Source organism: Siniperca chuatsi, linkage group LG21 (assembly GCF_020085105.1).
Source record: "Siniperca chuatsi isolate FFG_IHB_CAS linkage group LG21, ASM2008510v1, whole genome shotgun sequence".
Lineage (NCBI taxonomy): Eukaryota > Metazoa > Chordata > Actinopteri > Centrarchiformes > Sinipercidae > Siniperca > Siniperca chuatsi.
In genome coordinates, this window is record NC_058062.1 from 3,411,747 (window position 1) to 3,464,322 (window position 52,576).

General features: G+C 40.1%; 2 protein-coding genes across 2 annotated transcripts; both read right to left on the reverse strand.

Annotated features, from left to right (window-relative positions):
* Nucleotides 1-4,811: 4,811 nt before the first annotated feature.
* foxk2b (forkhead box K2b) lies at nt 4,812-20,298 on the reverse strand. Its single transcript, XM_044181358.1, has 9 exons — nt 19,814-20,298; nt 12,710-12,904; nt 11,815-11,968; nt 10,538-10,684; nt 10,136-10,329; nt 9,551-9,753; nt 8,614-8,850; nt 7,238-7,438; nt 4,812-6,376 (listed from the first exon to the last, which is right to left on the reverse strand). The coding sequence occupies exons 1-9, from the start codon at nt 20,104-20,106 to the stop codon at nt 6,165-6,167; spliced, it is 1,836 nt and encodes a 611-aa protein (XP_044037293.1). The 5' UTR covers nt 20,107-20,298; the 3' UTR covers nt 4,812-6,164.
* Nucleotides 20,299-23,130: 2,832 nt separating this feature from the next.
* On the reverse strand, nt 23,131-32,063 carry LOC122869150 (phosphoinositide-interacting protein-like). Its single transcript, XM_044181840.1, has 2 exons — nt 31,841-32,063; nt 23,131-31,409 (listed from the first exon to the last, which is right to left on the reverse strand). The coding sequence occupies exon 2, from the start codon at nt 31,391-31,393 to the stop codon at nt 30,989-30,991; it is 405 nt and encodes a 134-aa protein (XP_044037775.1). The 5' UTR covers nt 31,394-31,409; nt 31,841-32,063; the 3' UTR covers nt 23,131-30,988.
* Nucleotides 32,064-52,576: the final 20,513 nt, after the last annotated feature.

Consider the following 52,576-nt stretch of genomic DNA (forward strand, 5'->3'; position numbering starts at 1 on the left):
CTGCACTGTCATCATGTGGTCAGTAGGAGTACTGCAGTCCCACAGCAGATGGTTAAAGTAATAATCTCTGCATTTTTCATTTCACTTTTTATGTAGGAAAAAAACACCAATCAAAGTGTCTGATTGGTGCTGTTTACATTTACATACGTATGGAAATGGTGCTGTTTGCCTGTATGAATTTGACTTGACTTGATGAAGGTCTGAGGGCCAAAATGTTGTTAGTAAAGTGAGTACAAGTGAGTGGCAGTGTGCAGGATTTTGTGGTTCTTTGTGGACAGTTGCTGAAAGCTTTTCTATTAGCTGTTCAGGGATGGGAAGGTCTTTATTCTGAATCACCCAGAACGCATGAATCACAGGAATCACTGATTCTCAAGGGGTGACGTTTAAAAAAACAGAAAGAATAAATGAAAAACATTATTGTTAGTCAGCTGGTCTTCAGTGGCTTTACTGATTCAGGCTTAACTGCCAATATACATATAATATACAATATAATCTCAAATTCACAGTTTTATATTAAAACTTCAATATTTCAAAATAGGTAATAACCATGCATTCACTACATATTTCCCTTTAAAATTAATAGGCTAATAGAATCACAGTAAACATAATATTTTCTGTTATAAAAATAGGCTATTAAAATGATTGATTCTATATGAGGGTATTTACTGTGTTCATTCTATATCAATCATTACCAGACACCAAAGTCAGAATAAATAAGAACTGAGTTATCCCCCTAAATGGTCAATTTAAATGTCGACAAAACAACCAAATGCAAAAAGGAATTCCACGCAAAAGGTGGCCCAGGCTCGTCTTTTACACTGCCTAAGAATTATTTCATGCAACACAAAAATGGCTGCTTTTCACCAAAGGCAGAAAAAAAAGAACCGTGTAGTTTATCAAAACAACCAAATGCAAAAGAAAAGTTTATGCAGTTAGGTGGTTCCTGTGAAAGAGTGGCTCATGTAATACGTTTGTTGGCTCATAGGAGAGAACACTGTCAGCTAGGCAGAAAATTGCCTTTAGCTCACGAAGACATAAATTAGGTACAAAAACATATAGAAGAACAAAAGAGCAGCATCAAAAAACATTGCACTATAAAATATCAAAAACAGGAAAAAATAGAGATGAACAGTGTGATGAACGTTGTGGGAAATCTACAGGAGAAAAAAAGGCCTAATGCAAAATGGCGGTTCTGGCAAAAAGGAGACAGAATACATGAAGCAACAAATTTAAACAGAAAAGCTTGTAGTGAGCCAGTAAATACAGCTGTTCTGCCCAACAGGGGGCCATTTTCACCAAATTTGGAACATACAACCTATGATTTGGAACGAGAGATCATTTCCTCTCGTGTTAATTATGACACGTTAACAAATAATTTTTCACACAAATCGCTTTTGTGAAACAGCCCTTGAGTGGCAAACTGCCATTTGGCCTCTAAGGTCAAAACTAAGCACAATACAAAATAACACCCAAGAGAGAAAATAATAGCTAAAAGGGCATCAGAAGAAAATACAGGCCAACATGGAGAACTGAAAACAGTAAAGTTGCAGCTCACAGGCAGAGTTTATGTTCCAGTTGCAGCAGCCCTCATTGGATGTAACCTCAGTTCTGTGAGGCTGAAAGACTGAAAGTGGTTTTTGCTGTTCAAAGCAGGGATTGCAATAATTTACCAAATAACTGGATTTAGTCTCATAAAATAGCAGGATCACAAGAGGAAGTCCACGTGGAAAGGGAGATTTTGTGTAAGCAGGACTGTGCTTCAGCGCTCTACACAGCGCAGAGCCTTTTGTTAAATGTCTTTTTTTCTTGTTGGCATGTCAGAACCGTGTCCACCTTCATGGCTCCTCGCGTCCCCCCTCATCCCCACTGTTGTTCACGATGATTCTCAGAAGGTTCTTGTGAAAACAGCAGCTTTAAGGAGCTGCAGTTCAACATGCAGAGTCTAGATATTATCAGAGGATTAGTCCTGGAATACAAACAGCAAGACACCTCATGAGCTGAGAGACAAGCTAATAAAAGACCTCAGGCTCTGGTCTCGGCTGTCGGTTAATGGTTAGGGCTTCTCTCTTGAAAAGAAGGGATAATTCTGAGAACCATTTGAATGAGAACAAATCCCGCAGAAGAGATTTTTGGTAGTTTTTTAGGCAGACAGCACACTCTTCATCATCTCGCTGAACAAGCTGCCAGAGTATCAACACTCAATCATCAGTCACAACAAGCTCCTGGTTTCTATGGAGACTCCACCTACACAGCCAGCAGTGGAGGCAGCAGAATGTGTTCAGCCCCCGTTTCTTCCCACTGTTAGTCACCTTCCCCTGGTGTCACCATGCTGCGCGGCCCGTCAGTGTGTGCTGGATATTTACACAGAGACTCCATGCTGCACAGTGTGTGTTTACATTCAGAGGTGCTCTCCTGTCTGGAGCCGTCCAAAACTCGCCAGTGTTCACAGTCATTACATAACGTGTCTCATTCTGAAAAGTTTGAGAGGTAACAGGTTCCTTCTGCCGGAGAAGAAACCTTCCGGAGTTAAGAACCAACACGTTTTTTGTTTTTTTACAGGCCAAATTTAAATATCTTTGAATATTTCCTCTTCTGTCAGTTGCTATTGAAAAGCAAAATAAGAAATTAAAGATGCACTCTGAGCTGCAACTAACAGCTGTTTTCATTACTAATTAATCTACAGATTATTTTACAAATTGATTAATTACTTTATATTTACAAAAATAATGACTGAGGAGAGAGGATCGAGGATACACCATTTTGTTTCTTTCTGATCTCATAAAGCAAATAACTGATGCACAGCACACACCTGCCCACAGTTCTTCCGTCTGTACCTGAGGATGTAAACAGCTCATGGTGCACACTTGCTAATGAGCTTCCATCCTGTTAATATGTAGCAAAAGATGCTTTATGTTTATTTATGTATTGTTATTCCTAGTGGACTCTTGTTATTACTGTATATGTGCTATAAAACTGCAGGTAAGACTTTCTCTCCTCTGCTGTAACAGTTCAGTTTCCCCAGTGGGATCATTAAGTATCATCTAACAAACCTGCAGGTAATGAGCATCCTGTTCAGAGATGAGTTGTGTTATGGAATTTGTCTGTATTCATTTGCTAATGTTTGTGCAGATCTGTATCGTTTCTATACTGATTGTAAAATAATTCTTAACTTTGTATCATGAGATTCGCGTGTTATTTCAGGGACGGACATTTGGGGTAAAACAGGGTTGTGGTTTCATACACAGATGTTAATTATTAAATTAAATTAAACTTTCATTTGATCATGGATGTAGTATGTGGCTCCAAAACCTGCTGCTCATGATTAATCTAAAGGTTTGTTGCTGTGTTCGTACGTCAGCACATCTGCTCACAGCTGAATCTTCAAGCCGTCTCTGTGGCAGCTGAAGTGGGGAAACACCTCCAACACAAAGGAGGAACTCAGCCGGATAAGTGTTTCTCTGTCGGTGGGCGTCAACGCTGAGAAACCATCAGTGAGCAGAGCTTTTGCATGCTGTACTGCCTCATGCTGTCACATGGCCGCTGGATAACTAAAGGAAGAAAAGGCTACGAGTCCTGTGATGTTCTGTGCTGAGGAAGAGTTACTTGTTGGATTAATAACTCCCTGTTATTGCTGTTCAGAAATGTATGTGAGATGGATCTTTGTTTTCTTCACCGATACTGGAGTTTTAACAATCTGCTAAAAAACTCTCCGCCGAGAACAAACAGCCAGCGCTTTCTCAGGGATGAACTGGAATGGAGACATTACATTTCTATACTGCAATTTCTCGACATATAAACCGATATGAGCACTAATCCTCATCTGTTTTTGAAGATAAGTGCACAATGAGGTGTCTTTAGGAGTGACAATGTTCCTCCCTTTGTACTGTATCCTTTTGTTTCAAAATATGATTTTTAGATCTTGTTCATCTTTTCATTTTGTTGGCTAAAGGGGGTCATGTTTTTGCTGTTTTAGGTCCTCAAAGTCTCAAATAAATCAGATCACTGCACATCTTTAAAAACCGTTTTAAAACTTAGAACTTTGGCTTTTTCTTGAGATGTTGTGGTTTGTACGTTATCCTCCTAGTTTCTACATGTTCTCTTTTCCTCCTCCTTTAAAGCAATTTCTAACTTTTGTTTTGAATGTGCAACAGTGTTTGCTCGCTAGCTAAAATCATTTACTGTACTTCTGCAAGTAGAAGAGCAGACCTTTATTTTACTTCTAACTTAAATTTGAAAGATAAATTAAAATATAAACATTATGACTAAATGTTCATTGCAACTTTGTCTCTTTAAATATTACGCTTTGCTATTTTGTGCCGCTTTCAGTTCAACCTTGCTCTTTTTACATCACTTAATCATCTTTTATGGTTGTTCTTTTCCCTCCTAAGCAGTTTTTCTTTCAGTAATCTTCTTGCTCCGTAAATTGTGATCGTGCATTAAAAATAGCTCCACTTCTTCTAAAATTCATCAAAAGGAAAAATATAAAATGGATGAAATGGTTGAACCCTGAAATCAATGTGTAATGATTTATCTCCTGAGATAAATTATTTTGTAATCAATTGCTTTTGGATTGATGACATGGTTAATAATAATTGAGAGTATTAAAAAACTTGCTTGTGTACCTGACCACTTGTGTTATCAGGATGCAGCCATCTTGTATTAATGGACAGTTAATCTGCTTTCTAACCATCCCACAGCCTGAAAAACGTTCCTATACGTTCGGACTAATGACAGTTGTTTCATTGCTTTATTCAGCATCAACAACGAAACCATGATTCTGATACTGAAGCAAAACATACAGATAGAGAAAAGGGCTTTAAATTAATTTATTAAAAAAAAAAGAAGCATTTCTCCACTTAAGCAGAACAAACATCAATTTTTTTTCATTTTACTATTGTTTGGAACGTGTACAATCAGAAAACAGACTCGCCAGGTCGCCAGAACAGAGTAAAATAATCAAGCAAAGGGGGTCTGCCAACACCACAATGTCAACACAGCCGGGAGGGACAAGGAGGAGGAGGAGGAGGAGGAGGGTGGGAGGAAAGTATAAAAGAAGAAGAAGAAGAAGAAGAAGAAGAAGAAGGGAAATGAAAACACAAACATGTAATCAAGTGCAGGTCTGGTTTGGACAAAGGTCTTTTTTCCTCTTCAATTTACAGTTAACTTCTCTGTTGTCGGACACATGCAAGGTCAACATCTGGAACTACACATGGAGATTTCATATGCTTATATTGGTTATCTGTGCAAGTATTAAAATATGTAGGTATAACTCAGCAAATTTCATATGGATATGTCAGAACAAGGGGAAAAGAAACAAATATTACAAAAACTATTACACTGTTTCACCGAACAGAAAAGGAAGTCCACATAAAAAAAGTGAGATTTCTAACTTAGTTACCGAAATGTCAGACCTCATCATTTTGTACCCTTCCTTTAATTAAATTATTACTTATCTAGATAAGTGAAAATACATAAAAAAAATCCTATGCTCCACATTTGAACAACAAAATACTGCATATCTACGTACAGCTGCGATAAAGGAAGGTCAGTATTGTGAGAGGCTAGCTGCCAGAGTTTCAGGAATATTGGCTCCGAGTTGATCCCTTTCTGAATGCGTTGACTGTTTTTTATTTTTTAACCATTGAATGCTCGTCATACTCGTCGCTCGGTTGGTCACTTCATCCAGAGCCGTCCCGACGGGTCCAGGGAGGATGTTGGCTGCTGGAGTCTCCTATCTGCTCTGAGGTAAGATACGGCAGAAAGGTGGCGTCCAGCCCGAGCTGAGTCAGGGCCTCTCCCCGCTGGACCACTTGAGGTCAAAGGTCAGCTCTTAAGGGTTAATTGTTGTTAAGGCTTCCTGTGGTCTTGGTTTAGTCACTCTCCTGTTTCAGTGGCTCACAGGGGACACCTTTGAGTTCATCTTTGTCCCATTTCTTTATTTTGTTCTCAACCCACATTCCAGTCTATAAAGGGGTGGACATTATTTTTTCCTTTTGATGCTCTAGAACAGATAACCCAAACTGAAAATGAAAAGAATCCTCTCTGTTTGGCACCTCGGGAGTCAGTGGTAGAAGGAGGAGAAACAAAACGAACGACAGGGACGAGAGAGAAAACGTGGAGGAAGGAGAAGGTGGTGGGGGTCATGTGGCGTGTGGTTGTACGGACTAGTTGAGGTGGCCGCCTGGGTTTTTAGCTGCCGACGAGTCTGAGTCTGCCGCGGGGGCCGGGGTCGGGGCCGCCTCGTCCTCTGATTTGATGCGCTTGGCGTCTGGCTGTTCGCTGGCCTGCTGGTCCCCGTTCTGTCGTTTGGTGGGGAGGGAGGCCGAGGCCGAGGCGTGGACCGCCAGCAAGTGGAGGGGGCTCGCCACAACTGGAGCTGAACAGGAGGAAATAGAAAGGAAGGGGAGAGTTAGCAGAGGAAACACTTCACTGTCAGAGCTGTTCAAACTGTGGTTAACCAACATCTGTAAGCAGGAGGCCTGTGGGAAGTGTGGCCACAACTGCTGCCAGTGTGGGATAATAAAGACTTTTGATTCAGCGGAGGCAGAGAAAGTCTTTATTGTTCAACATAAACACAACTGTCAGAGATCTGGTGCTTAGCTTGAATCCTTTGGGTTATCATGCAATAATTTACTACTGAAAACATCAAACTAGAGTTCAAACGAATAGTTGGTTAATCTATTAGTTGATCAACTAAAATTAATCTGCAACAACAATTTTGATAATTTAATATTTTATATTTTTTTATTATATTCTCTGGTTGCAGCTTCTCAAATGTGAAGATTTGCTGCAAGTTTTTTTTTTAATGCAATACATAAATGCTGATGGCAGTGAACATCATTAATATTTTAAATGTGATTTTTCAAACAATAGCCGCATTGTTCCCCTCGCACTGTATTCCTTCCACTTTGGGTCCATTATTGTTTGATTTAAAATATTCAATGTAGACATGTTGGAAGTTCCAGTGAGCAGATCACACATGGACTAAGTTTTGATTGCCTTTCCTCACTTAACATTTACTGACATCCATCCAAAAAGTATTGAAACACAAAGGTTAACTTCAGTTTCTCTCTAATAATAACAACAACAACAACTTTTGAAAGACAATTTGAGCCATAAATAATTTATAAAACATAATGTATCACAACAATAACTACATGGGAATCTCTAATAAAACCCTTGAAAAGAAACAAAGTTGATGTTTCTCTGCGTTTCATACTGTTCCTGTGTTGCTCACCTGAGCTGGCGGGTCCCTGGATGGCAGTGGTGATGCTGTGGGTGCCGTTCTGTGTGATGGCCTTGATGGGCAGCTGGTGCTGACCTATGGGGGCCTGCTGCACTATGGTAACAGTCTGCAGGGGAGTGGCTGACTGGGTGCTCTGGATGATGCGACTGGAGCCGCCTATAGAGGTGATGGTGGGAATCGCCTCCACTTTGACTGAGAGGACACACACATTTCAACAATGGCTTCACGTGTTAGACAATCAGTGAACAAAGACGGTTCAGTGCGACAGCTGATGAAAAACGAAAACCGATCTGTTGTTGCTCAGCTCACATAAATCATATGATAACTGAAACTGCAGGGTAATGGTTAAACTAACTGCTGGCAGTGAGCCGTTTCTCCCCACACTAGTAAAACTGATTCAGTGTAGAAGGCTCTGGCCCTGTGATGTGGCTCCATTACAAAACTGAAAATGTTTCTAAAAGCTTTTCCCCACTTCTCTTTTCTTCATCTCATTACTCGTCTTATTTTCATTACAACCGTTATTTTTGTCTAGAGACTGTACTGTTACGCCAACAACTGTAACAATGTGATGAAAAGAGGGTTATGAGAGACTATTAAACGCTAAACTAAACGTTTCTGAAAGCTGCATCTTTAGGCCTTCTTTGTGGACAAATAAATTGGCTTTATGTTTTCTTTGCTACTTTGCTAATTCAGAAACAAAGTCTAATAGCACTGTTGACTACATTTCAACAGTACAGTTACTTCAGGCTGGCTGGCTGGCTGGCACCTGAACCAAGATGATACTTTTGTTTTGGTACCAATACCCAACAACACTCCTTTTTCATTCTTTTCTCATACATTATATTTCCATACTTCACAAAAATTTTACATGATCTATAAAATTTTTTTTCCATTTAACAAGCTAAAGCTTACTTTATTAGTCAAGTTGCTAGCATTAGTTTTGGCATGCGCCAACAGTTAATATGTTCAAAAATAATGAATTAGTTCTTCGTTGGTGAGAAAACTGTCAAAAACACCTCAGGTTTTATTAGAATAACAAATAAAAGCGTGAATTACAGGTTCTGAAAAACCTTTTTCTGGGGAAATCATACATGATTTATTGGAAAATGTTTGAGCCGTGGAAGCAATAGCTACTGATTCCAGTGGGGCTGGGTATCGAATAACATCTTTTGATATTGGAGCCAATATAATATCCGAGCCCTGATACCAAAATAATTTGTTTTCAGTAAATGAGTAAACAAGACCGAGATCTGATAAAGCATTCGATGCCAGTTTCTAATACTCAGTTATGTGGTGCCCATTTCGGACGGCTCTTAAACACGTTTGATAGCAGTGGATACAAACTTCCCACCGTGCTCCTGTCTCACCTTTGACCTCTGTGTGCTCTCCATTCTCCTGCAGCTCGCTCTTGTTGATGATGGTGGCTGGCTGGGCGATGACGGCGGATCCTGCTGGGATCTGCTGCAGGACGTGGACAGTCTGGACAGCAGGCTGGGAGGTGCTGGTGCTCACTGGGGAGGCCATGGTGTAGGTCACTGGCTTCATGGTTTGAGGTAACTGACGCTGGACTGCTATGAGTACCGGCTGGTTGTTAACAGGCGAGCCTGGAACAGATACAGACGGACATTATTATTATTGTAAAAAAAAGAAAAGAAAGAAAACTTACAAATGAAAAAGTGAAATATATAGCCACTATCTCAAAAGAAAGAGCGTTTGTAACACAGTGTTGAAAAGATAAAGATAGAGGGCAAATTAAAATGACAGCAGCAGAAATTTAAATCAATTCAATTTAAGCTGCTCATGTGTAACATTGCTGTTCAAAAACTGGCCAAGAAGCAGGCGGGTTTAACAAGACCTGTAACTGTTTTAACTGGAGACGGTAAAGTGTTCCAACAAATAATGGGAGTGGCAATAAAATTTAACAACCTTTTCACAGTTTTACAGTGAAATCTACTGATGAGATTTGTTTTATACAGATGAATTAGACTTTTTAATTAATAACATTACTACTTAGTTTTGTTTAAAAAAGTTTAAAACTTAGAACCTGCAGTCAGGTGAGCAGAGACAATGTGAGTGATTGTGCATCTTAAAGAAAATCTGACTAAAATCAACCTGACAATGAGATTCGAAAACATATGAACATGTTGTGGCAGACCAAAGCCAGAATCAACATCCACAGATGCTAAAGTAGCTCCACTGAAAACTACAAACACTGCTTTAAACCATTGTGTGAAAAAGACAAACAGCCTCACATTAATCCATGTGAAGATGACAAGGCGCAGAGAGAGAGAGGGGGTCTCATACCTGGTGTGTTTTGTGCAAAGCGTGCTTCCTGGATGACTGCCAGTTTGGGCTGGACCACCGTGGTGGACACCGGGGCAGGAGCTGAGGAGGTCTCCAGCTCCAGGGGAACCGGGGAGCCCTCCCGTGAAAGGCTGTCAGGGGTCTGGATGCCGCTGGAGTGAGCGGAGAGAACCCCCGAGTGATTGGGAGACGCCGGGGCACTCCTGAGAGTCACACAGACAAGTCGGGTTAACTCTCAAATATCAATCAATAGTGATATTCAGGTCGATTAAATGTTGAATAGAAAAGGTGGCTGTTTGTTCAGTATGGAGCTCCGTCAGCGTGTCCATGACTGAGTGAAGTTTTGTTAGTAGGATCAATTCATGGTTGGTTTTTGTCATTTGATGGGACGTGTTGGTAAATGGGAGTCTTCTTTAATTATGAACAGGCTGTTGAACTTTAGAGAGTGTATGAGCTAATTATGCTTCCTTTAATACTGGGCGATAAACACAAGGCACTCTGGGAGACTGCAGTGAACTGTGCTAATTTGAATGATTCTGCGCATGGATCAAAGCAGCAGTGTGAGACAGTCGGGTGAAACCAGACCTGGAGGAGAGGGGTCCGTGTGGGGTCCTGAAGCAGGGGACGCCCCGGGGCCTTCGTTTCCTAAAGGCCTGCTCGATGAGCTTGCCCTCCGAGGACGGGTCTATCCTCCAGAACGAACCTTTGCCTGGCTCCTCCTGCGACCGCGCCACTTTGATGAAATAACGGTTCAACGACAGGTTGTGACGGATCGAGTTCTGCAACAGCGGAAAAACACGAGTGGTGAAGATGGTGCAGCTGAAAAGTGTATTATTGATGTTTTAAAGGTTATTTTTGTGACTGTTTCTAGGGAAACTATGCACTGAGGATTTGGTGCAGAGGCTCTTCTGCAGGTCTGTTATATTTGTACCATCATGCTGACAGTCAAAGTGTCCTCTGACAGACGGACAAGAGGCCAGAACTCACCTGCCAGCCCTTGTCTGCAGTCCTGTAGTAGGGGTAGTTCTTTGTGATGTGATTGTAGATTCCATTTAGTGTGAGCTGCTTGTCCGTAGCCAGTGTTATGGCCTGGACTATCAGCTGTGCATAGGAGTACGGAGGTTTGGAGTCATCCTGTGGAGCAGAGGACAAATGCAGATTTATGAATCACACTACATACACCATTTACTACACTCAGGAAACAAACTGTCATCATGCCATCCTCAAATATGTAACTCATCACTCGCCCGAGCAAAGATATTTATAGACACTATGGCCTAAATCACCTAGGTCTGCAACGAACGATTATTCTCATTATCGAAAAAATTATTATTTTTATTATATACCAATTGTTGAATTGATCCTGAAAAGTAACAAAGTAGTAAAAAATGCTCACGGTGATGTCTTCAAATGTCTCATTTCGTCCAAAACGCAAAGATATTCAGATTACAATTATATAAAACAGAGAAAAGCAGTAAATGCTCTCATTGGAGAAGATGCAACCAGCAAACTTTTGACATTTTTGCTTGAGAAATGAATGAAACGATGAATCATTTATCAAGATAGCTGCCTTTAAATCTGCAGCTCTAAAATCACCACACTGTACCTGTAACAAGAGATGAGCATTTCCTCCTGATCAGTTCATCTTTTGCCAGTCTGACCCATTTGGTGGTGACATCACCACTAAAATGATCAATTATTCAACAGAAAATCAATTGGCAAATATTCTGATCAGTTTTAAAGCAAACATGCCAAAGATTTGACGATTCTGGACTGTTGGGTCAGACAAAAAGAGCAATTTGAGAGCTACCGTGGGCTTTCTAACATTTTATAGACCAAATGATTAATTGAGAAAATATTCAGCAAAATCATCAATAATCCTTTGTTGGAGCCCTACTTATTTTTACACTAAACGTCTTCTGGTGATAGTGAAATATGGGATAATTTCTTCCAACTCTCTTTCAATATACTTTGTATGCATGAGCAGCCAGAAAATAACAAAGGGTGCGAAAGAACGAGTTATTGTGTCTGAAATGTTGTGTGTCAACACTAATATTTAAAAACTTATTTAAAACCAGTTGAGTGGGACTTACATAGGGCCCTGTGGGCGTGTATTAGAGGCCAGTGACACTGGGGAACCGAGTCAACATCACACTCTAAAGTGAAATAAGTGATGAAATGTTGAACAGAATCACAAACTAAAAAGGTCAGGTTTGAAGAAATCTTCCCCTGACAGAGGGAGTGGCCTTTTGTCATGCTCTCACCTTGGGACTGTCCCCTCCAGAGGCGTCTTTGTCGTTCTCAGGCTGGGAGTTGTCATTCATAAGCTGCAGCTCTGCAGAGCTGACCATGCGACCGCCCATCCTGTAGCCTGAAGAGCCTGCACCCCGCGGGCTGGAGGGGCACGAGTTAGCAGCACTGCAGGAAACCACAACAAGACCAACAACCTTACTGTGAAGATCATTTACACTAAACCAAGAAATAAACAACCAACAATAGGTTTGGATTAAGTGCTTCAACCTAAAATATAACTAGCCTGGCATGACTCAGAAGGGGCACAGTTAGGTTCCCTGGCTCAGCTCATCCGCAGTCTGTGCTGCAGTGGCACGCTTTTGGCTGATATCTATGCAAATCGCCCTACCGCCCCGATTGTCTGGAAATACTGCAGTCACTTTAGGAGCCACAATCAGGCCTAAAGCAACAACGCATTCAAATCTTCAAGTCTAATTATCCAGTTAATAGACTGAATAACCAGAGGATGAATAGACTTCATGTAAAGGACAATTTCCAAATTTAATGTCCATTTCAGCACTCAGGGAACTGTTGGTATACCAAACAAAGAGGATTCCTCCAAGTGCTCCACCTGCTGCCTCTTTCAGTACGTTGACTGTTTATTTGCCAACAGTAAACACATTTTATCCTATAACCTTCAAATGACTTGTATGGCAGAAGAAACCTGGTTGGTTTTTACAAATACACACATTTGCACAAATACAACTTTGCTAAATGATCGACCATCGTTTGTGAGGAGACTTCCTAGATTCCAATTTGTTGAGAGAAATAATCACAGTAGCAGGTGAGTTTTTTGTCACACAAAGAAAAGTCACTTCCTGCCCGCTTAAAGCCAGTGAATACATAATATTTTGCAGTAGTGAGTACCTAATGGTGCCAGTAGGCGATGGCAGGGGGCTCATTAGGTGAGCGATGTTGTCTGGAATGTTGATGGTCAGGGGGGAGATCTTGGGCTGTACTGGTTTCACTGGGGACTCTGGAGCCTCGCGCTTCACTTTCTTCCCACTGGACAGGGCTGTGAATGTGATCTTGATGTTTGTACTGGGGAACCTGAAAGTGCACCTGCAAAAAGAAAACAGTTTTAACACGATTTAAAAAGGTCTTTTTTTTTTTTTTTTTTTTTAAACAAGCACGGAGGAACGCATTAATGAAAACAGCATTTCAAAAGGCAAATCAAATAAGTGAGCACTTGATAACACCACATAAAACTGGTGTGGTAGAACCGTTTGAGAGACAACGTGTAAGTTAATTAAATTTGAATGCTGATGCAATGGCTTGATGAAGCTCAATCCTTCCTCCCAACACTGACTTTGTAAAACCAGAGCATTCATCACAGACAGCTCTACATTACTACACTGCAGAGGGCTGAAGCACAGACTGGAGCTGCTCTGGTGTGACTGTTTTGGGGGAGTGGTGGCCTCAATGGAGGACAGGCCTAAATTAGGCAGTGGTAAATATAAAGACATGCTTTAAGCGCAGTAGCCTCAGCACCATGTCAACAACCTCAGATGGCAATGCGCACTTCTATTCTGTGGTTATTAGCACTTTAAAAATGCGCTGATTGATCTATCTGTCCATAAAAGTCGACAAAAAAATTAATTGGCGATAAATAACTAATATTTATCAAAATTATTAAATATAAAATGGAAAATATTCACTACTTCCAGCTTCTCAAATGTGAGGATTTTATGCTTATCTGTGTTTTATATCATTGTAAAGTGAATCTCTTTACAAGACCTAGCTATACATCTTGTAGCTACGTCAATAAGTCAGGGTCAGGCCGATAAAAGCTCACAGATACACAGTACAGATGTCTATGTAATAACAGGCTGATGAATAACAAGACTATAAAAATGTCCAGCTCAGTACTTGGTCATAATTGTATTAAATAAACAAATTTATGGAACCCTTTTTAAAATCTTTGTTTATGTTACATGTTCGTGTTAAAAAAATCTAAACTAACTCCAATCAAAACTGATATTGGTATGGGCATCACAAATCCTGTATGACTTCACTCAGTGAGGCAGCGTGGGCCACAAACGAACCAAACCACATCAATTCTACAGCGTAATGTAGGATAAGGCTTTGTGTATGCAAGTTTTTATTGGACTTTATTATCTGTAATATTTCACTATGCACAAATATGGAGTTTTTTAAATTATGTTGTGTAAAGTCATATCCACAACAACACGGAGTGATTTGCAAATACGCATAACTTACTCTGTAAAAACCTATTTTAAATTTCTCATAAAAATGTTACAGATTTTACACATGTAAATAGTTTCAACCCAAAAAATCCATGTAAAGTGATATTTACATATTTGTGGATCCATTTGTACACACAAAATTTAGTTTTGCACATTTGTGGATTTTTGTCCAATTTGTACCGCAGCAATCTGTAGGAAAAAATCCACAAATGTGTACCATAATACACAAATCTCACAATCCATGTATTTTTTTTATTTGTGATATGTAAAATCATATCCATAAAAATACAGAGCGATTTGCAAATATGCATAACTTAAAATATATTTTAATTCCACATAAAATGAAAGAGGTTTTACAAATGTAAATAGTTTCACCCAAAAAACAAAAATACATGTTTACATGTACAACACTTTTATTATCTCTGAATGTAGAAACAGTAGAAAGAAGGCATGCATGTGACTCAGCAACAGTCTGTCATCACTTAAAATGGATGAAATGAGAGAATATTTAGCTTAAAAATAAGCTTAATAATGAAAATGTGACAAAAGAATGTTTAAAAGCTTTATTACAGTAACTGAACTGAAGTTTTTTATTTATCTGATACTGAACCTTTAGTGTTATCAGTTAACGTGTCCACCCTCACTTCTGGGTATACAAAATAGCAGCATTCGTTTGTGATGTTGACGGGTTAGTCGAACTTTTCCCCTCACAGTCAAACAACTTAACTTGCTTCCCAATTTTCCCCCAGCACTGACGGCTATGCCGCTGTTTGACTATCGTCTGTGTCAGTACAAAAGTACTCATTCGAGACTTTCTTGGTTTCCACAATTACTCTGCAGAATTGGAGTTCCCATAATTTAGACAGAGTGAAACCTCTCTTCAGAGTTGCAGCCTTGTAATGTGCGCTAGAAAGTCCAGCGTTACCTCCTGTACTCCAGTCCAGACGAGGCGGCAGGCTCCGGGGAATGGACGGCTCGGACGATAAACGGATGGTTCGTGGGTAAATGGCGTGGTGGGTGAAGAGAAGACGGATCCGGACTGTAAGGACAGGCGGCCTAAGAAACAACGGACTTTTTTGATGGGCTGCCAGGCGTTGGCAGGCCAGCGACGGACACTCTTGGACAGTCTGACCAGCTCCCTGTGTGTGTCCCTGGATGTCTCAAAAAGTCCAGCTGCAGTTACCCTTTGTCTCTTTGTGTTGTTTTTTTCTCGACGCGCCAGATGCGAAGGTGGGCGTGGCTGGAGAGAAAAAATAATACTGGCGAAAATCGACGACCCTGCTTTTGATTTCTAATCTCGAAATTGAAAAGTGGTTGCCATGGATGGCAACCAAAGGCCAAGAATTTGTAGCCAATTTCTCAAAAATCCAGCACTGCACTTCTTCCTCTCCCCATGACACCATGTTGCAAGTTTCCAGCAACACAGTGTTTGACATCACTGTTTTGCAATGAGCAACTGTCAGAAAAACACGCTGGCATCAATAAAAAGGAATTGATAAGCTCAGAGGCATACGATACTGATGGATAGGACAATTTGGAACCAGTTCTGAACTGAAACCGGTTCTCGATCCCATCCCTACCCAGAGCTGGCATCTGCTGAGAGAACGTTTCCCTACACCTACATCTCAAATTAGCTTTGCCACTCACCGGAGGAGACTGTAACACTTCCTGGAGCCAGACTAGTGAGGGGAGACACTTTCATTAAGCATGTGCCCTCCGAGCACCCTTTCAGAAAGGCTGGAGACTTCTCTGTGGATCTGATAAAGTTGTGGACGTTCCTTAAATAACATCAGAGCCTTTCTCAATATCTAGCAGCTGTGTATAACTGACAGAGTGGGGACAATGATATCTAAATATATCAGCAAGTAATAAAATATCAAAAACAATCCTGTTCTTTTATGCTCTTTCCTGTATTTCACCATGCTGTCAATGAGCACCGCTGTATGTTCAAATATAAATATTAGTCACAACACAAACAAGCTCGGCTGTCAACCATTAGAGCAACTTCGATAAGGGAATATTGAATAATGAGGACTGTATACAGTGTATTACATAGGCAGCATAAGTTGGTTTAGACTGTGCATGTGGGACTAGATTTTACCCCCCCCCCCTCAAACCAGGTCTTCAGTGGTGATAAAAGCTAACTTTTCCAAAACCAATATATTTCAGGGTTTCCCTGAGGAAACTGTTTAGCAGAGGTTGTAGGCCACCCAGATCATCTTAAATATACGGCCTTTGTTGTATGAAATGGTGTCTGCTCTTTTTCTCTAAAGGTTGATGTTTTATTTCATACAAGTTTTTTATATTAGTGGAGGTAGTGATACTTGGCAGTTTTTGATACTCCATGCACTGTTTTTTGAATGTGTGGCCAAGACTAAATGTTTGTATATTGTTGGTTTATGGGGCGTTTGAGAAGAGGATCAGAGCTACCATTAAAACAGGTTTTAGTGGTGATAAATGTTAAACTTATCCATATCAATGCAACTGGAGCTGCAACTGACCATTATTTTTATTATCAATTAATCTACTGGTTGTTGTTTCAATTAATCATTACTTGTTTAGTCTATAAATGTTCGACCAACAGCTCAAAACCCAAAGAGATTCAATTCACAATGATATAAAACCCGACATTTGAGAAGCTTGGACCAGCAAATGTTCAGCATTTTTGCATTTGAACGACTGAAACAATGACAAAACTGTTCGATCAAGGGGCTGAGTATTGGCCAGATATCTACATATCTAGGGAAGAGTCAGATAACGTCTAGTCAGAAAAGCTTCATGATTTAGATAAGGAAATATCTGATTAAAGAGTAAGTATCGATTTAAGATAAGTATTCGAGCCTTAGGATCTGACAACGGATTCAATGCTAACTTTTGATACAAGACACAGATACTCAAATCAACGACCACATAATGGCCGGTATTCACAAAGTTCTGAGTTTCCATACCAATAACTAACTGCTTAATTAACTAAACGTTTCGGCACTACATGCAACACATCACTTTTAATAAGACACTTCTAATTGTCCGAGTGAGGCTCAATATGGAAAGCTGTGTCCATGTTGCTGAGTACCCCCCCTTTAGTTTTTCTCCTGTATGAACAAAGAGGCCTGAACTGCAAAAACACACAGTTGCTATGCTGCTAAGCTGTGAGGACAGCAACAAACAAAGCTTGTTCAACTGAAAACTTTCACTTGATTTTCACCCCCACCCGCTCTGCAAAAAAAAAAAGAAGAAGAAAAAAGAATGTAAACAAAAGAAGACAGGAAGAGCACCAACTTGGGAGAGAATTTGCGGGGGAGGGAGAAAGGGGAAGGGAAGGCTGCTCCTTTCTGTTCGGTCTGTTTACATCACCAAAGAGGAATCCCTGGAATAAAACGGCGCTGTCCCCGGGGCCACAGCTCTACGAGTTCTCTCATGCTGTCAATCTTTATCTGCACCCATCTTATCATGGACAGTGGGGGTTGTTTAAGTGCCCTGTCTATCTTGAGGATTACAGTAAAGCGTGCACGCCTATGCTGGGCAGTGTCTTACTTATGGAAGTCTGTGTAGTAAAGACCGCTGCTGATTAAAAGCTCTTTATTAGCAGTCGGTCTGATCAATAAGATAACCTGAAACCACCGCTGCTACTTGTGGTGCCTACATAATGAAATGCAGTGGCATATGTATGATGTGGCTAAGAGCAGTGCAGAAATCGATTCAACTAGCAACCTCAAGAACACAAACATGTTCAGCTGCAGAAAATAGTTTTGTGCAGAAAAACTGTTTAGTGGTGCAGAAATTACATCAAGTCAAAACAAGCTTTTTCTTTGTGCAGAACAAAAAAAAAAAAGTGGTTTCACATTGAGGGATTGCACAATAGCTGAGAGAAGTGTGGGAAGTCTGGGCCGTGTTGGCAGAGGCTGGTAGGTTTGTCTACATTACAAGTCACTTTAGTGACTAAACTGCATGCTAAACCCCAAACACATCTGTTTGGTGAAAATGTCAACAAGCTGCTTTGCTTTAGCTTTCACCAGAGAAGATCTTCCCATCATGGTTTGAAGGGCTGCCCAATACGGTAAAAAACAAAAAATAAAAATAATCATATTGCGATTAATTTGACAGAAATTACCTCTGCAATATGATTCATGATTAGTGGGAATGATCATTTTTTGCACCACAATTTTCATTTTTTACTGAAAAAACTATTAAAATCATGATCATGTGACATTTTTGGGGTCTGTACCAAAAACTTGTTTTCTTAGGTCTGGAGAACAAGATTTATAGGCCCGGGGCGTCTCTGCAGAACTTCATTATAGCGCTGTTTTGTCACACATTTGACCTTTGTCAAAAGAATTGCAGCTTCTGTGATTTAGATATTACACTTGGCCATATTGGGATTTCAATTAATTGTACAGCCCTAACGGTTTCTAATTTCAATTCTGTATGTGGGACTAACGATTATTTACATTGTCAATTAATCTGTCAATTACTTTTTTCCAACTAACTGACTAATCATTTAAAATTCCAGAAAATAGTGAAAACTGGAAGTTAAATTTTCCCACTGGCCACACTGACGTCTTCAAATTGCTTGTTTTGTCCAACTAACAGACCAAAACCCAAATACATTCAATATACAATGATAAGCAAGAGAAAAGTAGAAAATCTTCACATTTGAGAAGTTGGGACCAGCGATGTTTGGCATTTTAGCTTGATAAATGACTTGAAATTATTAATCTATTATCAATATTGTTTGTGATTACTTTTCTTGTTGATGAATTTATTGTTTCAGCACTACCACATACCTGGCAGAACCCGATTTATTATTACTTGTTTTATCTGCATCAGCCACACAAACATGGCTTACATTCAAACCAAGCAGCACATGTTTACTGGACTCCAAATGCCAAGCTTTACAACCCATTAGTAAAATTAAGTACAGATCAAGGCAATAGATTCCTATGTTTGATAAATGTCTGTTTAGAAAGCATCACATTTCACAGCAGCACATTATCAACAAGCCTAAAAGTTAAACAATGGCACGGTGCAGGCTACAACCTGCACAACAAGGCTCAGAAACTCTCTTTTAAGAGCTAAACCAAACTACCTGACAAAAACTTCATATTTAAGCTCACAACGAACTATCAGGCTGAAATTCATTTAATGGTTAATGTTAGCAGATTAACGGTGAAATACACTGGCTAGCATGACTTCGGCGGATCTGAATAGAGGCCAAAGGTCCCGCAGGCTCTGCTGTTGTGAGCCGGCAGGGCGGGGACGGTCTGGTTTGTTTACGTTTAGGGGTCGAGAGGAGCTCCATTCACAACAGAGAAGATGCAGCTAACTGCTAGCTAACATGTTTGCACGACAACAAGTACGAATGTTTACAGTATCACGACATATACATTTTTGAGTCAAGAGCGTCCACGTGATTGAAAAACTACCACTAGTCAATATCAACAATAGCATCCCAGTAGCCATGAGCTAGCTTAGGTATTTTGGCTAAGTAGATCCAATACAGGCACCGTGGTATGCGGCTAACGCTAAGTTAACCACGGGAGGGAGTGTGAAATGAAGGCAGGCGGCTAATTCACACTGTTGCTAACAAAAATGTCAACAAAGAAAATGGCATTGGGAACAGGATGCGGAGTTCTTGCTAACATGCTAAAACACGTGGTCCTATCGACCCTGCTGGCCATTATAAACCCAATGTTGTTAACTGTTAACTTTAGCCGGCTGGCTACTAGCGCTAGCATCCACATGTTCACTGTGGGGGGAAACTTACATTCGTGGTAGCTGCAGAGGAGGGGCGCCCCGTCTGAGGAACACTCCGTCTACAAACACCCCGTTTTTGCCGAGACACCTCAGGTAGAAATCCCCGCTGCCGGTGCCGTCGTCGCTGGCGGTGAATATCTCCAGATGCCTCCGCGAGATGAAGCTGGAGTGGCCCATACTCACGTCCACGGAGCCCTGAGACGAGTTCCGGCCGATGGTCACCGAGCGCTTTTTCATCATGTATTCGAATTCACGGCCCTCGAGCCGGGCAACCGGCCCAGACGATCCGCTCACCACGGCCATGTTCGGGTTAAAGTCTCTAAACGCCAAATACTGGGGCAAATAAAACACCGGTGTACGGACGCCCGACTGTGGCCTTTCAGAGGCGTGTAAATGGAGCAAATCTACAAGAGGGGCATCAAATTCAAAACAGAAATTTAGAGGGGAACATGCGAGGCCAGGGACAGCGGCTCCGACCCACCGCCGAGAGAAAGGGTAGCAGAGAGATCCAACCAAACATTGCAGGAGGCGGATATGGCTTTACTGACAGCGCGCTCCACCAATGAGAATCCAGAAAGCTGATGCAGCTCCGCGACCGCGACCAATCACACGTGAGAATTAATCCGATGACACATTCAAGGTAGGTTGGTGGGTAGCAATACGCGCATATGCTGCTTGGTGAGAAGTAAGAAGCGGAGTGTACATTTATACCCACGTAGGGAAGGAGTGGACCAACCAGTTTACACGTGCATTCACAATAATCACTACAGCGGCAGAGTATCGATAATCTATGATCATGCATCGACATCACCGACTAATCATGTATTCAAACCAAGAAACAACGACGTGTATGTGATCATTTTGCAGGATCCAGCTCCCATCAGTCTCCACGTCGCAGCAGTGCAAAGCCACAGTGCACGGTGGTCTTCCTCCTCCACTATAGACTCCATGCCTGGTTCTGCACGTTGCCCCCTTTGCAGTATCTTGTTACTTTGTAATGATGAGGTTAGGTATCTTTAAAATGATCATCGTTACAGTCTGTAATCAGTGCAAACAAATCTTGTTGCCTTACCAGACGGACAGACAAACCAACTTCATATTGCCCTGCTGGGCTGCAGGTTTGTAATCCTGGGCTGTCCTGTCTGCAGGCCTTGCTATCACCAGGGTGAGTGACCCTGCCATCTGTAGGCCACTTGTTTGTAAACACCGAGGGACCGTCTGTGCGGATGTACGCATGCGCACGACCAGTCAAGGCCCCTATCTGATAACGCCTCTGACAAGGTGTAAAGTAATGATCAGGAGTAAACAGTTTTTCATTGAACGCAGCATGGAAATCAGGGTTAGTTAACATAAGAAACATTACCTTAGTACATTTATGTTTGTGAAGACACAACAATGCCCACAGAGGCAAGGCCAGACAAAAACAGCATGCTGGAATCTGGTTTGAATCATCCTCAAGGTAAAATAATCAAAAAGAAGAAAACCGCTTTTTGCATGTCATTGGTCTGTTCTTCTTTGTGGAAATAATACAAATTTGATACAAAAGATTTTGTGTGTTCTTTGCCACTTCTGCAAAAACATTAGTTCTTGTGGTTCTAAGGTTATGAAATCTTTATAGAGCTGAAATGAGGACCAATTAATTGATTAGTCAGTGACTTTAAAATTAAGCAATTAATCATTTAAGTCATTTATCATTTATGATGATTTATGATTATCAAAAATGTCAAACACTCTTTACTTCTAGCTTCTCATATTCTCAAATTTGAGCTTTTGTCTGTTTTAAGGACTAGTAAATGAAAAATCTTTGGCTTTTGGACAGTTGGTCGGACAAGACAAGACATCGAAGACATCACCTTGGGCTCTAGGAACTTGTAATGGGCATCTTTCACAATTTTCTCACATTTTCAGAATCAGAAATACTTTATTGATCCCCGAGGGGAAACTCTTTCGTTACAGCTGCTCACTGTCACGTCAGTGCACACAGGAAGAGAAGCACTAAGCAAATCAAAATATAATAAGCTATGATACAGGCATTATAAATTAAGTACAAAGTGGATTTAAGTATAAATTAATATAAGTGTAAAGTACAAAGTGGATTTACCGGTTGATGATAAGTATGTATGGTATTATAATACAATGTAATAATACAAGTAGTAAGTAATAGTGCAATAATGAGTACTGTCAAGTTAAGTGTAGCCTATTAAGATTATTATGAGACGGTGGATATTGCACAGCAGTAATACAAGTATGAATAAATATCAATAGGGAATTTTAAACTGAAAAGAGTACATTGCAGAGCAGTTTATAGACTAAACGATTCATTGATAAATCGTGAATGTAATTGGCAGATTAATCAACATTTAAAATGATTCTTAGTTGCAGCCCTAAAGCTGTATAATATATACATTTGTTTACAACTGCAAAGGTATAGATGAAAACATGCTGCTTCATTGATCCTCACTGATCATTTCCAGACAGTGTCAAACCATGAAATTCTGGTAACGTCTCTTGTCAAGCGAGCGCCAGTTTATTGTCCTTATAGTAAAACAGGAAGACTCGCAGATTTAAAAAAAATCTCAAACTGTAAACTGGAAATGTGTTTTAATTCAATTCAATTCACTTTTATTTATATAGCGCCAATTCATAACAGAAGTTATCTCATTGCACTTTTCCTATAGAGCAGGCCTAGACCGTACTCTTTATAATATTAATTACAGAGACCCAACAGATCCCACCAAGAGCAAGCACTTTTAATAGTCTTTAAAAACAACAAGCGGCTCACCTGTTAGATAACAGTACCTTTGTCCTAGTAACTGGAAAAACTGCTGATATCGTTAAGAGGGTGAGTTTAAAAACCCCACATTTGACGACTGAACTTCCACTAGTGGATTGTAACTAAGTACATTTACTCAAGAACTGTACTTAAGTACAAATTTGAGGTACCTGTAATTTTCTTTTCATGCCCCTTTCTACTTCTACTGCACCACATCTCAGAGGGAAATATTCTTTTTACTTCACTACATGTATCTGACAGCTTTAGTTACTTTTGGACACAAAACATATGAAGAGTTTATAAGATATGTTTTGTTATACATTTAACGACCCAGCAGTACAGCTGAAACAAAAAGTCGATTAATCAATTAGTCGATTGACAGAAAATTTATTGCCAACTATTTTGATGACTGTTAAAGTCATTTTTCATGTAAAAACATTTCATGGTTCCAGCTTCTCAAATGTGAAGATTTGCTTAATGTGGGCAGATTGAGTTCTTGAAGAGACAGACCTGTTTGTATTTCAAATGTTGTCCAAAGTCATTCTGACATAAAGCAGGATAATATGGTTTTATTTATTTTTTAAAGTAGGGAACAGTTGAAGGGCCCAGAACAATCAGTCACATTAACGTCTAAATGACTTCAACTCTACCAACCACTGGAGGGAGACATGCACCATCACAATCCTCCAAAGATGACATCATGAGCTCACCAGCCATTTTAAGCTTTTAGGCTGAAGTACAGTTTACAAACAGAGCAAAATGATGAACTTGGTATCATCACTTCATCACCTTCCAAAAGATTTATCTTCCTACCGCCAAAGTATACCAGCATTTATCTGGTCATTCGTGACAGCGTTTGTAGAGTGCAGATTACATCAGCATGAGCTACCTAATGGACCCGATCTTTATCTAAGAATACATTCAGATACATTAGATTGATTGCTTTAAGTAACCAATTTAGCACTTTTGATACCACAAATCTCAGTTAATATTTCATATCAAGATTATTTAATGAGGACATTTAGAAACCCACATCTGAAATATTAAAAACCTTTAAATTGACAACATTTGAAAGATCTATCTGTGTTTCTTATTGTATTTTCTGTGTACTTGTGGTAAGCACTAATTGTCCACTGGTGACGGTCAGTCCCACTTTCACTACAGTCCAGGAAAAGTAGTGATCGCCGTGGCAAAGCTAATGGCAATCAACTATTAGTCAAAGCTCTCTCAAACCACATGATTGGGATTCACAACATAATATCTGCTCAGCATTACCCACAAAGGAGTATATGCTGCATCATGCTGCGTTATTTGAGTTGAGCTACAGCCAACCAGGATGTATATTTGAACTCAATTGCTCTCAAGGTAGATCCTCTCATAATCTGCGTCTCTCACAGGAGATGCTATTGAGTATAGTGATTAAGATTATAATAACATATACCATCAAGACAACTTGAGGATTTCAGCACGACAGAGAAGGCGGCGTCCCGTGGGGGAGGAGGGGCTGAGCAGCATGGTTTCCATCTCTTTGCAGAGAGAGCGAGCCCCATTACGCCTCTCCTCCATTTCCTCTCTCAGGGGCAGGAACCAAATGGACACATTAATAACACTCTCCATGTCTGAGGGAGCTAATGGTGCCTTGAGTGCTGATTAAGGCTGGGAAGAATTTGGCTTGGAGGCGGAGTATTAGTTTCATTCTCCTCGCTGGCTGTTGAACTGACTGAAGTACAGATCGCACAGTGTTTGGAGAGTTTTTTGAGGGAAAACTGCTAATTGGTAAAACCCTTTGGTACATGTAATTAGGTGCTGGAGCTTCTTTGCTTCGTGAAGAAACATGTCTCCTGTCTCTCTACATACCTGAGTAGTTTTGCCTGCGTGACAGTGATGTTTATTCTTTCTGTTGGGCTCTGCACTGGGTGGATCATATTAAAATAACTCCAAAAAAACCCCTACGGTCCCTGTTTGGCTAGTTTTTAGTGTAGGCGTAGCCTCACATAGAACACAACAACAGTCGTTTAAAAGCATGTTTAGTTACTAATTTCAAAAGCTTTTCCATCTTACATGGGACATTTTGAAATATAAATATCAACTCACAATGCACACAGGTGATAGTAATGGGATGAATATGTCATACAGCATCATCCTGTTACAGTGCTTAAAAACTTCCTCCCAATGAAAGTGCTGAGAAATACATTTTCCACTCCAACAAAGTCCAGGAATCACTGCTGTCCATATCAACATGACAGGTTGTTTTCACCCTGGAGTCAAAGGGTGGAATAGAGTTTCTTTATCTCCTGGGATTAGTCAAATGTGTTCCTGGTCTTGCGCAGGTTCGGATTTATCACACATCCTTCACTCAGGCACAATCTCAAGAAGTTCAGAGAGCCACAGGTTTCACAAATTCATGATTTTTGATGAAGCTTCTGCTTCAATCTGACCGGCCCGTTCCCTCATCATCGTCATGTTGCTGATTTGAAGGAGTCCAGTAGCTTGGCTAGCTTTTACTCAGTCCAGCTTCACTCATACTGCTGTCACAGTATATCCTGTTTCATCAGGTTGAGCTCCTCCTCAGACACAGTGAGGTTCCCAGCGTACCAGAATATCCAGAAGACCAGGCTGAGGAAGATCAGCAAAGGTCCGGACAGCACAAAAAAGTCCCAGAAACTCAAAGGTGCGAAGATCCCGACGAAGAAGAGGACGAGGCCGATGATGTCCAAAATCACAGCCACAGACAGGAAGAGGACAGTGCACCTCCCATGCTCCATGGTCGCGCTGGGTGAGACGGACAGGTGGAAGTCGTCTGAAGGTTTGACAGGAGTGAGAGCAACTCTCCCCAGAAGAGTGCTTTCCTTTCTTCTGGATCATTCTTTTTCACTCTCAGCACGCCTTCCATTTCTTTCATAGCAGCAAGACTGGTATCCAACCACCACAACGGGTTGTGCTGCTCATGAACAGCAGCTGATAGCCCCACAGTCCGTCTTCATTCCTCTGCAGGGCTGACTTGTTTTGCACCTTTCATGTTATTAATGTGACACATCAACCCATTGTCTGTAACCTGTGTGACAGATTTATGCGCATGTATTTCGTAATCAGCTGCCATTGAGTTTTTGTTTACACAGCGATAAGCCTGCTCTAATTAATTGAGGCCCTGATCTTTTTGTTTGGCTAATGAAACCAAAGTGATTCGGGGCTGCATCGGTGTGTTGCATCTTTTATCAGGTTATTCAAAGCTTCCTCTTGACTTCACTCCCACTGAGTTCAGTGATTTACCCCAGGAAATATATTTACCCTTTATATTTAGCTTCGGAGCAGCTCTGCAGGGTGGATACACTGTATTCAAGCGATCCCTAAATATTTAACAATCCACAATTCATGCATCACTGCAATAATGACACCTATTGTGAAGTGACTGTCATAGAGGAAATGCACGTAATGGAAACTTGTTTGACCAGTCATGCTGCCAATATTTGTTTCTGCTCTGCGGCTTGGACTTAACTGTCCTGCCTACCAGAGCAGGTGTACACAGCAGAGATGAATTATGTTTTATTAACTTTGTCATGAGTTTGATTAAAGTGCATTAGACTGTCAGTCATGCTAACTCTGTATTTGTTAGAAGCCGTTTCAGTTGTTAGAAATGAAATCCTGGCAGAGCTGTGACATTTGCATAAGATGCGACTCCAATCTATGGATCAGTCTCAGAGGCTACTGTTCCCAAAATGTGATTAACAGAGACACTGCAGACATCTTAGTAGATATGCAGAATGTTACACGGGGCCCCGAGTCACACATGATCCTCTGTTGAAGATTTTCAGGTTTGTTTAACCAACACCACACCACCGAGACAAACCAGTCTGACCAGTGATTATGTTGCTGTGACAGCAATTCAAAGAGCAAACATGACTTGACGTTACTCCGCCTGGTAGCAGCTACAATGTGTATAAAATATGTTACTGTATTTGGAACATGTACCAAAGCATTTGTGAAAAAGTTAATAAAGCTGAAATGATGGAGGACTATCAACGGAGGAACATTTCCTTTTGTTGGATGGACGCTAGCCTTTCTGAGAAGGCAAACTGTAGTTAGAGCTCAGAGCTTTGGCTTTGCAGGCCTACGTGAACAGAGCCATGGCCACCTTTGAGGACACTGAGGTCATCTATTCTGTATTCCAGTATTTTGTAGATTCAATATATAATCACACTTTTGTTGCCCTCTTTGGTCATCTGGATGAGAAATCTTTGAAACAGTATTTTGACCTTGATGTTTGGAAAGAAAATGGACATAAAATACTAACTACAGTTAAATAAAATAAAATACAAAAAATAATCTCCTACGAAGTTTCTTGGACAGAATTATGTAATTTGGTAGTAATTAAAAGGGAAAATAGGAATTTCCTCAACTGCTCCATTAGGTAAATATTAATTTATTAGTATTTTGTTAATGGAAACTTAATTATTCTTATATGTTGAATTGTATTCTTGCCTGTAGATCAATTTCACATTTTTGCATATTCAGCTGACCTTCTGCGCACTGTCTAAAAGACTCTCACACTGTCAGTTTATTGGAATTGATTAATCGAGAGTGCACCAAGTGAACACTCTCTCCATATATATAGTACCAAATTCTTTCCAGGAAACTTCCTGGGGAATTGTTAGGAAATTGCAGACCTGTAAATAAAGTGACAATGAAAATGAAAATATAGAGACCTTGGACATCAGTATCTCTAATAACCTGGCCGCAGCCCTGCCTATGAACAGATTTTTAACAGAGAAAGAAACTGTTAAATCAGAATGAACTTTCAGTCATTTAGATTTGCCAAAGCTGCCAAGAACCACACATATTCTGCATCCTTCATAAGGAGCCCCTGCTGCAGCAAATTTAGTTAATGATATTTATCAAAGCAGACATGGCCACATTTAAACCACAGCATGGGTATTTTTACATGAAGGTACCCATTCAGGTGGAGGTAATTCAGATCTTTTCTTCTTTTTCTTTCGCCACTTTCACAGCGGGGGAGTCCAGGTAGTCGTCATACCCCTTATTGTGGTAGGCTGTGGATTTGCCCCACGTCACCCTGCTGGCTTTGGGTGGAGGTGATCCCACCTGGCTGCAGTCCTCATCCTCAACGCATTTCCCGCGTTCCTCCCCGTTCAGCTTAACCTGGCTTAACCTCTTGGTTAATTTCCTGGCCAGCTGCACGAGACTGCTCCTCTTCTTCAAGCCGTCGTCCTCCGACACCTGGACGTTCCCCACGTACCACATGAGCCAGCAGCCCAGGCTGAAGAAAACGACCAGGGAGCCGCTGTAGATCAAGAAGTCGCCATAAAAGCGGCCATCGATGCGCAGGTTGGCGAATATGCCGACGAAAATGAGAATCAGACCGATAACGTCAAGCACGATGGCGATCAAAAACAGATGCACGCATCCGCCTAAACACTTCATCAGGTCCATCGTGGAAACACTCCAGCTGCATGAAGCTTGTGTAACGGGAGGATGCTTCATCCTGTGCACCTGTAGAGAAACGCCCCACCTTAAAGGAAAGGTAAACAAGGTGTTTCCTCAGGCGTCTTCACGGTACACACGACTTAAACACACACCGACAGTCGGCTCGTTTCCTTTTACGTGTTGTAATTCATTAAAAACACCAGTGAAAAGTCCAAAGTCCACAGTAATGCGGTCTGGTTGCCTTAATGCAAATGATACGAGGCTTTCAGGACGTTTTAACATAGAATTTGAAATTCAAATTGATATTCATGTACACAGTACACCCCATGCATGATTCAGCCTGCGTCTGAATGTGACGCAGACTGTTTGTGCAGAAACCTATGAACTGGTTTCCATTTGTTAACTGATGGTTACTTGAACCATCAGATATCAGAGCTCAACCCCTTCAGATCTGTTTTTTCCTACTTCTAAGACTTTCTTTCATCCCATGTAGAAATGAGGCCAAATCAACATTTTCTGTAAACTCCTGGCTTTATTATATTGCTTTGCATGTCCACTGTAATGGACGTTTTGACTGAGACAGTGTAAAATGTCTTAAACACAAAAATGGATTTTCCCATTAATGCTCGTTTTAGCCATATGTGTCAACTACACACATAGGTAGGCCTACAATGCGTTGTTTTACCTACATGTTATTTTAAAATAACAAAACTGTTGGTGAAGTCTTGTTAGCAGATCTCTCTGCTATTCTGTTTTATAACTGTTTGAGGGCTGTAACGAATGATTATTTTCATTAACGATTATTTTCTCAGTTAATCGTTTGGGCCTTGAAATGTCAGAAAATGACAAACCCAAAGATTTTCTGTTTGGTATCTTAGGAAGAAGCAAAACTCACATTTGAGAATCTGGAACCACAGAATTTTTGGCATTTTTACCTAAAAAATGACTTAAGGGATTAATCGATTATCACAATAGTTTCAGATAAAGATGAACTAATCAATTAATCGTCTCAGCTCTAAGATGTTTGAAGGCCAGTTAGGGTTCTGATGTCTTCTCAGCAGACTTTCTTGAAACCCACAGCATGTTGCTCATGTCATAACATAACACTCATATGGGTTAAGAGGTTGAGGGACGTCATCTGGAGGATTCTCAAATATACTGTAGTGTACTGTACATGTCCTACAATAACCACAATTAAACGCACATTTTCAATATAAACTTGATATCTAAAATTGAAAATTGAAATGATTGTGCTAACTCCAAAAATCAGATCACTGTTGTCATCAGCCAGTTATGCGTCATTCCAGACCTGATGTAGGGTCCATAGGGATGGACGTTCAACTTACAAAACATTCTGTGCTCTCCGCATTAAAGAAATGTGCAAATAGACTTTAAATATGATGAGTTTAGCATGTTGATATTACACCCAGTTCAAGAAAGTGAAATCTGTGTGTTTGTGGATGAATATTTAAAAGGTGAAAAAGTTGCTGGTCTTGTGTCATGCCTCACCTGTCACCTTACTATTTATATGTCAAGAGTTTGCATTTATTGGTTACATTAACTGATTTTGTAGGGGTTTTTCCACTTGGGGACAGCGGAAACAAGCTGTAAACACCAACACAGACATATTATCACCTTTTAAGTTGATAACAGTTGCCTAATTACACATCTAGCAGATCCGGAGCAACATTTGCATTAATTTGGCATCATGTTTGTGTCCACCTGATAAATGTCTAATATTAACTTCCCTTTTAGCTCTGTTTTGGTTCCCACTAAACATATCTGGCTCTGGCTGCTAAATGCTCCACTATGGTCACCAGGTAGTCGCTAACTTTGTGTGTGGTTTGGTACTGGGTAAGTAGCGTGCAGTCAGTTTTTAGTGCTTTTTCACTGAAAACAACTTCTGTGGCCAAAAGCGCCGTTGGATGAGAGCGGTGAGAGGGAACCACAGCGGTAAAGTTGTGGGCTGGAAAACCAAAACAATCAGCTGAAAGATGCTATAAAGGTGCGTAACGCTGAGCGGGGGGTAATTCTCTGAGGGCTTGTCACTGTGAGCGACCGCTTTCAAATAGAACTGTGATTGTAATTGTGATTATTTTGTTTTCCTGTGTAAACAAACTGTAACTATGCAACAATATGTAATTTAGCAATAATATTTAGTTCATTTTTTTTACATTCATGCAATAACGCTTAGTGTAGTCACGTGATCTATTCCATATTGATTATAGCTGCTTTAAATACAATCTACTTGTTTTGCCAAAGTCTAATTTTAAGTGCATTTTCGATGGCTGACACTGAATATTTCATGCACATTATGATGGATGCTGGGTCTGAAGGGGTTGATTAAAATGTCCAGCCACATAATATTTAAATCCTATGAAAATGTGCTTCCAGGTCACAGTAGTCAAAAGTTTGCCCTTTACATATACTTCAATCTGACTGCATTCATCCTCAAAGCGTCCTTCAGTGACTCAGTTCCACAATAAGGACTTCAGTGGAAGCGACAAGACACAGTAAACCGGCAACTGACAATTATAAGCTCTCACAACTTTTAATTATTCATGAATTGGCATATACTGTACCACACAGCATTAGGAAATCCCCCTTGTCCACTTTTCCCTCATGAATATTCATAAGGACAGTTTGCATTCTAGTAACCTCGCTAAATTGTGTGTGAATAATTGCATTTTATACAGCACATTGTTGTCCTTGTGCTCTCACCTTCTTTTCGACAGCTCATGGTTATTGATACAAATGTCGTCATGCACACTTGAGACTGAAATAAGTGCTTAGTGTTGTCACTCCTGGTAAATCAGAGAAATAAACATAAATGTCACCACGCAGAGTCTTTAAATAATTAGCTTCCACGGAGGCTCCCGTGCTGAAAGGATCATTTCAATCCAGTGTGCTCTTAAAGTTCAAGTTTCTCACCTCCAAACATGAAGTTTTGTGACAAAACATTAACAGTCATCACAAATTGAACGGAGGCCTGTAGTAACTGAGGGGCTTCTTCAAATTTGCCTGCTTCCTGTTCTCCTTGGTGATGGGGATGAGGACCACACCCACCACAAAAACCATAAGCCCAATGGACAGCAGGGCCGGTCCCAGGATGTTGGTGACCTTCCTGCAGTGGCCGGCGAAGTACAGGCCGCTGATGATGATGCCGCATGCCAGGAAGCTTCCCCCGGTGGACATAAGGTGGATGGGGAACCAGAAGACTTCACACTTGCTGCGAGAGGTCTCTGTGGTCCAGAGGGACTCGCTGCGGGACAGGCTGAACACGGTGCTCTCTGTGCGGCTCGGGGGCGTCAGCTGGTCCCTGGACTGGGAGAGGGTGCACTCTCCCAGAGGGATGTTCTCTGGGCTGCCTGGCATGGCCTCCTGGATGACTCTGTGGAAGTAATGCAGAATAAGAATCCATCTGTGAGGGAAGACGTGTCTCTCCGAGGTCTCTGTTTCTAACACATTACGTCTAATGGATAATATAGTAAAATCTTAACTTTCCACAAAAATCATGATGTATAATTGTTGATGTACGTCACAGAAATTCAGATAACTGTGATCAGGAAGCCACTGTTGAGCACTTTAATCATACTGATGCTAAAGGGACACAATAATAACAAAATTAGCATTCATTAATTGTTAAAATGTTGACTTTTCCCCTAATCGGCACAATGGAATAACATTTTCGATCTAATAAAGTCAGGGCTACATATGTTAATTTCCCTGAAGCCCCTAGCTCTAATATAAATTGCTGCTAGTTCCACTGGAAAATAGTTTGAAGCAGGCAAATAAGAAGAAAACAAGTAGACACACACCTACCTTTAAAACTGGATCAGGTTTCTTTGTATTTTTGAAGAATCAACAATACGTTTAAATATCTCAACCATCAGAAAACACCCAGAAATCTGAAGGAGAAGCTGACAAAAAATTTCGCCCACCGTCCGACCAGTAAAATGCCGTGCTACAGATTCCCACTGAACAACCATCTACCCACCCTTCTGTGCTATCTCCACCTCCTCAAGAGAATCCTGCGATCACCATCCCCTTACCATCATCTACCATCGCAGGCGGTCAGTCCTGATGTTGCATCCAGTGCGAAGAGCTTGCCTTCCGGTCCCCAGAGGATATCCATAGACCCCAAACCACTCAGGCTGATGCTATTGGTCTGTAAAATGATTTCAAAAACTTCTACCAACAGCTCGGGTGTTGCCTTTTGTTTAAAATGCCTGAAATTTCCCAGGACTGGACAATGAGAGGAAAATATCTGCCTCAATTGGCTGATACTCTTTCCACACAAAGAGGAGCAGGGCAGGGCAGCGACTAGGAAATGGCTCTCTGTTATAGCTGGATTGATGTAGCAAGCAATCACCCATACAGAGACTTTCCAATACAGCCTGATATGTTGGCACAGTATTGATCCCAAAGTACCCTGGAGCAATTAACTGCAAGTTGTAGTTTTTGTTCCCTCAACATGAGATCAATACAATCTGTGTAGCATAATTAACCCTCAGAAAATGGTGGAAATCATATAGAATTTTGGTCAAATTTAGATTTCTTTTGTCATCTTGTTATTCACCTTCTAAAATTTCCTGCCTCAGATTCACAGGGGTATACAAGAGGGATGTTGCTGCAATATGACACCCCTGCTTCATTTTAACAGCCCTGATATTACATTTGTGTCTTTGTTGCTTTGTGTGCTCTTTCGGAAAGACAAGTGTCAGTATGGGGCCATTGATCCGAACATGATCTCACTCTTTAACACAATTATACTCTGCAGAGCTCCTAAGCTCGAAAATGGCTCATGAGCACTGATACTTGTACTTAGTGAACACTGAAGCTCCTGCCTGAACTCATTAGATTACTGCTGTCAACTGTTAAAAATGCACCATTGTACCATCTTGTGGTGCCACACTGACATGAGGAAACCTGTCAGTACATGCAATGAGTCGCACAATCCAACAGAGGGCGGTACTGGCATGTGCCTTGGCATGCGGGCAAACGGTTGAATTCAGTTTAGCTGTATCATTAACTTTAAGTGAAATATTTCATAGCACGATTAGTTAATTAATCGGTTAATTCTGTATTTTTGTAATTACCGTTCATTCTGGCGTGCCTTATGGATCAAAGTCTTTTATTTTGCAGCCACATGTGAGAAATTAATCAGCCATTCTATGTAATGTGCTACAGTATCTTGCGATTATGATGTGCCTAATTCTCTTTAATGGTCCATTTAAGTGGGTTGTATCCCATTCACTTGATCATAGTCATCTGAGGGTATTTTACACTGCTGAGTAAACCTGCTAAAGGATGAGGTGGAGCTGCAGAACTCCATGTACGTGTGTGTTTGATCAAGATTAGACATGAGGAAAAAGACTCAAAAGCTAAAGGATTATGAATCCATTTAAGCATTTTAGTAACATGCGGGACGTAATTCTGTACCTTAAGGGTAGTGCATGTACTCTATGGTTTGATTGACAGGGGGATTTGAATTTGTCGATGAATTGATTAGTCAGTGGACAGAATTGTAATCGTTTAGGTCCTTTTTTAAGCAGAAAAGCCAAATATTTCCATGTTCCTGCTACTCAGTTGTGAGGATTTGGACCCTTTTCTCTCTTTTATGTGATAATAAATCCAATATTTTTAGGTTTTGGACTGTTTGTCAGACAAAACAAACAATCGCATGACATAACATTGGGCTTCAGGAAATTGTGACTGGTTCAGTTTAATTGACCAAAAAATAAATCAAATAATTGTCAGCAGATTAAGCAATAATAAAAAGGAAATTGTTATTGCTGCCCAAATTTGAAGACTAATACTAATATTGGTATTTTTGAAGCTTCTTATTGTTGATGTTTCATGATAATCTAAATCTGGCAAAAACACAATAACTCTCCACTGAAAGACGGAACAATGAAATTCATTTAAATGGTTAGCAGTTTGTAAAGCTGGGTGACTCACCTCATTTATTCAGTGCTCATCATCAACTAAATGGTCTAAAAGTGGAACTAAAAGTTCTAACATGCAGTAGACAATTCATTTATTTGAGTAAAAATGATGTGCAATACCAGTCAAAATGTAGTTGCAGTATGTACCTGTAGTCAAAGAGGAAGCTGGATTATTTGACTTGTTGGTGTTTAAAAGTTAAAAGTTGAGCCAGTATATTGGTAAACCGACATACAGGTATCAGTCTAATCCTATTTGATAATACAAACACAGAGGGTTTCCAGGGATTAGAGCTAATAAGCCTCGTCTTGAGTCAGCACACTGAATTTGTTGGTTTGGCATGGGTTTTAGGACTGGATTCAAATGAAGTGTGGACTTTGAGGTGCAGCGCGCACACCCTCCGGTTAAAGCCACCAGAACTAAGATGCTCTAACAACTCCAACCCTTGCGGTTTTTCAAGGCTGTGGATTAAACAGAAATACTTTTTGGCCAAATGAAGCCTCGCACAGAGCCTCGTTAACTCCTGAGCAAATATCAATAAAACCCATGCAGCAACTCATCTGCAGATATTCACTCGTCTGCAGACAAATCACATTTCAGGTAAAACATCGCAGATTTATTAACACATGGAGCCCTTTTCTGTACAGGTGACCTTGAGAAACTAATTAATCTGCTTTGCATATTTACAGCTTTTTGTTGAGTAATCCCAGGGGGGAAGGCACGCAAACAACTGTAGCATAAAGGTTCTTTCACCCATGGAAATACAGAGAGATCTGTGATATTCATAGTTCTCTCTGAGCCATCAAACAACCTCTAAAAGGAAAGCATCGATACTTTAACTACTGCTCTACGTCAGTATGTACTTTGTGTTTCCACTTCCCCTTATTTTACCAACACCTGCTTTTCTCTGTAATTTAGTTTCAACTGATTTGATGATCATTAAATATGAGGCACCAACGTCCTCTCAAAGGACATGTATGACTCAGAGCAAACAGATACCGCTTCACCCGGAGGTGTCAGTCCAAACTATGTGACACTCACAGATGAAAAGGATCAGGCAGGGATCAGGCCGACAGTATAACTGCCTAAAAAGGTACAGGCTGTCAGTTCATTTCAATGAGACCAGAGTCCAGACCACTGAGCTGATTGCAATGAGATCTGGCAAAAAACAACAACTCCACAACAAATCCAGCAATTCATAGCACAGGCCAACACATTTGTGACGTGCCCTTCCAGACGGCCAGCAACATCAGTTTTAAGTTTCCATCAAGCAATTTCTTTTTCTATGGTGGCCCAAACTATGGTAACCCTTCCTCCTTGGTTTTTGTATAATGTGTGCACCAACAGCAACGTTGAAATAAAGCCTTAGTGTCAAACCTCAGAGCTTCGGTGAGCTCAGAGCTGACACCAAGGCTAACTGTTGACTCTATGCTTATGCTCACAGGAGATTTGGCCTTTCAGAGTTATCAGAAAAGCAAAATCCGCTTGTTTTTCTGACTAATTCTGTAGCAGAATGCTGTGTTTCACCAAGCTCTCTTAGCATTCGTAACAACTTAAAGTGACTTAAAAGTGGGTCAAACAGGTATAATAACATATTATCAATATTAAGTGATGGTGCTTTTCTCTCAGCTGTGGTTCAGCCATAACAATCTCAACAATTATAAAAACAATAGTGGAGATAAAGGCATGCTTGTCTCATACAGTACCATGCTGGAGCACAAAGTAGGCAGATTACTGTTGCAGACAGCATTCATTGGGGACTAATAAAGTAGCCTACTGCTGCTGGTGTTTTGGCATCTGTATTCAAAAATAAAATTAGACAGAAGGAACAGTATTCAAGTTAAAATTTTCATTCAGGATTACAATGTAACTGGCGTGGTTCCTAGGTAGGAATTCTGATGAGAACAAGCTTGGGGAAATGTTTTTGAAAATGTCCTCCGCACCTAACGAGCTCAACAGTGACCGGCCACTTTTTTAACGGCTCCGGTTCCGGGAGTGAATTTCCCATTCATTCACTCCACTGACGTTTCAGAAAATCCTTATATAGAGTTTTAAGCCTGGAACCAAGCCAACCAACTACGAGATGAATCGTGACCACAAAACATTTGATGTATGTATCGCTGGTGTATCGCTGGTGCGGTAAACATTTCCATGGTAACAGCTACCGCCGCCAATCAGAGACGTCGCTGTAACACTTTAGGATTGTGGGTAGTGTAGTACTTCTCCATGAGATTGTGAATAAAATGTGTTTTTCTTAAAACAAAATTGATTTCATACAGACTTCAACAGGAGCATATGCCATCGTTTCACAATCTCATAGTTTGTGGTAAGTCTATCTTGGATGGTTACGACATTATGGCTAATAATCAAAATCCTCTATTCAGAATATGAATGGGATTTATGGGAACCTCACTGTTGAGCTCTACTGTGGCCCGCCCATTTTTTAGTTTGTTCCATTTCCTGTTTTGTCTTTTAACTTCCGGTCGCTATTGTTGCCGATAGCAAACGCAAGTCAAATGCCTTGGTCCTGATCATAGACTGTATATAAAGATGGACGACAAAACAGCTCCCCAAAAGTGAAGCCAAAACATCTCCATCGCCCCCTGGTGGCCAGCTGCAGTATAGGTCATAAACCCCGCCCCCTCCATGTTAGCAGATGGGACATGAGCCAAGCTAAAAAATCAAAGTACACGTCAAATACATTTTTCCCAGTTTGGTTTTAATTAGTTATTTGATGCTATAAAAAGGGGGTTTCACGTCATGATTGACAGCTGAGGCCGGCTCGCGTTTGAGTCAGCCGGGTGTGTGGGCGGGACCTCGATACCACGGCTCCAACCCCGATCACTACTGCACAGGATGTTTTGGCTGCATTTTTGCACAGTGGGAGGAAGTGAAGATGCATCGTTCATCTTTATAAACAGTCTATGGACCTGATCAGTTCACACAGACTACTTTAAATTTCTCAAAGCTGGGAACACACACACACACACACACACACACACACACACACACATATTTATGAGGAGGTCATATGACCTAACACAACTACATCCACTGCAGATATCGGATTAAAAGAGACGATCATTGCCGCAAAGTTAGCTACAGTGTTTACTAGCTTACAACTAGCTCTACTAGCTTATTTTGTGTTGCAGCAGTACATTAGCTTGATATTTTCGTGAAAAATTGCAAGAGCGCTGATGCTTAACTTATCAGTACGATGATGCGGATTATTGTTAATTAAGTTATTAATATTATTTGCAGTTGCCACAAACGATCACTAAACTGTTGATTTTTGTTCTGTTAGTCTGGAAGCTGACTGATAGATATAAATTAAAATACAACTTTTCACCCAACTACGTTATGTATAATATATATTGTATTGATAATATAATTTGGAATAATAACACACTGTAATAAAACCATGTCATATTAAACTGGACATTGCAGTGTAATAGTATAACTAACCAGATGAGTCTCCACTGTCACTCTGTGGTTTGGATGAAGAAATATTGTATTAACACACATTTTGATTGTCACACATAACACTTCTTTTATGATATCATATTGTTGTGAACACATAATAAAAAAACACAAATACCAACACACTGGCCAGTCACCATGACTATTATAACAGAAGCATGTGGGAGAACTGATCTAATTGGTCGACAGCGGTCGATGTTTGTCAGACTGCTGTAGAAGAAAGTCCCTCATTTTCTTCCAGCTCTGTCAGTTCTTCACGCTGTATGTTAGATTATAAAACTGGTCAGATATTTGATAAAATGTAGGCGCAAAGTGATCACAAGCAGCAGATGTCAATCGACACGACACGACACATTCCTCTTCCAGTGCAGACAGGAGGTTCAAAACAAAATCACGAAGTCGGAGCACTTCCTTGTTGCTGAAAAGGTCAGTATGCCTACAGTACAGTGTTTGTTTCTCCAGAGCCTCTCCAGAGTCCTTCCACAAATATTAACACGCTATCTAATAGATAATAAACTAATTCCACAGAATTAAATGGTGTGAGAGAGGGAAATTATGTAAAATATAATAAATATAATAATAGATTTAAATGAACATTGCCAAATTTAAATGTGACTAAAAATGGAGCGGGCAGTGTAATAACAACACTAATATGGTCTGTGCGCATTAAACAGCTTTGAAATGAAATAATGTTGTATGATAATGCGTCTATCATGAAGTATGAGGAACAGAACATGCTGATTTTGATATATCTGGGTCATTGATTCACCAGTGAAAGAATTTTTTCTCTAAATGAATTAAATACTGCGTGTGTTTAATGTGCTGTTATGGCGGCTCTTTCCATTCGCTACCTGTTTTCAGGGAGGGAAGTGAAGGCATGCTTTCACCCCATGCATTTCCTTGCTTTGATGATCACAACATCCGTGTGTATTTATATACATGGACATCAAGTTAATTCAGCACACTGGAATAAAAATAGAGCACTTAATACATGCTTTCAGCAGTTAGAGGAAAGGTATCTCTGGTCCGCTGATTATGCTGGCTCCCGGTGGTCCTTGGACCTTCCTGACGTCAGTGGCAGTGCTAATAGATGCTGTGGGAAAGGAAAATATGTGGATTACATAAACAGATCAATAGCTCAGACACATCTCATTTCTCACTGATTTGTTTTCCCAGTCTGATAATTGGGCAAAGAGCAAAGTGTGCCACACTCCTGTTAATCTGATGGCTCCCGGGTCTCTGGATTCTCTGGGCTCACTGCTGTTTTTTTCAAGGTGGGGATGTTGGAAGGCGCTGATAGACCAGTGGACACACAGCCAGAGGTACTTGCTGATTGTTACTCAGTCTTCAGCAGTAAGAAAACACCTCGTACTTATGTACAATGAACCATAAAAACATTTCTCTTCCTAAAACACACATGTTGGCACATTTAGTCCCAGAGACCCCCCCCCAAATTAAAGGAAAATTATTGGGTTTTTTGCTTTGATCTTATCCTCTTAATTGTGCATTCTGACTATGGGTCAAGCTAACTTTGCACTCGACACCTCTCTCATAGAGATTTAGGCAAGGCGGACTTTACCAAAACATCCCACATCTGGGAAACCTCTGCCTCCATTCTTTGTTTCCCTCTTCCATTTGATGTGGCTCCAAGTAAGTATGGTCGGCCATCAGTGTGAAATGACTCATAAAAGGCCACTGGATAACCAGCCATTGCACTTACTTTTCTTTGCTACAACTTCTCTAGCATGTAGACAAGCTGAATAGACAGCGGCCCACAGCCTCTCACATGTAAACAAAGACAGGCAGCTGGTTTGGTTAGCTGGCCAGCTGCCCCTGTGCAGTGAGCAACAACAATGCAGAGGGCTCATTTCTGTGGTCAGATTCAAACACAAGCATCAAGTAGGAAATTAATGTCTCAGCTAAGAAATAGTCCAGCACATAACTCCCCTTAAAACCACAACGTGTTACATTTCAGTTTTTGTACAGATTAAACAAACGAGATATAACGTAGTAATTAGTCTTTAGAGGTTAAGTCGATAATGTTACCTTTGTACCGAGCCAGGCTAGCTGTTCCCCCTGTTTACAATCTTTACGCTAATCTAAGCTAAGCTAAGCTAACTGGCGGCTTGATGTAGCTTCATATTTAACTTACAGACATGAAGGTGGTATCAAATTCCTCAAGTAATTCTCAAGAAGAAAGTAAATAAGCTTATTTCCCCAAATCTTGAACTTTTTGCTTTCGCCGAAGCAGTAGCCAGTGACCTCGTTCCATGAGTTTTTAGAAAAACTCAAACACGTACATCTTGCAAACACCTATGGCCTCTCCAACGCAGCTTTACCAACTCTCAACTTCCACTATCAACTCTAAACAAAGTGCATCAACATTTTCTTCCATATCTGATCCACTGGATTGTTATTTTTTTAGATACTGAATGGATGCAGCGAGACATGAATCATAATGCAAACTGTAAAAAGAATATCTTTATATTCAGCCAAAAGAACAGATTTGAGAAATAACATTTCAAATAGCCTTTTAAAACGGTAAAAGGGGGGTACGTGACCTGGAGGTGTCAGCATACTTCCAGGACTGTCACTGCCAGTCTGCAAGAACACGTGCTTTAGGTGAGAAATCAGCCAGAATTAAGGGGACCCTGTCTTTGATGACAGAGCCTGTCTTTGCATATTACTGAAAGTCTCAGTGGGTGAACCACACTGGATGGAAGAATACACTGAAAGGGCGATTTTCACACTTGAAATGAATAATTTGATGATTTTTCTAAAATGTTATCTAATAATGAGTCTGTGATGAGTCATGTATCTGTCCCATTTTATATTAGAAAAAAGCACTGAAGAGAATGCCAGCAGCCTTTTGACAAAAACACAGCAGAGAAAAACCTTTATTCAAAGCATATGTAGTTTCAGATGGAACCAAACACCTTTTCGTATTTTTGTTTTTGATGTTGGCCATATTGATTTCTACATATTTGGCCATCTGTAGCCAACAGATCACAGGATGATAAAACTCTACTTTCTAAAAACAACAGCATCTACATTTCTATTCACGCTTCAATTTTGAACTCTATACAACTTTCATCAGAGAGCGTCAGAAGTGTTTTTTATATGGAAGACCAGCACATACATTTTAGCACCAAGCGTAAAAGTCTTGTTATATGCACTTATAGAAATATATGAAGGCCTGTGTAGAGTATGGTGTAATCAAGGTGAATTAGCCTATAATATGGGCTGTATGAGAGCATTTCTCTGGTCCTTCTGTTAATATATACAGCCTGAACAATGTTTAAGAGAATACAAGTATGGTATAAATTGTGTTGTTGCTCTGCAAGAGAGCTTAAAACATGCAAACTGCAAGATATATACGAATCTCACTTGGTGTATGGGTCTTAGTAATATCTGCATTAAGGTAACACTTAGAAAAAAGTGTGTTTTGCTACTTGTCATTGACTGATGAAACCCAGCCGTGATCCAAACTAATATATGACAGCTTTCACATTTACACCATGCCACAATCAATGTGCTTCCTTAATTAACTTCAGTACCTAAAGATGACGTGGTGCACAGTCAAAATCCTTTACTTTAGAATTCTCCTTTAAAGTGGCTTTAATCAATATATAAATGTTAACAATAGATAATAGATCACATGACTACTTGTATGTGAAAGGGTCAAACCCACAGAGAGTTATCACTCTGCAGTTGCCCTCAGCCGACGGAGCTTTACTGTTTTGGTTCACTCTCACCGCTCGCATGGCGTCGTTTCTGGCTGCAGCAAGCAGCCGTTAGTAGCAAAAAAGCTCTGATAAAGTCACTGAACACTACCTGCTCAGCAACCAGCAGCACACAGGCACAGTTAGTGACTAGGTGGTGAACATAGTGGAGCATTTAGCAGAGAAAAAGCCAGATATTTTTCTCAGGAGTTGGTAGAGATAAACAACAGAGCTAAGAGAGAGTGAATATAGGACTTACATTCATCAGGTGGACAGAAACATGACTCCAAATGAATGATAATGTTGCCTTGTGTCTGCTTGATAATGGATCGGTTTGCTAACAAGTCTGCCATATCAACTTAAAAGATGATAATATTTATTCTGTTTATTATCAATTCTGTTCTGTTCTGTTTTTAAACTCTGTCTATTTTTGTTCTTACTATATTTCTTAGTGTAGCTGTAAACAGGGCATTGGGGTAAAACAGCAGCCAATCTACCCTGTAAGTAAATACGTAATGGTCAGAAAGTTACACTCTTTTCACTATTATGTCTCTGTATATGGTATATCTGTGGAAACATGTATTTATAAATACCAAAATGTACTCTGTTTAGAATGAGGTAGAAGGTAGTTGCCAAGAACAGCTACAGCTTGATGGCTGACCAAGACGAAGTAGACAAAGCAGATAAAGGACCAAGAGCCACCAACATGCAGCCAAATGTCAGCAAGAGAAAATCCAAGGACATTCATGTCACAGGTCTGGACAGTAATGAAGTGATTGAGAGGTGACCTCTGTGAACTGGAGTGAACCACAATTGCACAGAAATGAGGAGGAATTCATTGATTGCCAGCTTAAAGTCTATATGAAGATTTTCCAGTATTTATAAAAGACTATGGATGCTACCTGGATGTTGTGTGTTGGAAATGAAAGGGAATGGCAGCAGAGAGGTGAACCTGTGCTGCGAATATCACATTTTCAAGATGTCATCTAAGATCACGTCAGTTTTTAAGGGCGTGAAAGCCAATTTTCTGTGGGCACGGAGGGATAATCTTATTTAGCATTTTTTTGCACGTGACAGCCATCGCTCATCACAGAAATTCTGGTGTTTTACACAAGATTTAGTGAACGAAAGAGAGACGAAAGAGGGTGAAAAACTCCAGTCCAGAAACAAAAACTCTCAAGTTTCAGAAAACGTTGCCTAAAAAACTCTGATGTCCGCTCTGAAACGGAGTCGAGAGCTTTTGGTCGAGGTTACAAACCAAGTAAAGTAACATGCAGCAAGTTATGACTCTGCTTCACATGAGAGACTCTGACATCTAATTTCAGATATCAAGAGGTCCTGGCTTCCTGAACCATGGGAAATAAGAGCAATCTAGCCGGGGTCAAAGGAATAAAGGCAGTGCAGCTGCACCACTATCCCTGCTGTATATGGCTGAGATTTCACAATCAGTGCTCCATAATGCAGAGGTTTCCACGGGGACCGGCTTTAAAGCTTCATCGTGTTTGGTACAGTCTGTCTTTGCTGAAGCACAGAGATCACAGGTCAAGGCTTAGACGTGTCTCACCTTTGATGGAGAAACCCACTGCTCGATTTAACTTTCCAGTTGAAGCTGGAGTTCCTTTTTGAAATGCTAATTCCCCTCAGAGCAGTGGGGACCAATCAATGATATTGATCCACATGCCCATCAGCAATAAGGAGAAGATCCTGTGGTCATATGGAGAAGTATTTTACATCCCCTTTTCTCCTCGCAGACCTCCAGGACTATCGTTCAATGACACTTTCATGGCCAAGGCTGTACAGATGTTTAGGCCTAATCAAGATAAATGGGAGTCCTTTTGTTGCATGCTGCAAAGTCAATATGGTGGTCCTACTGAGTTACCTGGAGAAACTCCCTGTGGAGGGCAGACGCCTCGCAGACTTTAGATTACTCAGAGGAAACAGTTCAGGACTGTCACAACAAGCAGCAATTAGCAAGTTTCCTTCTACTGTACTCTGATTCTGCAGCTCAGCTTAAAGCGCCAAATGTCTCAAAATTCAGAAGAGAATTTATGACCCGATTCAACAACATACACTCCAATTTATAAGTGTGTGCCAGTTGGTGTATCACAACTGTTTTGGTACACCTAAAGGCACAAAAAAAGCACATGTGAATTTTATATGACGCATCACGTTTGAAATCCTGTTTCACATGTGACAAAGCATTTCACATCGGTGCGTATGTTCATTTTTGACCTCTGTGAACAGCATACAATATTTCACATGTGATCAATTCACATTTAGCAGACCTGCAGACCCAAGTGGAAAGAAAAAAGGTGACACTTCTAAAACAATTTTACAACTTTAACATGTAAATTAAGCATTTTGATCCAGTCTAAGATGAAAATAGAGGGGAAAATTACAAATTTTATTATATTTTTGCTAAAGGTAAAAAAAAAACATGTCGGTGACACCTGCTAACACATCCACAGTATGAAAACATATCGTAGAGTTCAACTGTTCATCTGTTATGTTCAAGTTCAAGTCCTTGTTGTTGCTGCTTAGCATTTTCTTAGCTTAGCATTTTCTTTCTTGACCACTTAGCTCTGCTGCACTTCAGAATAGCTGGCAGTGAAACCCCCACCACCCTAAAAGAGATATAACAGCTAACAGATGTAGGAGCATGTAGTTTTCAGATATTTGACATGTGAAATGTAAAACATCACATGTGAAAACATGAATGAATGTGTTTTCTTGTAAGGGACAAAGACAGTAATTTCACATGTGACACAGCATTTTACAAGTGATAATTTCCAACATACATATGTGTGAATTTTGGACATTTTGAAAGTGATGAAAACTGACATGACCTGGTGATGATTTCACACTTGAAATGACAGAAAACAGAAAGCCCAAAACATGTCTGTGTTGTTGTTTTTTTGTAAGCCCCTGTGTTAACAGTTTTTTAAAATCATGATCAGTTGAGAAACCATGCACAAGCACATGCACATTCCGTTATGAGTTGGATGTCAAAAATGCCTGTAATTTATGTGGTAAAACCAATAACAGATTGCACCTTTAAATAAACAATAGTTATTCAAACTATTAGTATGGCCTCTGTAGCCTACAACTACAGTGTCATGCACAATGTGCAATATAAACAGTATGTAAAACTATGTTCTTTAAATTAATATAAAAGCCTGGTTTAGTTTTTAATCATCTTAGGACCTGAGACGGACAGAAAACTTGACAGGAACTTAAGAATTCCCATTTTACAAAATATCACCATGCAAAGTATTTATAATCTGTATCAATTATTTGTATGCCTGCTCTTTTCTATAAATCTTCTTGGTGAAAGATAATGTTGCCGTTTATCACTGAGGCTTTGATGTGCCACCCCGAGGCAGAGGTTCATCTCACATGTCAGGGATCACATTATCCTCAATTTTTAAGCCATGACGTAAAATCACCATTTGTTGGTGTGACCATGAAGTGCGACCGCAGGGACCAGCTCTCACAAACAATCAGCATGATGGGCCGCTCCTGCCTCTTGTGCCTTTATGAGGTGATTTCATTAATTTCTCCCTCAGTGTGGAGATGGCTCAGCGTTAGATGAAGTTAGACCACCTGTTCAACTCGGTCCATTTATGTGTCAGTCTGAGGAAAGTATGAATCGCTTTTATGCCGTTTTGCTGATTTGGTTGTTATTTTTGTATTGCTTGTTATGCAGGGTAACATTTGGACAAAGAAAAGAGAAATTTATGGAGCTGAGGCAATGAGTCACTTTGTGTCCTGCACCACACATGATCATAATCACAAGCTCTGCTGACTCTGTACTTGTGTAAGAGAGAGAGAAAAATATTATGGATATAATGTTATGACACTAGTTTGGTCATGTGCCTTCTCCAGTACATAAGAAAAGCAATATTTTAATGAGGAACAATTTGTTGTTGATTACATTTTGACAAATAACCAATTAATAGACAATTTAAATGTCTGTAAATTACTGATGTAAAGTACAAAGTAAGGTAATATTGTAGTAAATTAATACTGAAAAATAATGAAGATCAGTAACTACAGTGATAACCTATGAGAACCTCCATCCATCCATCCAAAGGGGTCGCGGGTGAGGCCTATCCCAGTGACTTTGGGCCTTAGGCAGGGTACACCCTGGACAGTGGTCGCAGGGCGAACACAGACACAGACAAGGACAGACAACCATTAAATTAATACTGCAATTTAGAGTTATCAATTAACCTACACATGCATGTCACGGTGGGAGGAAGCCGGAGAACCCTAACACGGGAGGACATGATTGTGTGATGTTGGTCTGGTCCGGGAATCGATGAGAACGATCTCTTTTGGGAGGCAAGCTTTAGCCGCTCTGCCACTGTAAAGAACCTCTTTAATTAAAATGTTACGAAATGTATACAATGTGTGTATATAAATAGAATAATAATTTAATAAATTAAAATAAGTTATATTAACCAAAGTTTAGTTTCACTTGCACAGTTTCCAACAGAATAGTGAAACATAAAACAAATAATGAGTAAATTACAGACAAAACAGAAAAACACATCTGCTGTTCTGTGCTGTGAAATCTAAATGGCTTCCAAGCTTATTAGTTCTCTAATAACAATATAAATGGATTATTACAAATGGCACAAATCTGGTGCAAAAAGGCTGGTTTTTGGTCCAAAACAGAATTTAGATCAGATAATAAGTTAAAACCCTAAAATCACAGTATATACTGCATTAATTATTGGGTCATTAGTACTAACCAGCATTGCTGTCAAACCCTGCAGGTATATTCATGTCATTGTGCAAGGAGGCAACAGAAATGCTGTTTGTTGACCCAATATGACCCAATATGATAATCTGACATTGTTTTAATTATATATATTTCTTACTGTCAACAAATCCAATGGAAGGACTGAAACCAACAATGTGTTAGTCTCTCAATACTTTCTGACTTCCTGTCTGTGGCTCTCAGCTCCAAGCCCATTGGTTCCCAATGAAGACATAAATCTTTAAAAACACTAAAAACATAAAGTTTCATTTTCTTAAAAAAGTCAGTAGTTTCCTAAAACAGCTGCGCACTGTAGTTTTTTAGCAAAAGTTACTCAAACAGGAGGAAATAGTGCATTTGTTGGGGACTACTTTCAGCGGCGGATGAATCCACATGTGGTGCTCTAGTGAGTGTTTGGGGCAGCAGGACGGTGTGTGTGGGGCTGAGTCAGAATAAACTACAGTGTGTGTGTTCATGGTGATGAAGGAACACGTCACCCAGTGCAACAGTGCGGCTCACTGATGTGTTTTTAATAGTTTCTGGACAACAATGGAGCTCTATGGCTCAGAGGAAGGAGATATATCAGGCTGTGATTCACACACGATACTTGTTAGTAGAATCAATTAATTGTTGATTTTCATGGGATTTGTAGACAATAAGAAAAATATAGAATATTATTAGACTTCCAGTTCTTAACCAACCAGAGCGTGTGCTGGATCTTTGTGCCATTTAAAAGATGAAGTTGAACACTGACATCCCTGTCAAGCCGTTTGGTTTCCACTGTGACCATTTTATCATCCATCAGAAATTTGGATGATGTGATTTATCTCACTTCCTCTATGTTGTTTGAGCTTTAAAGATTTCATTTAGGTTTATAGATTTCATTCAGCACTTCTCCAACAAACAAGTGGAGGAACACGACTCCCTCGGATTACGTTGATACAGTTGATTTTTTCCCCTTCATTTTCATCTCTCTATCGAGACAGCCATTCATTTTTTTACATGCTTCATTTCAAAAGAGGAACAGGAATATAATTACAGCAGCTCCTCAGTGTTAGAAGATTCAAATCAAACCATTTTTTTCTCAGAAATGGTTGCTTGTCTGAAAATCTTTATCATGCAAAATTAAAATCTCAAACTGTACATTTGATTGTATTCGTCACCTCCTTTCTGCACATTCACGCTTGCGTTTTGTAATCGACTCAAACATTGTCACTTCTTGGCAGCTTTATTTTCTTACACTCATAGTTTATTATAAAGCAATGCTTGCTGAAAGACTAACATTTTGAATTATTCATGAGTGTACTCTTTTTCTCCCAAATCTGTTTTTGTTTGCTCCAAACTGTCACGCCGCATTTAATTATTCCGCAGCCTCTCCATACTTATGGAGGAAACACAAAAAGGTTTGACCTTAACGGGGCAAGCCATTTGAGATCAAAACATTTATGAGTTTCTTTATTTTTTCTTTAGCAGATTACTTGCAGTGGTTTGCAGGACACTTGAAAGGCCAGATAAAGTGAATTCACAAAAAGAGAAGGCCCATTTTGTCACTGTTTCTTTCTCTCTGCAGTACACACCAGTTAAAGTCGACATTATTTTATCAGGCTCAGTGAGAGCTGGCCCGTAAATCCACTGAGAGCCACACATTTAAGAATTTCTTGATGTTATTCCTGCGTTTTCATACACTTAAATCAATACATGTGACTGTGAATGATTCTCCCAAAGCCAGAAACCAGAGAGTGAAGAGCCTGGAGCTGGCCCGTAGACAGTGAATTAGAGAAGATAGTGGAGTTGAGTGGTGGAGCTTCCAGGGTTGTTTTCTGCTGATATAAGAGTCTGACAACGCAACTAAAGAATGAAGCAGAAGAAGCTGAAAAACAAATGAACTACATCACAATATATTGTGATAGAATCTCTTGCAATACGATATCAAGCTCTTCTCTGGCAGCTCTTCATAATCCAGTGAATTAATAGCCGACACTATTGGCTTCATCAGCTGATGGAGATCTGTAGATGTTCAAAATAAACATTTTTTTCGGAGCATTTTAAGGATTTCTTGTCCACGTTGGTTTAAAAGCTGAAACTCATTCTTCACCTTTGAAACCTTTTGAGAAAACAATCTCACCACAAGGTCCATTTTATATATTTAAAAATGAGTTTTAGTTGCTATTCAATTATTTTTTATTGTATAGGGCACGCTCTCCTCAGTTACACAGATAATTTATCCTATGATGCATCACATATTGCAGAATGACACACTGATCATTATTATAGGCAGTGGTGGAAGGTAACTAAGTACACTTTACTTGAGTATTTCCATTTTATGCTACTTTATACTTCTACATCACTAGATCTCAGAGGAAATATGATATATATATATATATATATATATATATATATATATATATATATATATATATATATATATATATATGCATTTTTACATTTGACAGCTGTAGTTGCTAGTTACTCTGCCGATTCAGATTATTACAAAATTACACATTAATGCACCAATAGTTGTAATATAATGCATGTTATTCTGAAATGGGTACTTTAAGTATATGTTCATGCTAATATTTCAGTACTTTTACTTAAGTACAATTTTTAATGACTTTCACTTGTAACTAGCATTCCTACACTGTGGTGTTTTTCTTAAGTAAAGTGAGTACCACTGATTATAGGCGAATATCGTGATGGTATCATTTCCTGAGTTACCCTGGGGTTGATTTCCAGCCCTAATGGTAATGTTTTCGCTAGCAGGGACTGTTTCAAAACTCACCATATTCAGAATCAGCTTTATTGGCCAGGTATGTGTACACATACAAGGAATTTGACTCCGGTTTTTCGTTGCTCTCAATGTACATGCACAGAAATAGACATAAATACAGCTAAAAAAAGGACAGCAAGCTCAACAAGGTAAACAAACATTAAGCTAGTATGAGCAAGATACAGATTTATATATTTAAAAACAAAACAAAAAAACAGTAACATTTGTAAACAGTAAGACAATTAGTGCAAATGGTGCTGAACAACAACAATTACTTTTGCTTAATGTTTATCTTCCAGGTTTGATTTGTTATTAATATAGAACACGAAAGGAAAGTATGTGGACATTCCACTGATGTATGATTGCTGAACATGTCATATATGGTCATCAATCTGCTGCTTTAACCGCCTCCACTCGGTTTCAGACTTCCCACCAGATGTTCCAGGATCGGCTGTGGTAACACCAGGTCTCTGGACCTCTGAATTGGTAGAGTGAACTGGATAACTCATAAATGTGAAACAATCTTTTAAAGATTGATGTGCTCAGTTGATTTTTCCTGGATTAAAAAAGGAAACTTTACTCCCCTGAAATGGACTCTTGCCGCCATCTTGCTTCTTGTCAGCCAAAAGCATTGTGCATCACCGGAGCATGTCAATAAACAGCAGTTGATAACAAGCGAAGACAGACTTTTTCTAGGCTTTAGGTAGCCTGTGCAGTAATGGGTGAAATTAGCACTCACTGATTTGGTAAATCACAGGAGGGAAGCCATGTTAATTAGATTAACAGTTAGTCTGGTTTCCACATTCAGGGAATCGAATACGGCACTCCATTTGGCAATTCATGGAGTCTGGTTGTTCCCCTCTCTGAAATGATTTAACATAAAATGTTCTATGACACGTGACCCCCGTTTTTAGGTCCCAAAAATGTGATGACCCCAGCTGGGTTCTCAAGTTGGTGGGTGAATTTTACGTGTTCTGTTTTCAAGAACATGGAAGGAGCTCCAAATAATGAGAAACAGCATATCACACACCAACACCAACAAGACTTTTACATATTTCCAGTGACCCTATTTGTATAATCAAACCACCCCAAACGGCTTCAACTCCAAGGATGAGAAACCTCTGTTTTAACACCATTACCTGTATGGGATCAAAAAAGTGTCTAAAATATTTTGAGCTCATTTAAACAGAGAAAAGTCTGAGGAAAAAAGAAACAATTTTGTTCATTTATGAGTAGAGTAGAGAAACCAACACAAAACAGCATCACTATTCAAATCAAAAAGACACCATTACCTAATGCAAGCTTTAATGCAAGCTTTTAGGCTGGCTAATTACGATTTATTCCCTTTATCAGTACTGTTCTCAGGAACCTGTGGTATCGGTAAATTCAGAATTTTGTCAGTAAAACACAAATCTTCACCACTGCCATTACTTTCTTGCTGGCTTGTCACAGCAGCGATGGCAACATCAGCAGGTCGGTTGACCATCCAGTTAGGCAACTTGGATTTATCCCGTTTTAGCAGACTTTAGGACTGAAATTAGCACTGCTTTGAAAGAAATGAAAAAAGAGTTGCGAAGGTGAAAAACAATCCAGGAAGGCTAGTTTGACTAATAGATTCATGGTTTTAAGGCTTTTCAAATGACATAAACACTGCTAGACAGAATTATATAACACATTTCAATAATTTTATCCTCCGTCTTGACAATTACAAGGTAAACTGTAAAATTACGGCATTCACATTACAAAGTAATCTATGAGATTAAAAAGGTGCTTAGCGGCGCTGCAGGGGAAAGTTGAGAAATGCTTAACTTTATTTATGCAAATGTCCTCTGCGTAATGCGAGCGACAACCAGGCGAGAGCCAATTGCGCTGGTTTTAATGCAGAACAGTTATTTCCTGCTCTGCTACACTAGTGGGGTGGGGAGTGCTTCCAGTGCAGGTATACAGGACTTTTATACACGCAATGCCGATCAGTCTTGCTCGGCACCAATTTTATATTAAAACTGTTTCAACAGTGCATAAAAAAAAAGACAGCAAAAAAGCTACTGTTTACTCGGGAAACAAACTGTACAACAGGAGATGAACTACTTCCTTGTGAGCAGTGTGGCAGCTACTTCAGAACACAACTGTCTAGTCGGAGCAGAGTATGTAAATTACGTACTCTGCGCAACACACACAGAGCTACTGGGTATCTGTATGTGTGAACGCAGCACAAGTGTTGCAACGCTGCAATTCATTAGAATCCAGGCTAAACAGTTAGTTCCTTCATTGGCTCTTTAAGACTGTGCTATTCCAGTTTCAGAATCCAGCATGTGTACTGTCAGTATCAGTCACTGTGAGGTGTTGTCGCTCCTCCCTCACCAGCTTCCATACTGAAGTAGGCTGCACCAGATCCCACTGCTCAAACACAAAGTGCAGCTTTTCCTTTAAGCTTAAGGAAATAAATCAGTGCTCTGTAGGTTCCTCTCCTGTAGAAATCAAGGTCACACAGTGTCTTTTAAATCTAGGACAGTTCGCCCCATGAGACAAGCTGTTCATCTACCTCATAATACCAGGGTGGCAGAGCGACTGGCTCTATGGAAGTGCACACAACTGCACCACAAGTACAAATGTCAGTGAACAGCTGGGCAGGTTTATTGTACAACTGTATAATTAGCCCCAGAACAAGTTGATCTTATAAAATCTTTTTTACTCATGTAACTCCAGATGTCTCTGTGCTAACAGGACCTAGTGATCCACTGAAGGATCCTGGGCATCATGTTGTGCTCTCTGCGGCATTAGTGCTGTTGATTGCTGAACTTGTGATAAGAGCTTTTGAACAGCCAATCTGCTGGAGGCCTCTCAGAGCTGTTTACTGCCGAGAAATGTATGGACCATGGTAGTGTTTCTTTTTCTTTTGTGTGCTTACTTTGTGCCCCTCCAGTAAATTCCTCTGAGAGACTTCAGCCTAGTTTCCCAGATTAAAAATCTCTGCCTGTAAGTGATCGGTTTGAGCTGGCATGCAACTTTTAGCAAAGCAGAAAAGTGAGTTTCTCTCGCTGCAAATAAATCTAAAAATGTAAAACTTTCAGGCAGTGTAGATGTTTTTAAACCACTCACTTACAAAGTCATGTATCCAAAACTTGAACAATAGGAAATATCCCTGACACACTTATATAAACAAATGAGCACAGCACACACATGTGCAAACACACACCTCTCTGTAAACAAGCGCTGGTCTCTGTTGGTGGCTCCCTCTGTCAGATAGTTCTCAGCAGGATACAGTCTGATCAGCAGCATCTTTTGTTGACGTCTTGTGAACATCCTCGTTTCATTATGTTCAAACAGTAGGAAGCCTCACACCTCACCTCAGCCCTCTCCTCACACAGAGGAAACAGGAGGTACCACTTCATGCTACTGTGTTGCCACCAGGAACCAGACTTAGACCATTATATGTAACATTCAGTGAATGTAAACCCATACACTATAAAACATATATTGTGAAAATATTGTTTTTTGAGTGCCATGAGGTTTCATTGTATCTTTCACAATTTCAACCCTGTTTCCTAAAAATTATGTTTGTATCATACTAAATGGTTTTTGAGGAAATGTAATTGCTGCCTGGATTAAGTTCATGGCCATGTTTTTTCTAGGTTCTTGTACCACACAGAAGTTGCAAGAAGGTGGTCTTGGTGAACAGTGGGCGGACTAAGTACAAAGTATTGACTTTTTAAATATTATACCAATACCAAGATCTTTCCATAGCCCTTACCCAACTGCTTCCAGATGCCTAAACATAACCATAAAAATGTCACGCTTTAGTTACCACATGTGCATATAGTAAGAAAACCAAATGACATACCTAAAATATGAAAACATTTTTCAGATACGTTCATTAA

What these genes read in the sequence shown, in the direction of transcription:
- foxk2b (XM_044181358.1), bottom strand. Translation starts at nt 20,106, where the DNA reads ATGGCCGTGGTGAGCGGATCGTCTGGGCCGGTTGCCCGGCTCGAGGGC. An exon ending in CTGGAGGGGACAGTCCCAAG is followed by an intron (nt 10,685 to 11,814) that starts GTGAGAGCATGA and finishes TCTGCTCCACAG; the next exon opens with GATGACTCCAAACCTCCGTA. An exon ending in CTTTGCACAAAACACACCAG is followed by an intron (nt 8,851 to 9,550) that starts GTATGAGACCCC and finishes TATCTGTTCCAG; the next exon opens with GCTCGCCTGTTAACAACCAG.
- LOC122869150 (XM_044181840.1), bottom strand. Translation starts at nt 31,393, where the DNA reads ATGCCAGGCAGCCCAGAGAACATCCCTCTGGGAGAGTGCACCCTCTCC.